This window comes from Muntiacus reevesi, chromosome 8 (assembly GCF_963930625.1).
Source record: "Muntiacus reevesi chromosome 8, mMunRee1.1, whole genome shotgun sequence".
Taxonomy (NCBI): Eukaryota; Metazoa; Chordata; class Mammalia; order Artiodactyla; family Cervidae; genus Muntiacus; species Muntiacus reevesi.
In genome coordinates, this window is record NC_089256.1 from 92386541 (window position 1) to 92458629 (window position 72089).

Consider the following 72089-nt stretch of genomic DNA (forward strand, 5'->3'; position numbering starts at 1 on the left):
CAGATAAGGGAGCTGAAGCCCATTAAGCTCCAAGTCACACAAATCCCAAGCCCCCCAACTCCAGTGAGGCATGGGGAATAGAGGAGGGGAGAACTAAAAGGGCTTCCCTGGTAGCTCAGGCAGTAAAAAATCTGTCTTCAATGCAGGAGACCTAGGTTCCATCCCTAGATCAGGAAGATCTCCTGGAGAAGGGAATGGCAACCCATTCCAGTATGCTGAAAGGCCCAGAATCATCAGGCCTCTGAATGGCCAAAACAAAAGCATAATTCTATTGTGAGGTAGTAAGAAATCGTTCTTTGTGGAGTGAGTAGGTTCGAGGAGGTTTTGAAGATTTTCAAAAAGGCCTTAACGAAGGTTGTAAATAAGGGATGCTTTTAAAAAATTACTTTCCCATGCAATTGAAAAAATGCTTTACCAGTCACAGAACCTTGCTAGAGGCAGGCAGCTCAGAAGAAGCACTTTTACCCCTAGTGGGGACTTTCTTCCAGCCCCAACTTTAACCCACATCCTGATCCCCATTCTGCTCTCTGAGGACCCTGGAAACAAACCAACTTGCCTCTCCTCAGACAGGTCACTTCCCTAAGGAGAAATAGCCAGCTGAATTGTGTGACTTCTAGGATCCCTTCCGGCATCAAAATGCTTTCATTGCCCGGAAAAGTGTTGGGCTGTTTTCTTAATTCATTTATCTTAATTGCACCTTGAATCTCCACCCACACTTTCCATTGCTAGCCCCCTTCCCTACCCTAGGTGCCCTGAGATGCTTTTGAATGCTTTTCACTCTCCCCTCCAAAGACCCACATTTCCCCCTTCCTTCCAGAGCGTTGGAAACGTCCTCTCGTCTGTGTTGACTGCTTCGATAGCCTGTAAGACCACTTCCTCCAACCATATTCTGTGTATCGGCTCTCTGACTTCACGGCTCTCTGACGTGCATGTCAGTTTTGGGCCTCTCTCTTGCCTGGTTCTGCTCCAGGGCCTGTGAGCTCACTGAACTCCTGCCCCATGCTCAGGACTGCTGGCAGGTAGAGAGGGCAGGGACCACAGGTTTCCTCTTCAGTGCCTGGCTAAGCATCCAGTAGAGAGCTGGCTCATAGTCCTTAGTAAATATTAGTTTGATCTGACAATCATAAAATACTGCTTAGGGACTTCCCTGGTGGTCCAGGGGTTAGGACTCCAAGCCTCCACTGCAGGGAGCATGGGTTTGATCCCTGGTCAGGAAACGAAGATGTCACATGCTGCATGGAGTGGCCACAAAACTAAGAAAAATGTACCAAATGATATATTTTTAAAGTAAACAAATAAATTAGATATGGCTTACTGATTCTAGACATTTAACCTCTCACTTTCTGTCCCCTTGAAAGCCCTGTTATTACAAGTGCCCTGGGCTGGAAGACTCAAGGCTGAAAGTCCCTGTTGGGAACTGACCCGATAGTCACAGCTAGACCTCCATATTATTGCAAGCTAGGCTGGTGCTCACTGCCAGGTCATTTAGTCCTCCTGTTGGATAGAAAGATTCTCGAAGAATAACAACCTCATACAAGGGACTACAAACTAGAATGTTGGTGTCCCCTTAAAATTCATCTGTTGAAACCTAATTTCCAATGTGACGGTACTAGGAGGTGGGGCCTTTGGGTAATGATTAGGTCATAAGGACAGAGCCCTCCTGAATGGGTTTAGTGCCCTTAAGAAAGAGGCCCAGAGAGTTCCCTCTCTCCTTCTGGGATGTGAGGACAGATACAAAAGACAGAGGTCTGTGACCCAGGAAGTGGGCTGTCATGCATGTGCATGCTAAGCCACTTCAGTCATGTCAGAGTCTGTGTGACCCCATGGACTCTAGCCCGCCTGGCTCCTCTGTCCATGGGATTTTCCAGGCAAGAATACTGGAGGGGGCTGCCATGCCCTCCTCCAGAGAATCTTCCCAACACAGAGATCTAACCCATCTCTTATGTCTCCTGCATTGGTAGGTGGGTTCTTTACCACTAGCGCCACCTGGGAAGCTCAAGTAGACTCTCACCAGATACCAAGTCTGCCACCCCTTTATCTTGGACTTCCCAACCTCCAGAACTGTGAGAAATAAATTTCTGTTGTTTACAAGCCACCCAGTTTATAATAATTTGTTAATGGCAATCCAAACAAAGTAAGACACATGCTTATGCTGTCACTATGACAAAATGAAACAAAACAAAGCCACTTCATAATTTTGTCTAGTTCAGTTCAGTCGCTCAGTTGTGTCCGACTCTTTGCAACTCTATGAACTACAGCACACCAGGCTTCCCTGTCCATCACCAACTCCCAGAGTCCACCCAAAACCATGTCCATTGAGGCAGTGATGCCATCCAACCATCTCATTCTCTGTTGTCCCCTTCTCCTTCTGCCCCCAATCTTTCCCAGCATCAAGATCTTTTCAAATGAGTCAGCTAAACATAGACAAAAATAAGGTCACTGTACCAGCACAAAATACCCTATCACCGAATAGTTTCTTTTTTCAATTGAAGTTTAGTTGATTTATAATGTATGTTAGTTTCAAGTATACAGCACAGCAATTCAGTTATATATATTCTTTTCCTTTATAGGTTTTATAGGCTTTTAATGGGCTTTTAGGTTTATAGGCTTTATATTGCAAAATATTGAGTATAGTTCCCTATGCTATACAATAGGTTTTTGCTGCAGAATACTTTGCTTTCTGACAATATCCACTTCAGAGCAAAAGCGCATTTCCTTAGACCTCTCGCAAATCATCTAACCAAACACGAAATCCTGTATTAGATTCTTTCTGACATCCTCTTACTAAAACATCTTGCTGTAACAGTCATAAACCCAACTTATTTAACTATATATGTGTTCCTCGTGGTCTTTGGCTGAAATGTCCTTACAGTCGTAGGCAGTCATTTCACAGTTATTGTCTTCACATACATCTTTCTTAGTCACTCAGTCATGTCTGACCCTTTGTGACCCCGTGGACTGTAGCCCGAAAGGCTCCTCTATCCATGGGACTTCCCAGGCAAGAATACTGGAGCAAGTGGCCATTCTCTTCTCCAGGGCATCTTCCTAATCCAGGGATTGAATCCATGTCTCCTGCATTGCAGGCAGATTCTTTACCATTTGAGGCACCAGGGAAGCCACGTACACCTTAGGGGTAAATATTATTATTTCCAATATACTCCCAGGGAAACTGAGGTGGAAAGATGTAAGGCTATTTAGCAGAGAACACAGAAGGGGACTCTAAGCCTAACCCTGGTTACTTAATATAAGGGTCAACTCAGACCCTTTTCACAACACATAAATGTCCTCAGTCACATAGAGTCTCAGCTGGCTTTCTTCATTAGAGCTGAAGTTAAACAGCAAGAACACAATCCCTGCCACCAGGAACCCTTGTCAGTCTTAACAGGCTTTTAAAGGGAAGTTGAACTGTAAGGTGAAGTTATAACTTGCAGTCTGAGCAGTAGGTAAACAGATGTCCATTATATTATTCTGTACACTTTATGTGTACAAAAATATTTTACAAAAATTTTAGTAAGTATGAAGCTGTTGCAGGAAGGGGGACCCCTTCCAGGGCCCGGAAGTGGGCTCTTGTCTAACACTCAGAAATGGATTGTCCAAGGAGACACCTGTGCTGACAAAGCAAGAGATTTTATTGGGAAAAGGCAGCTGGGCAGAGAGCAGCAGGCTAAGGGAACCCAGGAGAAATGCTCTGCCAGTCCTGGGTTTTATGGTGATGCGATTAGTTTCTGGGTTGCTTTTAGCCAGTCATTCTGACTCGGAATCCTTCCTGGTGGTGCATGCCTAGTTCAGCCAAGATGGATGCCAGTGAGAAGGACTCTGGGAGGTGGCTGGACAGGTGGTATCCCTTTTTGACCTTTTCTGAACTCTCCTGGTTAGTGGTGGCTTGTTAGTTCCATACTCCTTACCAGGACCTCCTGTCAAAAAACAACTCATGCAAACAGTTACTATGATGCCTGGCCAGGGTGGGCGGCTTCAGTCAGCGCTTCCCCTAACAAAACCAAGCAGGATCCAACGGGATCCTCCCAGGAACAAAAGTCCTTCCATGTGCCCTATTTCTTGTTTGTAGAAAAAGGCTTTGGTCTCTGAGAAGCCTCCCCTGAGTCACAAAAGCCTGGCTCAAGAATTAATGATTGAAAGGATGTAGACATGTAGTGACAAAATTAGCAACTAGGTCTAGAGAACTGGTAACAATTTAAGCAGGAAATCAGGTAGGGCAGTCACAGAATCTTTAGTTCTGCCCTGAAGGACATAGATAAGGGTATGTGAGACACATTCCTGAGTTACTTTGCAGATACTGTAACCACCACCAAAGGGAAAAAGCTAAACAGCATGATGACCAGACTGTGGCCATGATATAAGCTGCTGCAACCCGAGCAATACTCCATCTATGGCTAGCACAATTCCAGGAGCTGGCTTCAAGAAAATGGCAACAAACCACCCTGAAACTGAGAACTATTATGTTTAAAACAGTCAAGACCAAACCACAGCATGACCAGTTTCAAGACGGTAGTCAAGAGCTGACTCTGCTGCTCTGCACAGCCCCTGTCTGCACATCCTTAAGGCTTTCCTCTAAAGCTCTTGCCCCCTGATCTGCTCATTGGGAGATGGTTTGGGGGACATTACTTCACCACCTCCCCAGGTTGCCAGCTTCCCAAGCAAAGCACCTTTCTTTTCCCACCAACCCTTGCTTGTTGAGCACTAACTTTGGAGCAATGAGCAACCAAACCTGAGTTGGTTTCCAGCCCTGTGGTAAAAAGTACAATGAGCTGAAAACAAAGCCACAGGAGATGCGTTGGTGGTCAAATGCCTCAGGCCTTGTCCGCCCGCTGCACGGATGGGTAGAACAAGCATTAATCAGGCCCCGCACTACAGCAAGGCACTCACCTCGGTGGCAAAATATAAGTGGCACCAAAAATCTCACTAATTAAGATAAACTATTTAAGGTGTGAATGCTAAGCCGTTTCAGTCGTGTCCGACTCTTTGTGACCCTATATACTGTAGCCTGCCAGGTTCCTCTGTCCATGGGATTCTCCAGACAAGAATACTGGAGAGGGTTGCCAGGACCTCCTTCAGGGGATCTTCCCCACCCAGGGATGGAAACTCTCCTATGTCTCTTGCATTGGCAGGAGGTTCTTTACCACTAGCACCATCTGGGAAGCCCACAGTTAAGGCAGTGCTTTAAAAATATCAAACCAGGAAACCAAAAAGCTTTTGTAAATAAAGTTTTATCATAAGCTCCAACAAGCACCTGTCCACTCAAAAACCAAACCCTGGCGTCAGCAATACCAAGTGGCCTTAAGGGTGTCCATCGCTCGTAGCCACTCTCCCTCCCCAGCTCCAAAAACTAGCCTCCCAATATCTTATAATAAATTAAAATCGAGTATGTTCTACAAAAATATCGAATCATGTTGTACACTGGAAATTAATACAGTATTTTAAGTCAACTTTACCTCCTTTTTTTTTTTTTAATTAAAAAAACTTTTTAAAGACTGGCTCCAAATGAGCTGAGAGATTAGCAAGGAGGATCAGGTCGCAAGAATTTCCCGCTGGAGTCCAGAACGCAGCTGCCAGAGGAACCTGCAGGGGTCTTGGCTACCCTCCCGATCGGCCGCTGCCCCTCAGCGCCAGTCCTCACGGCTGAGGGGTCCTGCGACTTTATTGTTTTTTTTAAATTTTAAATGGTTAAGTTTTATTTTATTGTTACTTTTTAAAATGGTTAATTTTAATTTAGTGCATGGAATAGAATTCTTAACAATATAACTAGAAGGATTCCTTTTCTATGGCTTATATTGATGTTTTCTTTTTTTAAACTTAGCATTTATTTCATTTTATTTTTACAATATTGTAGTGGGTTTTGTCATACATTGACATGACGGGGCCCCCTACCAAACTGCAAACAGGCCTCCAGTTTTTAACCAAAGGGGTCCTGCGACTTTAATCCCAGGCTCGCGGGCCGAGCTGCCGGCGGTTGCCCAGGGAGACGGACGCCCAGAAGCCGGCTCGCCCCGCGGGCCTGGACCCGCCGGCGTCCTTGGTGCTAGCGGGGATCGCGGCTAACATGGACTCGCAGCGCAGCTTCGGAAAGCCGGAGGAGGAGCAGGACCACGAGGAGCAGGAGGAGGAGCAGGAGGTGGACGAGGAGGAGGAGGCGGAGGCGGAAGAGGAGAAGGCGGAGGAGGAGCAGGAGGAGGACGCGGAGCAGCAGGAGGGGGCGGCCCTGGAGACGGAGCTGGAGGTCTTTGCGAGGCTCAGCGAGGAGCACTTCTGGAAGTTTTGGGACCTCGGAGATGCCAGTGAGGGCGGCTGGCCTCGCGCCCGCCTGGTCAGCGTCGTCAGCCCCAGCCTGAGCCCGACGCTGACGCCCCGGACGCCGAGCCTGTCGGGGTGGAGCCAGACGTCCGTGCCCAGCGAGAGCGCCCCCTCCAGCATCTCCTCCCCAAAAAGTACCGCCCCCACGCCGAGCCCCTTCCTCCGAGGCCCCCCGACCCCTAGGGGCGAGCCGGTCCCGCGACCCTCGCACCTTCGGCCACGGGGCGCCAGCTTCCAGACACGCTCACCACTTCCCATACAGCCCTGCCTCGGCCCCTTCTATCAAAGGCTGAAATCTCGGCTGACGGCCGCGAGGGTTCCCCGCTTAGAATGAAGGGGAAGCATCCTCCCAAAACGGGCAACAGGCGGTTCTGGACGGAGTGCTCGCTTTATAACGAGGGCGTTCAGCGAGCGTGTCCTCTCTCTCATTCATTCTGCCCTCCCGCCTCTCTCCCACACCGCGAGGAAGGGGAGGGAGTCGTGCGTTAAGGATGCTCTGCAATTGAAACAGCCCTGCCTCCCCACCCACCCCCAAAATAAACAGTTCGCATCTGTGCCTAGCTTCCTGCACTGAAACCCCTCCAGCCACTTGGAGGCAGAGCAGTTACTTAGAGTAGATTTCGTCCATCCCCCAGTACTGACATTTTGGTCTGGATTATTCTTTGCTGGGGCTGAGTGTGTTGAGGGCAGGAGGAGGGCCTGTACTTGGCATTGTAGTATATTTAACAGCATCCCTGTCTACGTCTGACTCTGCCAGTTAGCCCCTACCAGGCTTTGTGACAATCAAAAATTGTCAAAATATGTCCTTAGATACTGCTAAATGTCTCCTAGGGGGCAAAATTGACCTTTTGAGAACCACTGGTTCAAATGGACTGACTAAATTGTTTTGTGTCTTATTCAATAGGTTTTCCTAGAATATTTCAGACATTTAGGAAAGACGTGTCTGAAATGAATTTAGATAGGTAAGAAATTGTTTTCAGTTTTCATCTTACTATTTTTTGAAAATGTTTCCTTTTGGGATGAACATGTCAGGAAGGTAGAGTAAGATCATCCAGGGTATTTGCAACTAATATATCTACTTTAAATTTTTAATCTACACTGTTAGACACTTTGGAGCAGATAGAGACAGGGTCTTTGCCCATCTCTGGCCTATTATCTACCTGTAGATTTATGTACCCCTCTCTGTTCCCTCTTCCACTCACCAGAGTTAACATACTATTAACAGTTTGTTTTGTTTCCAGTATAATTTAAATAGTACATTTTCATGACTTGATTTATTAATTTTTAACATTGCTACTGACCTCCCATCATGAAAGCTGAAGAATGTAACTCACACCACTTCCCTCCTCTCCACTTTCAGTAGTTATATTATTTTTAATTTTCCTGGAAAATCCCATGGATGGAGGAGCCTGGTAGGCTGCAGTCCATGGGGTCGTGAAGAGTCAGACATGACTGAGCGACTTCACTTTCACTTCTCACTTTTATGCATTGGAGAAGGAAATGGCAGCCCACTCCAGTGTTCTTGCCTGGAGAATCCCAGGGATGGGGTCGCACAGAGTCAGACACGACTGAAGTGACTTAGCAACCTTTTGGACTTTAAAGTATTTAAATCTCTACTTCTTGATTTATCAATTTTAGTGACTACTAACTCTTTTAAACAATTAACACCTTAATGAACTTCTACTTCCTTCTCTCCTCTTACCCTTTCCTTTCCCAATAAACAACAAATTATTTAACAGATTTTATTAAAATATATAATATAGTCATATAAAGTCATATTACTTTACTTTTATTGTGACTTATTAGTTCTTAGTGCTTTTGGTGCAAGTTGATTCTAAAAGTTGAAAACCAATAACCAATACTCATAATTTCTTGCTAAGAAACCAATACTGTGACTGCATGCATGTACAAGAAGATGAAATCCTATGTCCATAAAACTTGGCTCCTAAAAGGAGAGCTTCTGAATTCTTGGTTGTTTTTAGCTGTCTTAATTTTTCTGAATTGGGCCACTGGCCATACTTCCTTGTTTTCCATATTGCTTTTTTTTCTTTTTATTCCTCTTCTTTTTGCTGGAGAAAGTTCCTTAGGTAATTATTTTGTGTTGATCTCATGGATAGTCAAATTTCTGAGTTCTTGCCTGTCTTAAAATTTCTTCCGTGTTCCTTTACTCTTGGTCTCATCACTCGTTTCCCTGGGAAGTTAGACAAACAGGGCTCCCCCAGAGGGAGTGGCTTCAGCAGAGCAGTTCTCCAGCCATTACGGCACAGTCGTTTCAGAATTAAAACACGCAGTGTGCTGGAAACAAGGCTTCCAAAAAGGGAGGTGGAGACATAAGAGAACCGAGAAAGGTGAAAAAGTAACAGTCCTAACGTTGACTACACTCTTTGGGAAAATTTTGTTTGATATTTTTAGAAGAGCCAGCAAATTACGGCAAAACAAACAAACGAACAACAACAAAAAAAAAACACCTTACATTCAAAGAGGCAAAGGAGCTTGAAAAGCAATGGTTACTATTTACTTGTTACCAGTAACAGTCATGTTAGCTAGTCAGTAAATTCCCGCTTCCCGTTATGTCAACGCTTACTGACTGATTCAGCTCCACAATGCTTGTGGGATGAATACAGAATGCTTAATTACAATACATTTAACTTCAGCCCTTTAAAAAGACTGGTTTGTTTTACAGCTATTTTAAAACAAGCGGTGTGTTCTAATTTAAATTCAAATAAATGTTTGAACACACATATCATCATTGCCAACACCAACAATACTGACACACAGCACAGATAGAGGGGTCGTAATTTACTCTCTAAGAGAAATAATACGGTATTGGCAGCCTCTAAGATTTAGAAAGAAGTACTTTGCAAAGAACAGATATGACTCTAACAGTATGCCTGACTTTACTGAAGACATAAGAATGGAAGCAAACATTTCCAATAAAAAAGAAATCAGGGTCTTCTAGGGACATTTGTTATTTGACTGTTAAATGTACCAGATTTAAAAGGACTGCTAAGAACGCTCTAGGTATACTGAAAACAAGCATTTTGTCTAAATTTCAGGGCTACCTATTACAGTCTGCATCCGAAAGTTCCAGTATCCATACAAACAGAAGAAAGTTGGCTTCAGGAATTGACTGACACGGAGAAGCCCAGTGAGTGCTTTGGTTCTGAAGCTTTTCCTGGGAGGTGGGATTGCATGCTGGGAAGAGCATGGGAGTAGGCGACCAGGGGAGGTAGAATTAAACCCCAGCACCAACACTAACTAACACCCTGACAGCTAGGCAAGTCAGGTAACTGACTAACTCATTGTCTCTCCTTCTTCCTCTATTGGCCACAATAAGCCTTATCTCATAGGACCATTATCAAGATCAAAATGAGATTCAGCGTTGAAATTCCTTGGCACTGAGTCTTTAGTAAATGGTAGCACCTGTGTTCACATCAAGAAATAATCTGCCATCATATTTTGATACATATCTCTATTTTTTATTATAGAAGTAGCATATGCATGCTGTTTTTTAAGCATCAAACCATTAAGAAAAATATAATGGGAACGTTAAGTTTTTAACTTACCCGGTATATGCCTCAGAAGTCATCATTATGAAAAGCCTTTCCTTTAAACTTTATTATTTGTTGTATGTTGGATCATGTGTTCATCAGATGTTTACTGAGCACTTACCAAGTACCTGTCATAGGTCAGTTTCCTATTCTAGCGTCACAGCAATGAATAAACCAGACAAACCCCTGTCTCAGTGGTCTTCTATTAAAGCATTGAAGGTGGAGGTGAATGTGATAGTGACATAAATAATATACAAAGCATGTAAATGCACAATGGCTTAGATGATGTAAGTGCTAAGGAGAAAAATAAAGCAGGCAGAGGGGTGGGAAATGCTGGACAGATGGGTGAAAGTTTACACAGGACACTGAGAGAAATCTTCACCAAGAAGCTGAAGTATTTGAGTACAGACCTCAAGGAAGTGTGAGTGATGATGATCTCCGGGGATAGAGTGTTCCAGGCATAGGGAAGAGCACGCGCTTCCCCCTAAAACAAGGAGGCAGCCAGAGTGGCTGCAGTGGAGTGAGGAAGGAAGTGAATGCTAGGTAATAAAGTCAGAGAGATGGTGAGGACCAGATCTTATTCAAAGAGAATAAAGTCCGAAGTCACTGGAGGGTCTGCCCAGAGGACTGACACAATCTAACATAAAAATCAGATGTAGAATTAATATCACATTTTAATATAACATTAAACCTGCTATTAGAAAACTTGTTAATTATTCCAAATTAATCTATATAGTCCAAGTAATCGCGATGAGGTTTTTCAGCGGAATTTGACAAGTTGACTCTTTGATCTTGCTTTGCAGCATTAAAAGATAAACTGAGACATTTTCCATTTCTTTAGAGTTTAAGAGTTTATTCGAGCAGATATGGATTGGAATTGGCCAGCGCCAAACTGGGTATGGTTAGGAGCACTCCGCAAAGGAGAGCTCTGTAGAGGTTTTTATAGAGAAGTCGAAGGAGCAAACCAAGGAAGGTATTTGATTGGCTATTGCTTAAGGTTGCATTCTCTGGGAAAGCCCGGTTGGCTGTTTGCAGTTAGCTGTTCTTAACCTTGAGGCATTAACCTTGACTCTGGCTTAGGTTTCCCTTTTGCTAACAGTTGGCTACCAAGGCATTATTAGAGCCGCCTCATCTAATAGTTTCAATTTTTTTCATATCTTCTTTTATACTTCCATTTAATAGAGAACTTCTTTGCAGCTCTAATTAATTTATTCTGAGGTGTTTTGCAGTTGTGTTTTACTGATGTAACAATTGGATTTTTTTTTCCTATTATATTTTCTAATTGGTTACTGTCAATGTATAGACTCGTTGGAAAAGACCCTGATGCTGGGAAAGATTGAAGGCGGGAGGAGAAGGGGACGACAGAGGATGAGATGGCTGGATGGCGTCACCAACTCAATGGACATGGGTTTGGGTGGACTTTGGGAGTTGGTGATGGACAGGGAGGCCTGGCGTGCTGAGATTCACGGGGTCACAAAGAGTCGGACATGACTGAGCGACTGAACTGAACTGAACTGAGACCTGTAAAATCTACAGTGGGAGAGAACTCAGAGACTATAAAACCCAGTCCCATCATTTTGTGTATGAGAAACTGAAATCTGAAGGTGTGACTGGAGGCTCTCACAGGAAATGGCTACCCATTCCAGTATTCTTGTCTGGAGAATCCCCATGGACACAGGAGCCTGGCAGGCTACAGTCCATGCAGCCGCAGGAGTCGGACAAGACTTAGCGACTAAACCACCACCACCACTTAGGAAGGGTCGCATCCTCTGACACCCATCTCTCTCCAGCACCAGCTCTGGCTGTACTGGGAAAATGGGCCCACCCTCCCCCTTCACCTCTGTCCCATTGTGGGTTGTTCTGATTGGTTTTTCATCATGCCAATCTCATTTGCTTAACCTTCTAGACATTTATTCCAAGTGGCTTGTGTGTTGATGGCTGTCTTTCCCATTCCCAGAATTGCCCTGGAATTTGCAGAGGGAATTATCCTGGTGGTTTAGTTCACTGTTTTGAATGGGGAACTACTCCTCGACCCCAGCTCAGCACTCCTCTAGCTGAAGAATCTTTTGCAGAATGATGGTCATAAATTAGACAGAATGGTATGCTTAAAAGGCAGCACACAAAAGGGTCTGCAGACCATAATTATAATCAAGTAAAATGCGCATTCATGTAGTATTCTGAGACGCAAGAGCAGCAAGGAAACATCTTTTAGTCTCAGAGACCTAGGAAACCTAGGAAACCCCAGGAAACATTTTTTACTGTGTTTCATTAGTGGTGCACCTCCTCTGTTTGTTACTTTTTGTTGTTAAAATGTTACTTGGGAAAAGGAAAAACATTCAAAGATAAACACAATTAGGGCACTTATTTTCCTAAGAGGCATATTTTCTTTTCTATGAGATTTCTTTCCTCCTTTGTCAGGATTGATTGACAAATGTACACTCTTTTTTCAGAGAAGGAAGTGCCCTCTGTAAAGAAGGAGGACGTACCTGAAAATCTAGCATCTAAGTTAAGAGGTAACTGATGTCTGGCATCAACCCCCGCTTCCAAGACAGACTGCCCTTTAGGGAGCCTGCCTTCACTTGGACAGCGTCCGACCCCTTTAGAAAAGAGCTCCCCTAAGGATACAGCAGAAATGAACGCAGCATTGTAAAGCAATTACATTCCAATAAAAAGAAGACTATGGGCAAGAAGGTGGGGAAGGGAGGGTTTCAGGGCATTTAGACTGTGTATGTGTGTGTGTGTGTGTGTGTGTGTGTGTGTGTAAAATGGGCTAGGACTTTACAGAAAATGGTTTTCAAACCACACTGCATAAAAGTTTTAAACTTTCCTTCTAAATCTCTTTTTTTTCTTCAGCAAAATGGATAATTAACCCAGAAGAACAAAAACTAAGGATTTTATGTGAACTGGAGGTAAGAGATGTTTATCAACCCAACTAGTACACCATACTCATGGTAAAAATCACTGATTCAATCTTCCTTTTTTTTTTCTTTCTCTCTTTTTAAAATTTAGTTTAAGGAAGACTTCATAACACTCTTTGAGCCCTCTCTGAGGACATTACCCAGCATCGGGCCACCATCTATTCTGACATTCAAACAAGAGAGTTCCAATTTAGGCATTAAGTTCAAGGTAATTTTCATTTACATTTTTTTAAATTTCTGTCATAAATGATGTAAAAAGGCACATGATGATTTGCACAAAAGATATTGAACATACTTTTTTTTAAGATTTTTTTTTTTTTTTCGATGTGGACGATTTTTAAAGTTGTTATTGAACTTGTTACAGAATTGTTTCTGTTTTATGTCTTGGTTTTTTGGCCAAGAGGCATGTGTGATCTTAGTTCCCCAACCAGGGCTGAAATCCACACTTTCTGCGTTAGAAGGCAAAGTCTTAACAACTGGACTGCCAGGGAAGTCCAAACAGTGAACTTACTTTAAAAACAACAAAAAAAAAGGCAGGCTAAGAGCTCGCTTACTTGGAATAGTGCTTAGGGTGGCTGTGTTCATTTACTAGGGCTTCTGTAACAAAAAGCCAGAAACTGGCTGGCTTATGGCGACAGAGAAGTACTGTCTCACAGTTCTGAAGGCTAAAAGTCCAAAGTCAAGGTGTCAACAAGTCCAGCCTGGGAGAGCCCCTTCTTGCCTCTTCCGCGCTTCAGCCGCCGGCATTCCTTGGCTTGCGGCCGCGTCACGGCAGTCTCTGCCTTAGCTGTCACAGAGTATGTCTGTGTCCAAATGCCCCACTTCTCCAAGGATACCAGTCATATTGCTTCACTGCCCACCCAGATGACCTCCTCTTAACTTCACTACATCTTCAGAAACCCCATTCTGAGTCAGGCCACATTCACAGGTGTCAGGGGTTAGGATCAGCATAGCCTTTGGGGGATCACAGTTCAACCTGTGACGATGGCCATAAGCCAGGAAGCACAGTGAGCTTTCGCTGTGTTTAATAGTGGTAAGTGACCAATTAATGTCTGCTTTTGACGGGCAAGGGAGAGGTCACCTTAGTCATTCCGACAGGATGCTCACCACCTTGCTTGGCCAAAGAGGTAATGGACTGACTGGCAGTATGATTATTTCCAAATTTGGACTTGTGATGAGAGCTGCGCACTCCCCAGACTGGAACCTCCTTGATTACTTCTTCTGGGGCACACTAAAGGTACAGCCTTATTTGCTGAAAATAAGATTCACCAACAGTTGAAGCAGAGCAGCACAGATACACGTGCAGGAGTTGACAGGAAGGCCCTGTGGATGCAGCAGCGTGGTTGGTGTTCACTGTTATTTTGTGCAGCACATTGAACTAAGCAATTCTAACGCATGGTGACACATTAAATACATCGTGTAACGTAAATTCTTTCTTGAAGAAATAAACTCTTTCTTCAAACATAAGTGTTAATCGCGCAGTCATGTCCAACTCTTTGGAACCCCATGGACTATAGCCCACCAGGTTCCTTTGTCCATGGAATTCTCCAGGCAAGAATACTGGAGTGGGTGGCCATTCCTTTCTACAGGGGATGTTGCCGACCCAGGGATGGAACCAGGTCTGTTGCATTGCAAACATAGCACCTTCCTTTTTCTGAAGCACAACAGCTTGTATTGAGCTTTCTTCCCCTGACACCCAGAGACAGGTTTGAGCTTGAGGAAGGCCCTGGGGACTGCCTTCCACAGAGCTGTCTCTGCACTGGTCCCTGGGCAGGGCTGGTTCCACCTGAACCCCAGGGAGACCTTTCAGGTCTTCCGAGACGGGCCTTGACACTGGTCTAGGTTCGGGGTGGCGGCAGCTGATTGGCCAGCTCTCTTCTCCAGCCACACTCTTTGAAGTGTAGATTCACTGACCCTGCCCAGGGCTCTGGCTTCTTCTGCTCTGAGAGGCTCTGGGCCTCCATGTGGGCATATCTTCATTTTTTTCTCTCCTCTCTGAAGGAAGAGGAGGAGGAGGTATCGCCCAAGTGTGAATTCTGTGGGAGCGACCTAAGAACATTTCTCTCCAGTGTGGATGTTTCCTCTGATTACAGCAGCTCTGAATTGCCAGAACATGTAAGTGCTACAGCAGGTTTACCGGGGAAATAGTGTTATTTTTAGACATTACTTGAAACATAAGCAGCATGTTCTTCTGCATCTTCCCACGACATTGCCCCCCGCCTTTCTTTTTTTTTTTTTTTTTTTTTTTGCCATAGTGCATGGCTTGTAGGACCCCAGTTCCCTGAGCAGGGATTGAACCTGGGCCCCCAGCAGTGAAAACCTGGAATCGTAACCACTAGATTGCCAGGGAATTCCATGAGTTGCCATTCTTAAAAGGGTTATGTGTTAGCCTTCGGGGCAATGCAAATCATAACCACAGTGGGACAGCATTTCACATCCCTTGAACAGCTATAACCCAGAAGACAGATAATAACAACTGTTGGCAAGGTTGTCGGGAAACTGGAATTCTCAAACATTGCTGAAGGGGAGTATAAAATGATGCAGCCACCTTGGACAAGTCTAAACCGTAGTTCCTCAAAAAGTTAAAACATACAGATACCATATAACCCAACAAATAATTCCATTCCTAGGTGTATACCCATTAAAACTAACAACATACTTCCACCCAGAAACACATATAAATGTTCACAGCAGCATAATTTATAGCAGCTAGAAAGTGGAAACAACCCAGACGCTCACTAAGATAGTGTAAAGAAATGTGGAGCATCCAGACTATGGGATCTTTTTTTTTTTTTAGATCATTAATTTTATTTTATTTTTAAAATTTATTTATTTTTTAATTGAAGGCTATTTGCTTTACAGAATTTTGTTGTTTTCTGTCAAACCTCAACATGAATCAGCCATAGGTGTACATATATCTGCTCCCTTTTGAACCTCCCTCCCATCTCCCTCCCCAACCCAGCCCTCTAGATTGATACAGAGCTCCTCTTTGAGTGTCCTGAGCCAGACAGCAAATTCCCGTTGGCTCTCTATTTTGCATATAGTAATGTAGATTTCCATGTTACTGTTTCCACACATCTCACCCTCTCCTCCCCTTTCTCCATGTCCACAAGCCTATTCTCTATGTCTGTTTCTCCACTGCTGCCCTGTAAATAAATTCTTCAGTACCATTTTTCTAGATCTAGATTCCGTATGTATGTGTTAGAATACAATATTTGTCTTTCTCTTTCTGACTTCCTTCACTCTATAATAGGCTCTAGGTTCATCCACCTCATTAGAACTGACTCAAAGATGTTCCTTCTTATGGCGAAGTAATATTCCATTGTGTATATGTACCAAAACCTCTTTATCCATTCTCTGTGATGGACATCTAGGTTGCTTCCATGTTCTAGCTATTGTAAATAGTGCTGCCGTGTACAATAGGATGCGTGTGTATCTTTCAATTTTGGTTTCCTTGGGGTATATGCCTAGGAGTGGGATTGCTGGGTCATATGGTGGTTTTATTCCTAGTTTTTAAGGAATCTCCATACCACTTTCCATAGGGGCTGTATCAATTTACATTCCCACCAACAGTGCAAGAGCATTCCCTTTTCTCCACACCCTCCCTAGCATTTATTGTTTGCAGACTTTTTGATGAGGGTCATTCTGACCAGTGTAAGGTGATATCTCATTGTAGTTTTGATTTGCATTTCTTTAATAATGAGCAATGTTGAGCATCTTTTCATGTGTTTGCTAGCCATCTGTATGTCTTCTTTGGAGAAATGTCTGTTTAGGTCTTTTTCCCATTTTTCTGATTGGGTTATTTGTTTTTCTGTTATTGAGTTGTATGAGCTGCTTGTATATTTTGGAAATTAATCCTTTGTCAGTTGTTTCATTTGCTATCATTTTCATCCATTCTGAGGGTTGTCTTTTCATCTTGCTTATAGTTTCCTTTGCTGTGCAAAAGCTTTTGAGTTTAATCAGGTTCCACTTGTTTACTTTTGTTTTCATTTCCATTACTCTAGGAGGTGACTTATAGAGGATCTTGCTTTGATTTATGTCATCGAGTGTTCTGCCTATGTTTTCCTCTAAGAGTTGTATAGCTTCTAATCTTACATTTAGGTCTTTAATCCATTTTGAGTTTATCTTTGTGTATTGTGTTAGGAAGTGTTCTAATTTCATTATTTTATATGTAGCTGTCCAGTTTCCCCAGCACCATTTATTGAAAAGGCTGTCTTTGCTCCATTGTATATTCTTGCCTCCTTTGTCAAAAATAAAGTACCCATATGTGCATGGGTTTTTTTCTGGGCTTTCTGTCTTGTTCCATTGGTCTATATTTCTGTTTTTGTGCCAGTATCATACTGTATTGATGACAATAGCTTTGTAGTGTAATCTGAAGTCAGGAAGGTTGATTCCTCTAGCTCCACGCTTCTTTCTCAAGACTGCTTTGGCTATTCAGGGTCTTTTGTGTTTCCATATGAATTGTGAAATTTTTTGCTCTAGTTCTGTGAAAAATGCCATTGGTAATTTGATAGGGATCTCATTGAATCTGTAGATTGCATTTGGTAGTATAGTCCTTTTCACAATATTGATTCTTCCTACCCAGGAACATGGAATATCTCTCCATCTGTTTTTGTCATCTTTGATTTCTTTCATCAGTGTCTTATAATTTTCTGTGTACAGTTCTTTTGTCTCCTCAGGTAAGTTTATTCCTAGATATTTAATTCTTTTTGTTGCAGTGGTGAATGGGATTGATTCCTTAATTTCTCTCTGATTTTTCATTGTTGGTATATAGAAATGCAAGTGACTTCTGTGTATTGATTTTGTATCCTGAAACTTTGCCAAATTCACTGATTACCTCTAGTAATTTCCTGATACTGTCTTTAGGGTTTTCTATGTACAGTATCATGTCATCTGCAAACAGTGAGAGCTTTACTTCTTCTTTTCCAATCTGGATTCCTTTTATTTCTTTTTCTTCTCTGATTGCCGTAGCTAGGACTTCCAGAACTATGTTGAATAATAGTGGTGAAAATGGATACGCTTGTCTTGTTCCTGATCTTAGGGGGAATGCTTTCAGTTTTTCACCATTGAGAATAATGTTTGCTGCAGGCTTATCATGTGTGGCCTTTACTATGTTGAGGTAGGTTCCTTCTATTCCCACTTTTTGAAGTGTTTTCGTTTTAAACAGGTGCTGAATTTTGCCAAAGGCTTTTTCTGCATCTACAGAGATTATCATATGACTTTTATCTTTTGATTTGTTAGTATCATGTATCACATTGATTGATTTGCTTGTATTGAAGAATCCTTGTATCCCTGAAATAAACACAACTTGATCATGGTGTATGAGCTTTTTGATGTGTTGCTGAATTCTGTTTGCTAAAATTTTGTTGAGGATTTTTGCATCTATGTTCACCAGAGATATTGGCCTGTAGTTTTCTTTTTTTTGTGTTGTCTTTGTCTGGTTTTGGTATCAGGGTGATGGTGGCCCCATAGAATGAGTTTGGAAGTGTTCCTTTCTCTGCAATTTTTGGAAGAGTTTTAGAAGGATAGCACTAGCTCTTTAAATGTTTGATAGAATTCTCTTATGAAGCCATCTGGTCCTGGGCTTTTGTTTTTTGGGAGATTTTTGATCACAGCTTCAATTTCAGTGCTTGTAATTTGGTTTTTCATAATTTCTGTTTCTTCCTGGTTCAGTCTTGGTAAATTGAACTTTACTAAACATCTGTCCATTTCTTCCAGGTTATCCATTTTATTGCCATATAGTTGTTCATAATAGTCTCTTATAATCCTTTGTATTTCTGCATTTGTATTTCTGTCTTGTAACCTCTCCTTTTTCATTTCTAATTTTGTTGATTTGATTCTTCTCTCTTTTTTTATTGATGAGTCTGGTTAAAGGTTTGTCAATTTTGTTTATCTTCTCAAAGAACCACCTTTTAGTTTTATTAATCTTTACTATTGTTTCTTTCATTTCTTTTTCACTTATTTCTGCTCTGATATTTATGATTTCTTTCCTTCTACTAATTTTGGGATTTTTTGTTCTTTTTCCAGTTGTTTTAGGTGTAAAGTTAGGTTGTCTATTCAATGTTTTTCTTGTTTTTTAAGGTAGGATCGTATTGCTATAAACTTCCCTCTTAGAACTGCTTTTGTTGCATCCCATAAGTTTTGAGTTGTTAAGTTTTCATTGTCATTTGTTTCTAGAAATTTTTTTATTTCCCTTTTGATTTCTTCAGTAACCTGTTGGTTATTTAGAAATGTATTGTTTAATCTCCATGTTTTTGTGTTTTTTACAGTTTTTTCTTGTAACTGATCTCTAGAATCATAGCACTGTGGTCAGAGAAGATGCATGATACAATTTCAATTTTCTTAAATTTACTGAGGTTTGACTTGCGACCCAAGATGTGGTCTGTCCTTGAGAATGTTCCATGTGCACTTGAGAAGAAGGTGTATTCTGCATTTGGATTTAATGCCCTGAAGATATTAATGAGATCCATCTCATCTAATGTATTATTTAAGACTTGTTTTCTCATTAATTTTCTCTCCATTGGTGTGAGTGGGGTGTTAAAGTCTCCTACTATTATTGTGTCACTGTCAATTTCCCCTTTTATGTCTGTTAGTGTCTGTCTTATGTATTGAGGTGCTCCTATATTGGGTGCATAGATATTTACAATTGTTATGTCTTTCTCTTGGATTGATTCCTTGATCATTATGTAGTGGCCTTCCTTATCTCTTGTAATCTTCTTTATTTTAATGTCTATTTTGTCTGATATGATGATTGCTACTCCAGCTTTCTTTTGCTTCCCATTTGCATGGAATATATTCTTCCTTCCTCTCACTTTCAGTCTGTATGTGTCTTGAGGTCTGTAGTGGGTTTCTTGTAGACAGCATATATATGGGTCTTGTTTTATTATCCATTCAGCCAGTCTGTATCTTTTAGTTGGAGCATTTAATCCATTTACATTTAAAGTAATTATTGATGTGTATGTTCCTATTGCCATTTTCTTAATTGTTTGGGGTTGATTTTGTAGATATTTTTTCTTTTTTTGTATTTCCTGACTATATAAGTCCGTTTAACACTTATTGTAAAGCTGGTTTGGTGGTACTGAATTCTCTTAACTTTTGCTTGTCTGAAAAGCTTTTGATTTCCCCATCAATTTTGAATGAGATCCTTGCCAGGTACAGTAATCTTGGTTGTAGATTTTTCCCTTTCAGCACTTTAAATATATCCTGCCATTCCCTTCTGGCCTGCAGAGTTTCTGCTGAAGATCAGCTGTTAAGCATATGGTGTTCCCCTTGTATGCTACTTGTTGCTTCTCCCTTGCTGCTTTTAATATTCTTTCTTTGTGTTTAGTCTTTGTTAGTTTTATTAGTATGTGTCTTCGTGTGTTTCTCCTTGGGTTTATCCTGTATGGGACTCTTTGTGCCTCTTGGACTTGACTATTTCCTTTTCCAGTTGGGGAAATTTTCAACTATAATCTCTTCAAAATTTTCTCATACCCTTTCTTTTTCTCTTCTTCTTCTGGGACCCCTATAATTTGAATGTTGGGACATTTGCTATGGTCCCAGAGGTCTCTGAGACTGTCCTCAGCTCTTTTCATTCCTTTTACTTTATTCTGCTCTTCAGAAGTTATTTCCACCATTTTATCTTCCAGCTCACTGATTTGTTCTTCTGCTTCAGATATTCTCCTTATTGATTCCTTCTAGAGTATTTTTAACTTCAGTAATTGTGTTGTTTGTCTCTGTATGTTTATTCTTTAATTCTTCTACATCGTTGTTAATTGATTCTTACATTTTCTCCATTTTGTTTTCAAGGTTTTTGATCATCTTTACCATCATTATTCTGAATTCCTTTTCAGGTAGTGTGCCTATTTCCTCTTCATTTATTTGGACTCCAGTGTTTCTAGTTTGTTCCTTCATTTGTGTAGAATTTCTCTGCCTTTTCATTATTTTTTTTAACTTATTTTGTTTGAGGTCTCCTTTTCCCAGGCTTCAGGGTTGAATTCTTTCTTCCTTTTGGTTTCTTCCCTCCTAAGGTTGGTCCAGTGGTCTGTGTAAGCTTCATATAAGATGAGATCTGTGTTGAGTTTTTTGGTTGTTTCTTTGTTTTTCCCTGTGAGGGGTGAGGCTGAGTGAGGTGTAATCCTGTCTGCTGATGAATTTTCATTTTGCTTGTTGTTTAGATGGGGCGTCCTGCACAGGGTGCTACTGGTGATTGGGTGATGCCAGGCCTTGTATTCCAGTGGTCTCCTTTGTGTGAGTTCTCACTATCTGATCCTCCCCAAGGTTATTTCTCTGGTCGTTTAGGGTCGTGGAGTCAATGCTCCCACTCCAAAGGCTCAGGGCTTGATCTCTGGTCAGGAACGAAGACTCCACAAGGGTTTGTTACAGCGTTAAGTGAGGTTAAAACAAATACCCAAAAACGAGAAACCAAACATGAACCCCAGACAAATGCCAGTTACAAAATCAGGCAAATAATAATTAAAATAATGGAAGATACACCCATAAGCAAAATCAAAACAGTCCAACAAAAATAAAGCACAATAGATTGATCTGGTGAACAAAGAAAACCAAGAATTATATCTACTAGTTAACAGCAAAACTAAAGCACAAACTGGAAAACAAAACTAAATCAAGGTGCCAAGTTGGGAATAAAGCAGTGAAAACAAAACTAACAAATATGTTGAGAGGAAAGGAAATAAAGAAAGATTAGATATGCAAAGATAAACAGAGGTAGATAAAGAAGATTTATATACATTAAAGCTTAACTGCAAAGGGAAAAGATCAGTAGTAAAAGCAAACAAAGTAAAAGCAAACAATTTTTTCTAAATGTAGAAAAAATTATAATAGGTTTAAGAAAATTAAAATTATAAAAGAGAAAAGAAAAAAAAAAAAGAGGAAGAAGAAAGGAAAAAAAAAAAAGGAAAACTCCCCAGAACTGGCAAAGCCCATGAAGAGGCAGAGGTTTATAACAACAATAAAAAATGTGATGAGAAGAAACAAAAAAAACCTTAATTAGATTTCATAGTGCCAATAAAATTGACAACTGCAACAAAAGGTGGGGTGGGCAGAATCCAAAAGAATCTGTAAAACCAGTCAAAACATAAGAATAACAAATGTTTTTCCTGAGTCACTGCTGTCAGGATCCTTTCCCTCGCTGGGAGTCACAGTCCACCTCACCGCCCTAGGATGCCCTCCGACACTGCGCTGATCTCTGGACCTGCTGTGAGGGCAGCTCAGATTCTAATCTGGTCCCACTCCTGTGTGTTCCTGCCTCCAACGTCCACACCTATCAGAACTAGTGCGTTTTCTTTTGTGGGAGCTCTCAGTGACCTTTTATATATTCCATAGACAGAGTCAGCCTAGTTGATCGTGTGGATTTAATCCACAGCTTGTACAGCTGGCGGGGTCTTCTTTCTTAGCCACACCGCCCCTGGGTTTTAATTGTGCCTTTATCTCCACCTCTGCATGTGGGTCATCCACTGGGGTTTGCTCCTGAGGCTGCCCTGGGGGACTCGGGTCTGCCCCTGTGAGGGCCAGGAGTGGAGGTGGTGCGGCTGCTTGGGTCGCAGGGCTTCTGGAAGCACCAGGTACTCAGGGGGGTTGGTGGTTAGGGCAGTAGGAAATATAGGGCTCTAGAGGGGTGTGGCAACCAGTAGTGGCCAGTATGCGCCAATATTGTTGCCTGGAGAACCCCCCTGACAGAGAAACTTGGCAGGCCACGGTCCACAGGGTTGCAAAGAATTGGCATGGCCAAAGCAACCCTGCGTGCATAGATGCAAGACTTTTTGCCTGTGGCAGCTCTGCCCCAGTGAGAGTTGAGCGTGAAGGTGGTGCATCTTCTTGGCTTGCAGGGACCCTGGCAGCGCCAAGTGTGCAGGAACACGGACTGCCTCTACTCCAGGAGTTATGGCCCTAACGGGGTCTTTTTTCAGGCCTCTTGTAGCTGGTGATCACAAGGCCTCTTAGGGCAGCCTTTCTCTGTAGCTCTGCCTGTTCAGGCACTTGGAGGGCTCCCTTGCCTGGGGTCCCTCTCTATTGTTAGGCATGTCAGGCACATAGAGGGCCCCCACCCCCGGCTGGGGTCCTGGTCTGTAGTTCAGTGGTGAGGCGTTTGATGGGCCAGCCTCTCTATTTTCAGCTGCCGATGCTGGCGTGGGGAGAGAGAGGCTATGGTGATGGCTCCACCCCCTACACATGGCTCAGCAGTATGGCCTTGCTTCCATGGCTGCCCGGCTTTCCTCCACAGGCATTTCCCATCGCGATCTCCTCCCTCACATCCCCTCAATCCGTCTCTCTGCAGTCAGTAGCAGCCCTCGCCCTGGAATTGCTCCACAATCCCTAAACTCCAGCTCCCAGCCGCTGCCTTTTCCAGGGTACCTGCATCCCTGTCCGGGGTATGTTTGGCTGCAGCAAGGACTGTCTGATTCTCTTTCCATTTAGGCTGCCACAGATCAGCTGTTTCACTCTCAGCCTTAACTGTTTCTCCTCTGACTCAGACAACTGCCCCGATGTGGGGATCGGACCCCTGCTTCAGTTCTCCCACCCGCCAAGGGCAGGTCCAGTCCTACTAACACTCCTGTATCTCCCCCCAGTTCCTTCATCCTACTGAGTTTTGCGTGGCTCTATATATTCTTCTCCATTGGTCAGGTCCTCCTGTCCGCTCTCAGCTGGTGTTCCGCATGCACCTCTGTGTCTGAAGGTGTATCCTGATGTATCCGTGGAGAGAGATGTACTCCACGTCCACCTGCTCCTCCACTGTCTTGTTCCTCCTCCCATACTATGGAATCTTACGCAGCCATAAAAAGACATGAAGCAGTTAAACATGCTTCAACATAAATGAAAATATTATGCTAGGTGAAAAAAACCAGTTACAAAGCACCACATTCCATTTATATTAACGTACAGAACAGCCAAAGCTACAGACAGCAGATAGATTAGTGGCGGCCATGCGGGGAGGAGGAGGAGGAGAAACTGTTATTGGGTACAGGTTTCATGTTCTAAAATTGATTGTTGTGATCCCTGCACACTTCTGTGAATACACTAAAAATTATTGAATTGTACCCTTTAAATGGGTGAATTGTATGATATGGGAATTATACCTCAATAAAGTTGTTAGCATCCCCCCCCAAAAAATATGATAGATTGTTATCCAAAACCCCATTAGCCATTTTGGGTTTTATTTTTTTCCCCCTCCTGTAATTGCCTTCATCTAGAGCTGAAGAGATGAAAATAACGTCTTTGTTTTTCAGACTTCCTGTTGTAGTTATTTCCAAAATCTGGTCGACTACATCTATGAAGAAAACCAAAAAATCCAGAGCTCTAAAGCTGAATTAATCAGTATTGACCCTCATGCCGCCCACGGCAGTGAAGCTGACAGACTCAAAGCCAAAGAAAAAGCTTTGCGGAGGTAAGAGTGAGCCTTGGCTCTTGGACCTCAGATAGGCCCACTTAGTTAGAAAGCCTTTTGTTAAGAAGATTTGCTTATGTATTTATTTCTGCGGCACCGGTCTTCGCTGCCGCACGCAGGCGTTCTCCAGCGGCGCCGGCGGGCCCGACCGGCCTGTGTGGCGCCTGGGCCCCCGTCTGCGGCTTCTCCCGGCGCGGCGCGGGCTCTGGGCTGCAAGCCTCATCAGCGCTGACCTGCGGGCTCCGTGGCCGTGGTCTGAGGGCCTAGTCGCTACGTGGCACGTGGGGTCTCCCCAGACCAGGGATCGGACTCGTGTCCCCTGCATTAGCAGGCGGGTGCTCAACCACTGGGCCACCGGGGAAGCCCTGGAAGGCCTTTTGTAAAACAAACCTCATTATTTTCAACGCAGGTAATTGTGTAGATGCATTCCCGGGGAAGATACAAAAATTGGCTAAAGCAAACCTCATGCAGTTCCTGGTGGACGCTATGAGAGTCAGAAGGTGTCAGAAACTCAGTGAGGTCGCTGGCGTTTAGAGTAGGAAATTTACCCATCCCCAATTCTCAGGGTAACTGGGAATTCCTATTAATAAACGAGAGAGATTTGTCCACCAAATACAGTAGAAACGCACATGCACTGATTAAATGACTGGGTTCACAAGTAATAACAGATACAAAGAATAAGGAACGGCATGTAGACAGGAGAAAGTATAGTGTACTTCTTTTTTTGAGAGAAAGAGCTTGGTGGCTTTTATTCTCAGCTGGCGGAGCGGGGAAGACAGCATGCTCCTGCCTCAGGAGCTGTGCCCCTAAGGCAAGCGCTCAAGTCAGGAGTCGGTGATGAGGAAACAAATGCGATGGGATCTAGATTTCTTCCTCTTGCTTTGTTTCAAAGGCAGTCATAAACTGGCGTCGGTAACCCAGTAACTTCACCTGACAGTTTGGAGGCTCTGAGGCTCTGAGGCCTCCCTTCCTTTACAAGGGAAAGGCCGTTGTTAAGGTAAACACTGGATCGGGGATGTATTCAGCATAGAGTCCAGTGAAGCGTGGCTCCCGCAGAGTTAGGGGGCAGAAAAGCCAACTTACAGATGTGCGGAATTAGGAGCAGTTAAAGTAAAATAAACTAAATAAATAAAGTAAAATAAAGTTTGGGCCTGCTCACTGTTCTCTTTATCTTCTTTGCTCTCAGAGAAGTGAAAAAGAAAAACTCATTCCTCTTTTTTCCTTTTCACTGCGACAGATTTCCCCGTTAGTTTATTCCCTCCATATCAATGGAGGAAGGGAAAACGTGTCATTCTTGTCTGGCTGAGGACAAACTTCAGTTTTGCTCTGCTTGAAAATCACCAGCTTTTCAGTCCAGAGACCCATCTACCTCCTACTTCAAATTTTCCTTGAGACATGAACCCCAAGAAATCTTTATTGGGGTGATGAGGGGACAGATGGTCAGTCTTCTGTAACTTATTTAATGCTTACACGGGACTCGTAGACCCTACCTAGGTGGGGTCATGGAGCTCTCGCCCTGTTCTATGAAGGGGCTCTGGGGTGACTTTTGTGGTTATTCCTGCTGGATCTGTTTGGAAGAGTGGCTGTGATCTCTTTGGAGGCATGGGTTTCTCTCTGCACATCATCTTTATCTTGATGTAAATCTGTGTCATCCGATAAGGGTCCTTCTGTCCAGGTTGGAGAGAGTCCTTTGAACAATGTCTTTTTCAGAATGTATAATCCTCTGGTTGCAGGTCACGGGGCATCTCACAGTCAGAGAAGGCTTTATCCGATGAAATACAAATGAGGTTTGCCGGGGTGGGGGCGGAAAAAGCCGAGCGGCTGGCTTGAATTTCTTATAGCCCTTAGCTCACTGGGGCCTGTAGTTCTGCGTTCTCAGAGTTTCCTCTAGATTCACCACAGGGAGTGGTTGGAGCGGCTGCCGTCCAGTGAAGGCCTGGTGACAGGTATTCCCCTTGCTCAGGGCTGCTGACTCACACTGAAAGGCTACAACCACTGATTCCATGGCTCAGGGCTTTCCTTCTTGGTCACGAATGACCATTATCCTCCGGGAATTTAGGCTCCGGTTCCTGCTTCAGAGTCATTTATAGGGGATTCACCACCACCTCCTCCTCCTCCCACCACACGCTAGTATGCTATTGTAAACTTGGAACACATTTCAGACTTGTGCATCATGTTCTTAATTTTGTAGAAAACAAGAGCAACAAATGGCCAGACGCTATGAAATTTTAACAAAAGAACAGCCTACTTTCTCTGAAGAAGGTAAGTTCCTCAAAGCTGATGTTACAGATCAGTGATACATTAGGGAGCTCATGTGTTTGACCAAGGGCAAAAACTGATGTATTTTTTAAAGATAATATTAAAATTTTTCATTTTGGTCAGTGCCTCAGTCACAATGGCTGAAGGTCAGAAAACCCCACTTTTCTCTCACCTAGCTTTTGAAGTTATGAGGCTTCAGTTCACTGCTGTTATTGATTGAAATAACTTAGCAGCATCTATAGAGCACTGACTCCGACTGGTTTCCCTCATAGCTCAGTCGGTAAAGAATCTGACTGCAATCCAGGTTCAATTCCCGGGTCAGGAAGATCCCCTGAGGAAGGAACTGGCAACCCACTCTAGTGTTCTTGCCTAGAGAATCCCATAGACTGAGTAGCCTGGTAGGCTCCTGTCCATGGGGTCACAAGAGTCATACAGGACTTGGTGACCAAACCACCCCGCCAGAGAGCACTTTGGAGCTTCCCAGGTAGCACTAAGGGTAGCGAACCCGCCGGCCAGTGCGGGAGACGTAAGACTTGTGGGTGCCATCCTCGCGTTCAGAAGGTCCCCTGGAGGAGGGCACGGAAGCCCACTCCAGTGCTCTTGCCCGGAGAATCCCCAGGGACAGAGGAGCCTGGTGAGTGAGCCACAGTCCATGGGGTCGCAGAGAGTCAGACGTGACTGAAGCGACTAGCACATAGAGCATTTTACAGGGAGCTAGAAAGAGCTTTCGAGTTCATTGTCTCTCTTTTGGTAAAACATACATTCCATTTTGTTTCAGGCTAGAATATGGAAAGCCTGTCAAAAAATAAATCAGATTCCTTTCTCATAGATGGGCCCCATCGGTCAGCTGGCCAGTACAGCTGCAATTCTAGTACAACTGAAGGGGCATCCATTTTAGAATCAGAAGTTCCAGAGTTATATTCTTGCTTTTCTCCTTATAGGCTGCAAAATTTGGGTTAAATTTTATTTTTAATATTTCTGAGCATCAGGCTCCTCTGCAACTCAGACCTATTGAAAAGATACTTTGAGAAGACTTTTTTTTTTTCCCAACTCAATCCCAATTCAACTGTTTCCTACTAAACCTATGGCCAAAAAATTCCACGTGATGAAAATCATCATTTTTCTTCTTCCAACGAAATGAGAATGTTCTCATTTTTTTAAAAAAAGAGGGCTCCTCAACTTAATGAAGCTCCTCATTCTTTTTTCATTAAAAAAAAAATGTCCAATGGAAAAGTGTCTGATGAATCAATGCATTTGTAATAGAATTTGAAATTTCATTTTAGAAGAGAGATTTTGGAAAGTTTTAAACACATATGTATTTTCATGTGATTCTTTCCCATTAGATGCAAAACACTATAAAACAATTTCTTATCAATTTTCTGTGGATATTCCAGAAGTAGAGTCAGTTAAGGAAGAACTAACTGATTATCAAGTGGACAAAAGAAATATATCCATTGTTTGCTGTGATTCTAGAATAGCATGTGGAAAGGTAATTAGCTTGTAATTTTTTAAATTTGCTACTCTTTAAAAACCAGTTTTACCTAAAATTTTAAAAGCTGTCTTGATGAAGATGGCAGCTTGGTTACAGGACACGTTTAACTATTAGTCATAAAGAATTGGTACAGACTTGGCCTTTTAACTTCTACTTTAGAATAATGGGCTTCCCTGGTGGCTCAGTGGTAAAAAATCCACCTGCAATGTAGGAACTGTGGGAGATACAGTTTCGATCCTTGGGTTAGGAAGATCCCTGGCGTGGCAACCCATTCCAGTATTCTTGCCTAGAAAATCCCATGGACAAAGGAGCCTGGTGGGCTACAGTCCATAGGGTCACAAAATGTCAGACAAGACTAACGTGACTTAGCATGCACGCAAGCAGACTTTATAAGAATACCTTACATGTGTCTTATGAGGGGCTATTTTGGTTAAAGCCTTTTTACTTTAAAATGTGATCACTGTATAGTGAGAAACATTTGGAACCCTTTAGAAACCTAAAATCAATGGTAGAAAATCACCAGAAGTCTCAGCCTCATCCCCAAAATCATGATTAATATTTCAGTATTATCTGGATCTGCACTTCCCAATGTGGTAACAAATATTTCACATGGCTATCCAAATTTAAAGGAATTATAATAAAATGAAATTTAAATTTAACTCTTCAGTCACACTAGCTACATTTCAAGCGTTAAATAACTGTGTGTGACTAATGGCCAGGGCAGTTACAGAAAAGTTTTATGGTCAATAAAAGTCCCATTAGCACTGTTCCAAAGTTTTTAAGCATAGGTTTTTGTTAACAGACCTGTAATTATATCACATATGTAATTTTTCCTACTTTTAACTTAGTTTTCAACAATTTTCCCATGATATTATGTAGCTTACATTGCTATTGTTTAGTCGCTAAGTTTTACTTTTACAGTGTCATGGATTGTAGCCCTCCAGGCTCCTCTGTCCATGGGATTTCCCAAGCAGGAATACTGGAGTGGGTTGCCATTTCCTTTTCCAAAGAATCCTTGCAACTCAGGGATCAAACCTGCATTTCCCACATTGGCAGGGGGCTTCTTCACCACTGAGCCACCAGGAAAGCCCATAGGTTACATTAGCATCATTTTAATATCTATGAGCCTTTTCATATAGTATCTAACCATCCTACTGGTATTGGAAATAAGGATTATTATAAGTTCTTTTATTTTACTAAATAATGTTGCTTTGAATATCTTTTTGTATAAATTAATTTTTATATAAGTATAGAATCCACCTGCAATGCAATTTGATTCCTGGGTCAGGAAGATCTGCTAGAGAAGGGATAGGCTGCCCACTCCAGTATTTTGGGGCTTCCCTGGGGGCTCAGCTGGTAAAGAATCCGCCTGCAGTGTGGAAGACCTGGGTTCGATCCCTGGGTTGGGAGGATCCCCTTGAGAAGGAAACAGCTACCCATGCTAGTATTCTGAGCTGGAGAATTCTCTGGACTGTAGCATGCCAGGCTCTTCTGTCCATGGGATTCTCCTGATAAGAATACTGGAGTGGGTTGCCATTTCCTTCTTCAATATGCAGAGTATATTATGCAAAATGCTGGACTGGATGATTCACAAGCTGGAAACGAGAAGGCTGGGAGAAATATCAACAACCTCAGATAATGACCGAAAGCAAAGAGCAACTAAAGAGTATAGTTTCCCTGAATAGAGCCCTAGAAATCAAACACCTGAGACCAGTTTTGTCTCTCCTGGGTGATTTAGAATTTAAGGGACAGCAATGAACTGAGGTGCTAACAGAATCAAATCCAAATCCTATTGAAGGAAGGTCGCTTATCCCGCCCTCAAATTACTTCTACAAATTACCTTTCAAGTTCAATTACCAGCACACAGTGAAAAGTAATAAAAACGCAAGGAAACGCAATACCAAACGCAATACTGAAAATTCAAAGGATTGGTATCCAATGACAAAAGTCTTACAAAGACTTACAAAGCCTTCAAAACCTGAAGTAATGTAAGTATGTTTATGAAAACAAAAGGTCAGCTTGAAGATATATGGAGGGAACAGAAAATTAAAAAGTAACATGACAAATTTGACAAAAAGATAGTATAGAAATGAAAAATACAACTGAAACTAAAAACTGAGAAGTGAAGTGAAGTCACTCAATCGTGTCTGACTTTTTGCACCCCCATGGACTATAGCCTACCACACTGTCCGTCCATGGGATTTTCCAGGCAAGAGTACTGGAGTGGGTTGCCATTCCTTCTCCAGAGGATCTTCCCAACCCAGGGATCGAACCTGGGTCTCCTGCATTGTAGGCAGATGCTTTACCATCTGAGCCACCAGCAAAGTCAAAACTTAAAAGATGAGAGTTAAATGCAGGTTAGACCCAACTAAAGAGAAACTAATGACCTGGAAGAAAGGTTGAAAAAAAACCTATCAAAATTTACCATGGGGTAAATTTACCTTTTACAAAAAAGGTAAATAATACAGAAAAGTTTGTATAATATGAAAGTAGAATGAGGGGTATAAAATGTATTTGTTCAAAATCTCAGAAGGAGAGGAAAAAGATAATCAGACAGAGGCAGCATTTGAAGAGATAATGGATGATTATTTTCCAAAACTGATAAGAGAGACCCATTCATAGATTTAAGAATCCTAATGAGCCCCAAGCAGGGTGAATTAAAAAATAATCCTTTTGAAGAGCATTTGAAGCATTTGAAGAGATAATGGATGATTATTTTCCAAAACTGTTAAGAGAGACCCATTCATAGATTTAAGAATCCTAATGAGCCCCAAGCAGGATGAATTAAAAAATAATCCTAGGTAGATTGGGAGTTTGGGTTTTACATGTACACACTGCTATATTTAAAATAAAATGCATTTCCATGAAAAAAAATTCTAGACACACCAGTGAAACTGTAGAACAACAAAGACAAAAAGGAAATCTAAAAGTCAGCAGACAAAAAGAAGTTCTGTTTATATTTAAAAGAGAACAGTTAGAAATCAGGTAACCTTCCAACAGTGACAATGGAAGCCAACAGAATGTCTTCAGTGTGTGCTAAAAGAAAATAATGGTCAATCTAGAAGCCTACATCCAGTTAAAATATCTTTCAAGAAAATGTGCCCCAAAAGACATGGTCTAGCAAAACAGAGTTTGTCACTAGTAGCCTCTCACTAAAAAAAAATACTAAAGAATATTTTTTTGTGTAGTAGCATAGTGTGAGATCCTATGTAATCTCATAGAATTGCATAGAAGAAGAAGCATAATGCACTGTATGTATAAAACTAAACGTTGACTGATAAAACAATCATAATGATAATGACATATGGAGTTTCAAGAAACAGTATAGAGTAAAAATGTTTTAAAAATTAGTATATGATTTGGGAAGAAAGCTAAATGCAGTTACAGTGTTTTAAAAGTTCTTGGTTTGGGAAAAAACAAATACATAGCTTAATCTCAGACTTTGATAAATTTGCTTGCTAAAATTTCTAGGGCAGCCAGAAAAATAACAGAAGCAGAGTGTATAACTTCCCAGCTATCAGAGGTAGAGGGAAAAAAAAAGAGTAATTTATTTTAAATATCCCCTAAAGACAAGAAAGGATAAAGGGGAAAAAAAAAACCTAACAGAAGACAAATAGAACACAAGGAGTGTCAGTAGGTATATGTAAATAGAGTAAATTCTTCAGTTAATAAAGACTGTCAGGCAATTTTTTAAGGAAAAAATCCAACCATATGCTGATTACAAGAGAGATATCTAAAATATAAGGTTACAGAAAGATTAAATATAAATTAAAAAATGACATATCATGAAAATACTGAAGAACATCTCTAGAGACAGAAGACCACTTTATAGTGACAGAAGCTTTAGTCCCCCAGGAAGGTATAATGTTACAAAATATTTTTCCATATTAACATATCCTCAAAAAATATAAAGCAAAATTGCACAGAAGTAAAAGGAAAAAAAAACTTAATCCATAATCATAATGAGATACTTTAGCCTGCTTCTCTCAATAATTGAGTGGACTATTAGACCAAAAAAAAAAAAAAAATGAGCAGTAATACAATAAAATGTTTAAACAGCCTGTTTAACAAATTTGACCTAATGTTCATGGATTGGAAGATCAAATATTTTAAAGATGACATTCTTTCCAAGTTAATCTAATGCAACTATAATTCAGTTCTAACAAGATTGTAAATTTGTGTGTGTTGGGAAAAGGAAAGTCTTGAGAAGTTGATGACAGGATTTACATGGAAATATAAAAAACCCAGGTGCACTAGTGGTCAAGAACCTGCCAGCCAATGCAGAAGATGTAAGAGACACTGGTTCAATCCCTGGGTTGGGAAGACTCCCTGGAGGAGGAGGGCATGGCAACCCACTCCAGCATTCTTGCCTGGAGAATTCCAAGGACAGAGGAGTCTGGCAGGCTGCAGTCCACGGGTCACAAGGAGTCAGATACTACTGAAGCGACTTAGCACAACATGCATGAAAAACTTAGAAGAGCCAAGACTTTCTTGAAGAAGACTGGGAGGAAAGGGAACATGCTCCATCAGATACTGAGATCTATTACTAAGTAGATATGAGCACATCAAGGCTGCATACTGTCAGCCTGTTTATTTAACTTCTATACAGAGTACATCATGCAAAATGCTGGACTGGATGAAGCTCAAGCTGGAATCAAGACTGCCGGGAGAAATATCAATAACCTAAGATATGCAGATGACACCACCCTTATGGCAGAAAGCGAAAAGGAACTAAAGACTCTCCTGATGAAGGTGAAAGAGGAGAGAGAAAAACTGGCTTAAAACTTGACATTCAAAAAAACGAAGATCAAGGCATCCGGTCCCATCACTTCATGGCAAATAGATGGGGAAACAATGGAAACAATGACAGACTTTATTTTCTTGGGCTCCAAAATCACTGCAGACGGTGACTGCAACCATGAAATTATAAGATGCTTGCTCGTGGAAGAAAAGCTATAACAAACCTAGACAGTGTATTAAAAGCAGAGACATCACTTTGCCCACAAAGGTCGTATAGTCAAAGGTCCTAGTGGCTCAGAGGGTAAAGTGTCTGCCTGCAATGCGTTAGACCAGGGTTTGATCCCTGAGTTGGGAAGATCCCCTGGAGAAGGAAATGGCAACCCACTCCAGTATTCTTGCCTGGAGAATCCCATGGATGGAGGAGCCTGGTGGGCTACAGTCCATGGGGTTGCAAAGAGTCGGACACGACTGAGTGACTTGACTTCACTTTCATATAGTAGTCACTGTACAGATGTGACAGTTGGACTATAAAGAAGGCTGAACACCAAAGAATTGATGCTTTTGAACTGTGGTGCCTTCCCTTGGACTGCAAGAGGATCAAACCAGTCAGTCCTAAAGGAAATCAACCCAGAATACTCATTGAAAGGACTGATGCTGAAGCTAAAGCTCCAGTACTTTCGCCACCTGACGCAAAGGGCTGACTCACTGGAAAAGACCCTGATGCTGGGAAAGATTGAGGACGGGAGGAGAAGGGGGTAGCAGAGGATTAAATGGTTGGATGGCATCACCTACTCAATGGACACGAGTTTGAGCAAGCTCCAAATGTTGGTGATGGACAGGGAAGCCTGGCGTGCTGCAGTGCATGGGGTCACAAAGAGTCGGACACAACTGAGCGACTGAGCAACAACAGCATTACAAAGTATAGTAATTAAGATAGTGTAGCTTGGGGACAGGATAAACAAAAAATCCATGATACAGAATCAGACTTATGCACACACATACACCTGATATGTGCCAGCAGTGACCCTGCAAGGTAATAGAGAAAGGAAAATCTTGTCAACACCTGGTGCTGGGACAGTTAGATATCCATATTTTTTAATGAAGTTGGAATAATACTTCATTTCCAGTGGATTAAAGACTTTAATGTGAAATGTAAACCTACAATGATTTTTTAAAAAACAGGCAAATAGCTTTATTATTTCAGGTTAGGGAAAGATTTAACTAATTCTAAAAAGCAATATCCATAAGGGAATTGATAAATTAAAACTTGAAAGAAAAGCCAAGAAGGGAGATGTTTTATAGCACATATGATATACAAAGAGCCTTTATTCTAAATGTATAAAGAATTTTTATAAATCAACAGGAAAAAAAAAGTCTACCTAATAGAAAAAGAATGAGCTAAAAAAAACTTGACCACTTCTCCAAGGAGAAAATCCAAATGGTCAGTAAACACATGAAAAGGTGCTCAACCTCATTAGTAACCTGGGAGAAGTTTTTAAAACTGAAACCACGATTAGAGATCAGCGTACACTGGCAGAGGAGTCTGGTGGGTTACAGTCCACGGGGTCGCAAAGAGTTGGACGAGACAGGACGGAGGGACTAAGCGCACACGCACGCATGCACGTACATACCTATCACATTGGCAAAGATAGATAAGTAAATAGATTGTAAAGTCTGATACTACTGAGTGTTAGAACGGATGTAGAATAACAGTCACTACAGTTTAGCCTCTAGTGGGAATGCACATTGGTGCAACAGCTTGAAAGTCATTTTGGCAGTTTTTTGTAAAGTGAAAGACACATATCCTTTTGTAAAGTGGAATTCAACAATTCTGCCTCTGGATATAAGATCTGAGAGGAACTGGGTATCAGCATACATGCATAAGAGTGTTTATAGAGTATCATTATTTATAAGCCGAAAACTGGGAACAACTCAGATATCCATTAAAAATACAATGGCTAAATAAATGATGAAGTCATACAATAGAATACTGTACACAAATGGAAGCTATTGGACTATGGCTACACACTGGGACACATATGAATCTTACAAATGTAACGTTGATTAAAAGAAACAAAATATAAAAAATTCCCATTATATGATTCCATTTACGTAAAATTCAAAATGGGAAAGAAACTATATTGTTTAGAGATTATAGAACACTGACTTTGGGTTAGCACACAGGGGACTTCTAGAGTTTGAGCACTGTTCTATTTCTTGACCCAGATGGTGATGACATGGGTGTTCATGTTACCAGTTCAGTTCAGTTCAGTCGCTCAGTCATGTCCAACTCTTTGCGATCCCATGAACTGTGGCACGCCAGGCCTCCCTGTCCATCACCAACTCCCAGAGTCCACCCAAACCCATGTCCATCTAGTCAGTGATGCCATCCAACCATCTTATCCTCTGTCGTCCCCTTCTCCTCCTGCCCCCAATCCCTCCCAGCATCAGGGTCTTTTCCAATGAGTCAACTCTTCCCATCAGGTGGCCAAAGTATTGGAGTTTCAGCTTCAGCATCAGTCCTTCCGATGAACACCCAGGACTGATCTCCTTTAGGATGGACTGGTTGGATCTCCTTGCAGTCCAAAGGACTCTCAAGAGTCTAACTATCCATTAACAAAATAGCATATTTTAGTGCTTCTCTGAATGTATTTTATGTCTCATAAAAATGAGAAACATATTATCTTTCAAAATAAATGGCAACATTTACACGAAAATTTAGATTATTTCATTGTTTAGCCCTAGGAATTCTTATATCCATTTTATTATAATTCAAGATTAGGAAGAAATAGAATTAAACTGAATTTTTAATTCATTATAAAACATTGTTGGGTACAAATTCATTTTCCTATTAAGTATTACCTAGATAATAAAATAGTTAAGCTTAGAGGTATAATACAGAATATCTCTCAGTATTTCTTTCTTCATGTTCCCATATTTCACTAGCATTTTGCTCAAATGAATTTCAAGAGCAACCTTGAAGAGACACCAGATGCTACAGCTTATACTAGAGTGTAAAGTCATTTTATTGAAGTATAATTTATAGTGAAACTCACCTTTTTATATGTACCGCTCCATTAATTTTGATAGTTATATAATCACCTCTACAGTCACTATATAGGATATCTCCATTGAGCTAGGGCTGGTTTTTTTTTTTTTAAATATTCTGTTTTCACAGCAATATGTGTATAAAGTAAAAGTAGGTAAATAAAAAATAAACTTGATTGAAAAACTGGCATAAGACCTGAATAGACATTTTTTTAAAGAAGACATAAAGGTGGCCAACAGGCACATTAAAAGATGTTCAACGTCACTAATCATCAAGGAAATGCAAATTAAAACCACAATAAGATATCATCTCACAGCTGTCAAGAATGGTGTCATCCAAAAGAGCACAAGTAACAAATATTGGCAAGGATGTGGAGAAACGGGAACTTTATACACTGTTAGAGGGAATGTACATTGGTGCAGTCACTGCAGAAAACAGTATGGTGTTTCCTCAAAAAACTAAAAATAGAATTACCATGTGATTCAGCACTTCCACTCTTGAGCATATACATGAAAAAATGAAAATGCTAATTCGCAAAGAGACACGCACCACAGTGTCCACAGCAGCATTATTTATTGCAAAATAGCCAAGACTAGAAACAAGCTAAGTGTCATCAGCAGATGAATGGATAAAGCAGATGCAACATATACACACATACACACTCACAGATACACAGGAATGGCCTTCCCTGGTGGCTCAGACGGTAAAAGAATCTGCTTGAAAGACAGGAGACACAGGTTCAGTCCCTGGCTTGGGAAGAGCCTCTGGGGAAGAGAGTGGCAACCCACTCCGGTATTCTTGCCTGGAGAATCCCAAGGACAGAGGAGCCTGGTGGGCTACAGTCCACAGGGTTGCAAAGAGCTGGACACGACTGAATGGCTAACACACGTAGATGTGAATAGTCCTCGGCCATAAAAAAGAATGAGGTTTTGCCATTTGTTGCAACGTGGATGGAGGGTATTTGACTAAGTGAAATAAGTCAGAAAAGACAAATACTGCATTGTATCACTAATATGGAGAGTCTAAAAGAAAATAAACTAGTGAATATAATGAAAAGCAGGCTCATAGACATAGAGAACAAACCAGTATTTTTCAGTGGGGAGAGGGAAGTGGGGAAGGGCAAGATAGGGATAGGAGGTTAAGAGGTACAAACAACTATGTATAAAATAAATAAGCAAATAAATAAATAAATTACAAGGATAATACTGAACAACACAGAGAATACAGTCCATGTTTTATAATAAGTTTAAATGAAGTATAACCTTTAAAATTGTGAATCACTCCGTTGAAGCATATATCATATTGTACATCAACTATACTTCAATTAAAAAAAAATACCTACCATGTGATAAGCTCTTTTGCTGTTTTGATGAGAACAATTACTTAAAATATAATCCTGACTAAGCCTAAGCACTTTCTTCTGTCTTGTCCTACTGAGTAAATTTTTTAAAACTTTTAAATAAGCTAAAAAAGACAAAAAAACACAGACCCTTTAAACAGATAAGTAATGTCAGATTCCTGCCAGAAAGATTTTATTAAGTTATCTGCACGGGTTAGGGACAGTCTTTAATGATTCCTAAAGATTGTCCCCGGTTGCTGATGCAAGACTGAAAATTTAAATTAAGAAATGGTTTGCATCACTATCTAGCAAGCAGAGGATGTCGGTTGTCATCATATAACCATCCTTTTGTCTCCTGTGGTGTGTAGATCGTGACGAATGAGCTCTTTGAAAAGCACTACAAACATGGGGGCAAGTTTCTGACTTCATTTCCAGATGGGACAACGCAAATATTGTATCCTTTCTTGCAACAACTTATTTTCATTAGCTTATTTCTTCAGAAAAAGAAGGTTAAAGAAAAAAGAGATTAAAAAAATATGAAGGAAAAAGATAGATATGACCAAATCCTATCACACAGAGCAAAACTGTTAACATCCGTTTATACACCTTTCCTTATTTTTTCCTAGGAGCAATTATATAATTCTTTAACAATTAATTCTTAAACAAGTTCTTCATATTTTATAACTTGCTCCCTTTACATAATAATATTAGACAATAAATACTCATAAACATTATGAGTATATAATATGCAATAAATACAGAGATATTGCACCATCTTTATATGCATATGGTATTCCATCATAGGGAGGAACTATAATTCCTTTAATCTATTCGCTATTACTGATCAAAGGTGGTTTCACAATTTGGGGCTGTTTTATACAATGGCTAAATGAACAGCTCTGTGCATACTTTGCTGCTTACTTATCACTTACTTCCTTGAATTAAATACCTAGAGATAGAAATTCTGGGTAAGAAAAAAGCTTTAATAGATTTTGTCCCCCAGAAAATGTGTACCAGTTTACACATCCATGAGAAGTATGTTGTTTTTTAATGCAAAAATTCAATATCCATTTTATGGAACACTAAGTTATTGATCACTTGAACTTCTGCCTGATGGCCAGGCCATTTGCTATTTTGACACGAAGGACATTTAATATCTCTGGGAAAGAAAAGCAAAGCTATGAAATTAGGAGGAGTTTTTGGTGAACTAAGGGCCTCACTTTGTAGGAGAAAGTCATTTTTAGCCATAGCTGCCTAAATGTTTTGTCAAACCCCATCAAAAACCTAGAAAAATGACTTTAATGGCATAAGAAGTATAAGGAAGTTTTAGTTCCCCAAGCCCTATGAGAAAGAGAGTAGGTTTTTCTTTCATTTTATCAAAAAAATTTTTAATAACTTTCCAACTTGTATCATTACTTATCATTTCCCACCCTGGCTTTAATTCTTTTTCACTCCGTTGAAGACTAAGGCTGATTTTCAAAATGATTCAGAATCAATTTTGTGTTTACTTCACCGCTGGACTTCCAATCAGTTTAGATAGGACTGACTATTAACAGCTCGTGAGTTATCCTCAGTATATTTTATTCTTTGATGCTGTTGTAAATGAAATTATTTTCTTAATTTCATCTTCAAAATGTTCACTGCTTAGAAATACAATTTTTTTCATGTATATTGACCTTTTAGTTTACAACCCTACTGAACTCTTTTGTTAGTTCTATGAGATTGTTTTGTAGATTCCTTAGGACTTTCTGTATTCAAGAGCATGTTATCTGCAATTAGAGATAGTTTACTTCTTCTGTTTCCAATATAGATGCCTGCGTTTCTTTTTCTTTCATAATGTTTTCCTGATTGAAACCTCCAGCATGAGATTGAATGGAAGTGGGGAGAGTGGACACTTTTGTTTTCTCCCTGATCTTAAGGGGGAAAACCCCTAGTCTGCCATCATTAAGTGTGACGTTAACTGTGGTTTTTGTTAGACATGCCTTATTAGGTTGAGGAGTTCCTATCTATTCCTAGTTCATTGAGGCATTTATCACGATAAAGTATTGGATTTTGTCAGATGCTTTTTTTGTGTCTATTGCAATGATCATCTCTATTTTTGCTCTTTTTTCTATCAATGTAGTATGTTTCTGTTAATTTATTTTTAGATGGTAATCCAACCTTACATTCCTGGGATAGATTCCGGTCTGTCATTGTACATATAATCCTTTTTATATTTTGCTAGATTCCATTTGCTGGTATTTCTGGTTGAGGAGTTTTGTGTCTTATAAATATATTTTGATTCACATAGAAAGCATAAAATTTTTTAGTAATTAACGGTGCTTCCCATTCATTTTCAGAATGCTTTATAGTTTCAAAGGACTCTCTCATAAATTAAATTTACTCTCAGGCTAGTCAAAGACCATTAGAATAACTCAGACGGCCTTAACTGATCTCAGTTACCCATCTGGAAACCTAGCCATCATCCGAGTGCCCAACAGGATAAATGGATTCACTTGTATAGTCCAGGAAGACGTGCCCACTAACCCTGCAATCCTGGCGTTGCTAGATTCTTCTGGTAGAAGTTCCTGCTATCATCCCAATGGAAATGTCTGGTAGGACTCTAGATTCCTCTGGCAGTAACTTTGTTTCTTAAGTTTCAAGAAATTTTAGTTTTCCTTTTATTTTTTCAACTTTTTTGAAATATAATTGACATATACTGGGTAAGTTACAAGTGTACAATGGTTGTTGATTTGATACACTTACATGGTGCAAAACGATTACCTCTGTCACATTGGCTAACTAACGCCTGCATCATGTCACATAATTATCATTTCTTTCTAAGACATTTAAGATCCACTGTCTTAGCAACTTTGAACTACATAACTGCAGTGTTAATTAATATCACTATGCTCTACATTAGATCCCCAGATTTTATTCATCGTATGACTAGAAAGACAAAAATGAATTTAAGAAGATTTATTTAAATTAGTGGTTGCAGGATAGGAATGTTCAATTCAGAGAAGTTTTTTATTTATGTCATCCCATATGCAGTGGAAAAATCCCAGGAAGTTACATAAAACAAAGCTCATCATACTTTTTCTATAAGCAGCAAGAAAATATGAGCTGTACAATTCTAATATTAGAAAAAAAAAAAGCCGCTAGTTAAATTATGTGGCCACTTTAGGGGTGTGAGATATAAACCCAGCAGTCTCTCTATAGCCTATATGCTGGCCTCATCAATGGAAATAATTCATAATGGACAGTTGTCATACGCTTGTTGTTTGAGATATAGTCCTAACAAGTAAGCAACCCATTGAAGAAGGAAATGGCAACCTACTCCAGTATTCTTGTCTGGAAAATCCCATGAACAGAGGGGCCTGGTGGACTACGGTCCACAGGGTCACAGAAAGAGTCGGATACAAGTTAGTGACCAAACAACAAGGCACCCCATAGCCACGGTGAACAGCACTTCTCCTGTGAGCAACCATGTAATTCTTTAACAATTAATTCTTAACAACAGTATACAAACCAAATCTCTAGAGATTAAGGTCCTGATGCCTTTGATCTACGATTTATATGCTCTGTGACCTTGTATTATTTCATTTAGCCTGAGAAAGTGAAATTTGGGTTCTAACTTCAAATACAATTTCAACTTTTTAAGTTTTTCAGAAAGAGATATTCTCTGCCTTTAAACTATTTACAAGTATAACAATATCATCTTGAGAAACTCTACCAATAAATTGACAGAAGCTTGAACACTCTGCTGGTGCTTGAGAAAGTTAGGACACAAGGAGCTATTAATATTGCACTTTTAGTTCAAAGGAGTAGTCAAACCATTATCCTCAATTATATTGGAGAATTTCTACTTATCCTTCAGGTTTCAGTAGCAATTCTGTGGGCTTCCCTGGTGTCTAAGTGGTGAAGAATCTGCCTGCCAATGCAGGAGACCCGGGTTCAATCCCTGGGTCGGGAAGATCCCCTGGAGAAGGAAATGGCAACCCACTCCAGCATTCTTGCCTGGAAAACTCCATAGACAGAGGAGCCTGGCAGGCCTTAGTCTGTGGGCTGGAAAAGAGTCAGACACGAGCTGATGACTGAACAGTAAGAGCAGCAGTTCTGTATTACATTTATTTGCAAAGGCACAATATTAATTGTCACCAAATATTCACTGGCTTCTAGGACTTTTCTGTACCAATGAAGCCTTCCTACCCACCAGCTGAATTCTGGGCCCCCTGACATGGCTCCTTAATACCCTCATAGCCTCTTGTGTAGCAAGCCCGCCTCTCCTGCAGGACTGACGCTCCTTGAAGGCACACCCTGAATCTTTGCCACTACATACTATGTAAATGGCATGGACTCAAAGTTTATTTAATGAACAATTTATCTAGATAATTTTGACCAGATGTTTTCTTCACCCACATAGCACGATAAAACTAAATCTCCTTCCCAGAAACAATAAGATAACCACCTCAGTTTCTCATTTGTATTTTTGCTATTAGATTACTGCGGCCACTCAAAATTGGGAAAATAAGACGTGAGTTATCTTACTGTAGGGGGCCCTCATGCCCGATTCATCTGATTTTTAAAAATAATTTATTATCACATTAAGCCAACTCTCTAAGTACCTAGAACCCTACCTATCCTCTCTCCCCGAGAAACACATGGTGAGCCGAGATGGAAGAATGTGTTAGAGTGTGCAGAGGAGCTCACGGACTAGAATGGCAGTCACCAGTGACGCCAGATCTCAGACGGTACAGGGCTGCTTCTGCTGGTGATGTAGTAAAACGTGGCATCAGCGACTCTAAGAGATTGGGGAGCCTGGCTGGAGTCAGTTCCCCCTTCCACTCCGTTACTGGGCTCTTCTCAACCACAGTGATCTCAGAGATGCCCCCTGAGTCCTTGCTACCCACCCCAGCCTTGATATCCTAGAAGTCCTGCCCCTCCTCTTGCTGTTAGAAAACAAGTCTCAGCACGGAGGCTAGTACAGCTTTCCCAGAGCTTACACTCGCTGGTACCCACGCTGGCACAGGAGAAGTCTGAGCACCAGTCCTCGCCCATCTTCCAGGCAGAGCCTGCCTTCTCCTGTTTTTTCATGTCCAGACTAAAGCTTCCCTGCTCCCTCTTAATCCTCCCCAGCACATCACTTTCCAGATCCCTTTATTGTCCTGGTTCCACCTCTGGATGCATTTTGGTTTATCACTAGGTCCTAAACTCCACCCAGGACTTCAAATTAGTATAGAATTCTGTCACAGCATGATGGCTCCTGTGATTATATGGGGTTTTCCACTCTTCATATGCTGTTGGGCACGCCGTGTGTGTGTGCAGTTGTGTCCAACTCTTTGTGACCCCGTGGACTGTAACCCAGCAGGCTCCTCTGTCCATGGGATTTTCCAGGCAAGAATAGGGGGATAGGTTGCCATTTCCTTCTCCAGGGGATCTTCCTGGCCCAGGGATTGAACTCGTGTCTCCTGTGTCCCCTGCACTGAGGGTAGACTCTTTACCGTAGCTGAGCTATCAGGGAAGCCATAGGCTATTGGCTGGTATAAACTGCTACTCTCTCTGGTTAGCACGCGCAGAGCTAACCTCAAGGTTGAATTACAACGTTCCTGTTTATGATTTTTAATCTCCTTTCCCCTCAGGGTATACATCAATATCCTGGGTGGTCAGTATTCCGATCAAGCCGGCAACAGAGTCAGGGCTTGGAATTGGTCAAGTTCCGCCACTTCCTCACCCTTCGTTTCATTTAAACCCGTGTTTCTGGCTTTGAACCATTATGTTGGCATCCGCATCTTAGACCAAGACAAGATTTCAATCACTTTTCTAGCAATGGGCCAACAGGCAAGAATCAGTGTCGGAACCAAAGTGAAGGTAGGTCCATTTTTACAAACATTTTAAAGCACTTAGGATAGTAAGAGTAAAATAATGTTTGTTAGTGTTATTACTGACACATTATACTCATGTGTAATCTACTGTGCATCACTGCAGATTTTGAAATTCAAGGAAAAAACAATGAAAGTTTTATATGGAACAGAACTGAATTCATATGGAACTGAATTGAATTCATATGAAATTGAGACAGCCTTATTGTTTCTTCTTCCTCAAATTCCTTTTTAGTTCAAACCTGATTCCAAATAACATTTACCGAGTGTCTACTCTGCGAGTAGTGCAGCTTTGAGGTTTTGGTTTTAGTATTTTGTGTTGTTTTTCTCTGTGTTGTAGCTGAAAGCCTTTGGCTGAGTCAGGCGTCCTGGGTTCTGACCGTGTTCAAGACCCAGCATAAGCCCTGTTTCCTTAGAGACACTTCCCAGACCTCCTTGCCCTTTGTCCAAACAGGCTCAGTCATGTCCTTCTCTAGGTGTGCGTGTTCTCATCTCTGTCCGTGTGTGTGCTTGCTGAGCTATTGAACTATGCGCCTTATTGCCTTCGTGGCTGCCTTTCCTGCTGGATGGTGAGCTCCTTCAGGTTAGAATCTGCAGGGTTCAGTCCAGATTTCTCTACACCACCCAGGGCATGGCCCAAAGAACACTCTCGGTGACCAGCAATGCCACATGATGGTTAAGAACACAGACTTCAGGCTACAGGACATAGTTTCAAACCTCAACTCTGCCACTTAGCTAAGTTGGTGAACTGGACCTTCAGTGCCCTCCTCTATAAAATGGGGATAATTCCTCCATTATATTATTGATTGCTGTGATGATTCAATGACAATATAAAGCACTTAGCATGTTTCTTGGCACCAACTACTTAATAAATGATAGCTCGTTAGAGATGTTTGTTATTGTTGTTTAGTCGCTAAGTCCTGTCCAACTCTTTTGCAATCCTATGGATGTAGCCCACCAAACTTCTTTGTCCATGGAATTTTACAAGCAAGCCCCAACAGAGATGTAGAATTTGTTGATTATATCTCAGTAAAGCTGAAATATGTATATATGCATGTATATGTATAGATTCAAGGGATTAGATGTATAAAAATTACATGTATATAAATAGATTACATGTATATAAAAGGGACTACATGTATATACACAGATTCAAGGAATTAGATCTGATAGACAGAGTGCCTGAAGAATTATGGACAGAGGTTCATGACATTGGACTGGAGGCCGTGATCAAGACCATCCCCAAGAAAAAGAAATGCAAAAAGGCAAAATGGTTGTCTCAGGAGGCCTTACAAATAGCTGAGAAAAGAAGAGAAGCTAAAGGCAAAGGAGAAAAGGAAAGATATACCTATCTGAATGCAGAATTCCAAAGAATAGCAAGGAGAGGTAAGAAAGCCTTCCTCATTAATCAATGCAAAGAAATAGAGAAAAACAATAGAATGGGAAAGACTAGAGATCTCTTCAAGAAAATTAGATACCAAGGGAAAATTTCATGCAAAGATGGGCACAATAAGGGACAGAGATGGTATGGACCTAACAGAAGCAGAAGATATTAAGAAGAGGTGGCAAGAATACACAGAAGAACTGTACAAAAAAGGTCTTCATGACCCAGATAACCACGATGGTGTGATCACGCACCTAGAGCCAGACATCCTGGAATGTGAAGTCAAGTGGGCCTTAGGAAACATCACTATGAACAAAGCTAGTGGAGGTGATGGAATTCCAGCTGAGCTATTTCAAATCTTAAAAGATGATGCTGTGAAAGTGCTTCACTCAGTATGCCAGCAAATTTGGAAAACTCATCAGTGGCCACAGAACTGGAAAAGGTCAGTTTTCATTCTGATTCCAAAGAAGGGCAATCCCAAAGAATGTTCAAACTACTGCACAATTGCACTCATCTCACACGCTAGCTCAGTCGTGTCCAACTCTGTAACACCATGGACTGTAGCCCACCAGGCTCCTCCATCCATGGGATTTTCCAGGCAAGAGTACTAGAGTGGGTTGCCATTTCCTTCTTCAGGGGGTCTTCCTGACCCAGGGATTGAACCCAGGTCTCCCACATTGTGGGCAGACGCTTTACCATCTGAGCCATACGAATCAACACACATTAGCAAAGTAATGCTCAAAATTCTCCAAGCCAGGCTTCAACAGTATGTGAACCATGAACTTCCAGATGTTCAAGCTGGATTTAGATAAGGCAGAGGAATCAGAGATCAAATTGCCAACATCGTTGGATCATCAAAAAAGTAAAAGTGTTCCAGAAAAACATTTACTTCTTCTTTTTTGACTGTGGCCAAAGCCTTTGAATGTGTGGTTCACAACGAACTGTAGGAAATTCTTCAAGATATGGGAAGACCAGACCACCTTACCTGGCTCCTGAGAAATCTGTATGCAGGTCAAGAAGCAACAGTTAGAACTGGACATGGAACAACAGACTGGTTCCAAATTGGGAAAGGAGTACATCAAGGCTGTATATTGTCACCCTGCTTATTTAACTTCTATGCAGAGTACATCATGAGAAACGCTGGGCTGGATGAAGTACAGGCTGGAATTAACATTGCCAGGAGAAATATCAATAACCTCAGATATGCAGATGACACCACCCTTATGGCAGAAAGCGAAGAAGAACTAAAGAGCTTCTTCATGAAAGTGAAAGAGGAGAGTGAAAAAGTTGGCTTAAAACTCAACATTCAAAAAACTAAGATGGCATCCGGTCCATCACTTCATGACAAATAGATGGGGAAACAATGGAAACAGTGAGAGACTTTATTTTGGGGGGGATTCAAACTGCAGATGGTGACTGCAGTCATGAAATTAAAAGACACTTGCTCCTTGGAAGAAAAGCTATGACCAACTTAGCGTATTAAAAAGCAGAGACATCACTTTGCTGACAAAGGTCCATCTTGTCAAAGCTATGGTTTTTCCAGTAGTCATGTATGGATGTGAGAACTGGACCATAAAGAAGGGTGAGCACTGAAGAACTGATGCTCTCAAACTGTGGTGCCGGAGAAGACTCTTGAGAGTCCCTTGGACGGCAAGGAGATCAGACCAATCAATCCTAAAGAAAGTCAACCCTTAATATTCATTGGAAGGACTGATGTTGAAGCTGAAACCCTAATACTTTGGCTACCTGATAAGAAGAACTGACTCATTTGAAAAGACCCTGATGCCGGGAAAGATTGAGGGCAGGAGGAGAAAGGGACAACAGAGGATGAGATGGTTGGATGGTATCACTCACTCGATGGACATGAGTTTGAGCAAGCTCCAGGAGTTGGTGAAGGACAGGGAAGCCTGGCGTGCTACAGTCCATGGGGTCACAAAGAGTCAGACACGACTGAGTTACTGTATATAGAACATACATAGTATGTGACTTTGAATAAGTATCCTAAACTCTGAGGACCTTGTTTCATCAATTATTAAAGGAAGAGATGGCTCCAAACTTCAAAGACATCTTCAGTTTCTAAAATGTCTATACATTTAAGTAAGTGGAAATATGACTTCAGGATTCCACATAGGCAGGGATAGTTCATAAACACCAAACAAAATGGAGACTTCAGATTCAGTCAGCAGAGAGCGAGGGTCCACACCATGCTAAGTAATAGTCAAGCTGCCTCCAGTTGTTCCAGCTACTGCAGTCAGCTGGCAGGTCCAAACAAGTTTCTTCCTTGGTTAGAAATCTACAATATGACCTCTTTTTGGTTCAATACATTCATGGTAAATGCATCCTTACCGAAAATGTCAAAAATGCTCTGTCTCTTTCTCCTCGCCTCTTTCCTTCGAAATGAGTCTTAATCAGAAAAAGAGTTGGTGCAAAAGAAAGAATTTTATGTTAAAAATGTTAGCTTTTCTCATCATCCTCATAATTACCCTTTCAGTTTTTTAAAATTGCAAAAGTGACATGTGAATACACTGTTATATTTGAAGATTCAAATAATATAAAAGAGTTAAAAATGATATTCCTCCCTTCCATCCTTTCTTCTATTCTAATCCTCTTCCCAAAGGTAATCACACTGAAAATTTGGTGTGTATTTCTCTTTTCTATATATTTATAAATTATTCGTATACATCTTTTTTAAAATAAAAATTGTGTCTGACTACACTGATTGTACTATTAGACTTGTTCTATTTGTTTTTGTTTCCCACAGGTTAAGTGGAATATCTTTCATGTCTAGATATCCAAGTAAATTTGTCTATTCGGTTGTTGCATAGTATTACACGTTTACTGTGGTTGCTAAACGCTAAATCTAATGCCCTCTCAGTGGCAATGGGCACATCGACTCTCACCCCCCGCCCCCTGGAAGCACTTCCTCTCTTGCTTCCAGGAGCTACTCTGCCTTGATTTTACTTCCACCTCAGGGGCTACTCCTTCTCATTTTTCTTTGCCTATATTCTTCGCCTCCCCTCCTTTAAATACTGAAAGACCCCAGGGCCTGTCATTGGGCTCACCTCTTCTCTCTCTGTAATCACTCCCTAGGTGATCTCATTAGTTTTCTGTCCTGAGATACCATCTGCTTGCTGATAACCCCTCCTTTGATCTCCAGGCGGATCTCCCAGGAACTTTAAACTTGCACATCTCTGATTCCAACCCTGCCTCTCCATCTGGCATCTGAAGGGTACGAGAAACTTCACAGAGCAAAATGACATCGGAAGGCATGTTCTACCTTCGGGCTTCTCCATCTCAGGAAACGGCAACACCTTTCTTCCAGCCGCTCAGACCCAAAACTTGGGGGTTGGTCCCCCCTTCTCTGTTTCGCAACCCCACATCTTTCATCTGCAAGTCGTCTAAACGCTACCACCAACACGTCACCAGGTTCCAACACGCCTTGCATCCTTCATCACTGTCACCCCGTCTGCCTCATGTATCTACTTAATCCATCTTGTTTAAATTATTACAATAGCCTCCTCCTGAGTGTCCCAGCTTCCACTCTTCCCAAAGTCAATTCCATCATGATGGTAAGGGTGGTATTTTGAAAACATAATCGACATTTACAGGGCATTCCATCCAAAAGCAGCAGAATACACATTCTTCACAAGTACACATGGAGCATGCTCCAGGATTGACCACATGCTGGGCCACAAAGTCAGCCTCAGTAAACTGAAGAAAACTGAAATCATATCAAACATCTTTTCCAATCACAAAGCTATGAGATTAGAAATAAACCACGAGAAAAAAACTGTGAAAAAAACCCCACAAACATATGGAAGCTAAACAACATGCTACTAAACAACCACTGGATCACTGAAGACATCAAAGAGGAAATCAAAAATTACCTAGCGACTAATGAAAATGGTCTGTCTAGTGACTTCTAACGTTACTCAGAGTAAAAGCCGAGATCCTATAAAACACCTGCAACACTATACCTGACCTGGACTTCCTTTTTTAATATTTCCCTGCAGTCCTCTTTTCCGGCCCACTCTGCTCTAGCCCCCATGGCCTTTTTCGCTGTTGTGGACGACACCACGCACATCAGTGCCGCAGGGCTTTTGCACCTGCTGCTCCCTCGACCGGAAATGCCCCAGGCCCCACTGCGCACCGCCCTCGGGCTCTGCTCCTAGAGGCCTTTCCCGGCCACCCTGTGTAAACTCCCAGCACCCCACCCCACCCGACCGTGGCACTCATATAGTGCTCTTGTTTTCTTTCCCTTCTATGTAGTTTCTGATTTCTATTTTGATTTCTTCAACTCAGTAGTTACTGAACTTTCAAATAAGGTTTTTTAAATTTGCTACCTTTTCTCATTAACTTCTAAATGGTCAAGGAATATGGCTTGCATTTTTTTCTTGCTATTTAGAATGCAGGGGTATTTTCTTTGTAGTCGATGACATAATTTATGACTGTTCCATGTATATTTGACCCCCCCCAAATGGTTTAATGTTTATTGGCATAAATTGTATAATGTATGTTTAATTGTTCTATTCATACTTCTGTCTATATCCTTTTCTTCTTATATTGTTGGTTTATTTCTGAGAGATGTATGAAGATATCCCAGTACAATTGTGAATCTGTCCCTTTTTTCTATAATTTCTATCAGGTCTTGCTTTGTCTGTCTTGAAGCTCTATGGTTAGGAAATTCAAGGTGTGGTCTTCATGGTGAGTTATACCTTTCGCCCCTGGGCCGGCTCACCTATTGGCCCTTCAGCTTTGTGTCCATTATGTGACTCAGAGTATCACTGAGGGTTTTTGTTTCTATTTTGACAAAAAAAATTTAACATCACCAGTATGTTTCCCTCTTAATGCTCTTTGCTTGAAATGCCATCCTAATATTCACTTGACTTTGAGCTCAGAATATGTGTGTTCTGGACTAGTGCTGTCATTTCATCATTTATCTCTCAGTGGATATGGTCCCAGCTGCTTCTCAACTTTCAGGAATTCCTTAAGATTATTCCTGCTGATAAAAATCTTTCCTAGTGATTTACTCTCTGAAAATGTTTCCCATTTTATGGGACTTGGGATTGAAGGAAAACTAGAAATGGTGATTCACCCTTCATTTCTCAGCTACCTCAACCTCCTTCCCCCACCCCTCTTTCCTTCCTCCCTCCCTTCCTTCCAACGTGGGGAGCGGTGAAAATGCAGAAGAATACTGCGATCTCACATCTCTGGGCAGCGGTCACTCTGCTTGCAGGAGGTAGCAGATGGGCTTGCTTGAGCCCACCCCACTAAGGCTACATGCCCCTCCCGGGCTGGTCCTAAAGCTCAGCCTTGGAAACTTTCCAGGCAAGGCTTGGGACCCTTGACCTTCCTGCAGCTCGAGGAGACAGCATCAGCCTGAATCACCCGAGGCTGAGGGGACATGGGCAGCGCAGATAGCAAGGAAGGGTCCTGGGAATGTTCACGGGCAGCAGCCTCCTGGCGGTGGGGGCACATTTCAGGAGAAGAGTGTCGGTCATCCCAGGGCCGTCTGGAAAGCCCAGCTCAGGTGCTCCCCGCAGCCTTCCCAGCCCTCCGGGCCGGCAGTCACCCCACACTGGGTGAGTCCCAGGGTCAGGATCACTATGGCATCCCCGCGCCCTCCTCGGTAGGCGCTGGTGTGATCGTCTGATATCATGCCTTGAATGCATTGCATGCCTTTGAAAGGAAGCATGCAAATTCCGTTTGCTCTGGTCTGCTCCAGTCTTCAGATCTCCAGAGCATCTCAGCCCATTCCTGTTCAGATCAGGATTAGTACCACCGCCCCTATTTATAGATAATTAGACTCAGAAGGGACTCCGGCCCCTAGCTGGTGTTGCTTCTCGCCTCCTCCCACCTCCCTGAGCTTCCTTTCTCTTTCTCTTTGCTGAAAAGCTGCTGAATGCTGAGGAGATTCCAGCGCTCCGATACCTGAACAGGGATGACCTTCTTCTGCTGGCCAGTTTAATAAAGATCCGACGCCTGTTTCACAAACTGGAAGGATGTGTGAATTTCCCCTCCAGCCAGGTTTGGGAAAAATTTAAGCAACCTTCCTACCTTTCTTCACTTTCTGTAAAACTAATTGCCCTTTGTCACAATTCCGGTATGAAGCGAGATATAGTAGCAACAATAGCAGCTATGATAAATGAAAACATTTAACCAATGACGATGGTGCTTTTCATTTGTTCTGTTGTGTTTTTCTGGGAGGCGGTGTGGGAGATCTGGAGAAAGGTGTATACAGTGACTGGGAAATACCAGGAAATGGGCTTTATTACAAATCTGGAGCACATCCTGAGTCATCCCTGGTTTGCACCCATGGTGGGAAAACTAAGCCCCTGCCGCTGGGGACGACAGAGAGAGAGCAAGTCAGCCAAAGGCCTTATTCATCAGGCAGAGTCCCGTCAGGATAACGGGGAGCAGGGAGGAGCAGGTGCTTCCACGACCTCCCGAAAGGCTGGGAACGCGAAGGTCAAGGCACAGCCCTGCTGTTTGGGAAAACGAGCGCGTCTCAGGAAGCCACAAAGCCGACAGCTCCAAGGGAGAGTGGCAGGAGCTCCTCGCCAGTGCCATCCTCGGAGGCCAGCCCCGGCCCAAGCGAGCGCCCCTCCCGCGCCGGCCGCTCAGGCGGGTGCCCCTCCTGGGGACCATCACGGGCTCCCCCTGGCAAGGGCCCCGGAGCACGCGTCCTTCCCGTCGGAGGGGGGAGGAGGGATGCTGCTGGGTCCGCAGGGATAGCAGGGCCCAGCACGCACGGGGCCTCTGCTCCGTGATAAAGTTACTCAGGAGCAGAGAGCAGAGGGGAGCCTGCAGGCGGAGAACCCCAGAGACTGGAAGGCCCAGCCCGGCCCTCTGCGGAACTCCCCTGGCTCCGGAGTTCTCTGCTCTTGGGAGAGGGAGGAATCTCCTTTGGAGGGGCCGTTCCTGGCAGGGAATAACAGAGTTGGTGTTAAGCGTGTGTAGCAGGAGGAAGTAAGTCCAGCCGCTAGTTATTCATCGGTGAGTGTGAGGACGGAATCACATTGTGCTCCTACTAAGAGGCTGCCGAGGAAGCGCGGAGGGGCCTAGGGGGACTGGGAGGGCGAGGCGCCCGGGCCGGGCTGAGTGCTGGGCCAGGAAGCGGGCGAGCTTCTGGGGGACTGAGGGTGGCCTTGGCATCACTCCATTCACCACCTATTTTTTAAAAGCTGCCTTTAACAAACTTACGTTACCAAAGGGAGAAGGACGTGGGGGAGGGATGCATTAGGAGTTTGGGATTAGCAGATACAAAGTATTATATATAAAACAGATGAACAAGAAGGTCTCACTGTATAGTATAGACAACTATTCAATATCCTGTAATAAACCATAATGGAAAAGAATATGAAAAGGAAAACATATGTGTATAACCAAATCACTGTACTATGCACCATTAACTAACACAACATGGTAAATTAACTTCTATAAAAAAATTTTTAAAGGCAGTTGTTATTTAAGGGTTTCAGTGGTTAAAAACAACAACAGGGATAAATTTTACTTTGGATATCTGCATCCCAAAGTATATTGGTATATGCCATAGATTTTATTTATCAATGCCTGTTTTTTCACATGGCTGTTTAAAGTAATCTTGGTGTGTGTTTTTTTAAAATCTACTCTGTTAATTCATAGGGTATTTTTTCCTCATTTTTCACAACAACAACCCCTTCAAAAAAATTAAACTTTTCTAGAAAACTATAAACAAAATAACAATCTACTAAATGGGAGAAAATATTTGCTAACAATGCAACTAACAAGAGCTTAATTTCCAAAATATATAAACAGCTCATAACTCAATATCAAAAACAACCCAATCAAAAAAAATGGGCAGAAAACCTAAATAGACATTTCACCAAAGAAGATATACAGATGGCCAACAAACACATGAAGAGATTCTCAACATCACTAATTATTAGAGAAATGCAAATTGAGACGACGATGACGTGTCACCCCACTCCAGTCACAAATAATAAATGCTGGAGAGAGTGTGGAGAAAAGGGAACCCTCTTAATACTGTTGGTGGGAATGTAAATTGGTGCAGCCACTTCATGCTGGAGAACAGCATGGAGATTCTTTAAAAAAATAAACACAAAACTAAAAAACAGAGGCACCATATGATCTAGCAGTCCCACTCCTGGCATATATCTGGAAAAGATGAAAACTCTTAAACCAAAAAGTTCATACACTTCAATGTTCACAGCAGCACTTTTTGCAATAGCCAAGACAAGGAAGCAACCTAGAAGATATGGTACATATAGACAATGGAATATTACTCAGCCATAAAAAGGAATGAAATAAATGCATTTGCAGCAAGCAACATGGATGGACCTGGAGATTATCATACCAAGTGAAGCAAATCAGAGAAAGACACATATCATATGATATCACTTATATGTGGAATCTAAAAAAATAGTACAAATCAACTTATTTACAAACCAGAAACAAACTCACAGACATAAACAAATTCATGATTACCAAAGGAGAAGGGGAAGGAGGGGAAAATCAGGAGCATGGGATTAACAGATACACATTGCCATATATAAAATAGCTAAACAACAAGGATTTACTGACTTCCCTGGGGGCTCTGATGGTAAAGCGTCTGCCTGCAATGCGGGAGACCCAGCTTTGATCCCTGGGTTGGGAAGATCCTCTGGAGAAGGGAATGGCAACCCACTCCAGTACTCTTGCCTGGAAAACCCCATGAACAGAGGAGTGTGGTAGGCTACAGTCCATAGGGTTGCAAAGAGTCAGACACGACTGAGCTTGCTTTCTTTCACTTTCTTTCACTTTCTTAAAGAGCTATAGTCAATATCTTGTAATAGCCTATAATGGGAAATAATTTTTAAAAAGAATATACATAAACGCATAGATTATATATAGCCAAATCACTTTGCATCTGAAAATAATACTATAAATCAATTACAGTTGGACATAAGAAAAAAATTAAACTCTTCTAGCCATAAAGTTGTCATATAGTAATGCTGCATAAATTGAGGGACAAGAAAACACTCTAAATGTGTAGGTCTGCCCATTTGTAAATTTCAAAGGAATTACTGATATACTTAAAGCTTACAGTAGTACTGCAAATCCTTGTATTCTTTTATTCCTGATCTCAGGATTATTTTATTTTGCTTATATGTGAGAGTTGGACTGTGAAGAAAGCTGAGCACCAAAAAATTGATGCTTTTGAACTGTGGTGTTGGAGAAGATTCTTGAGAGTCCCTTGGACTGCAAGGAGATCCAACCGGTCCATCCTAAAGGAGAGCAGTCCTGGGTGTTCATTGGAAGGACTGATGTTGAAGCTGAAACTTCAATACTTTGCCCACCTCATGCAAAGAGTTGACTCATTGGAAAAGACCCTGATGCTGGGAGGGATTGGGGGCAGGAGGAGAAGGGGACGACAGAGGATGAGGTGGCTGGATGGCATCACCAACTCGATGGACATGAGTTTGAGTAAACTCTGGGAGTTGGTGATGGACAGGGAGGCCTGACGTGCTGCCATTCATGGGGTCGCAAAGAGTCGTACACGACTGAGCGACTGAACTGAATTGAACTGATACATATTTTACATTTTATGTGTACAATTTTGAACAGATAAAATTATCATCTTTGAGAAGATACATATATGCACATCAGTGTAACAGATGAGTAAAGAAATGAAAACTTTTGGACGTCCCTGGTGGTGCAGTGGATAAGAATCTGTCTGCCAATGCGGGGGACATGAGTTCAATCCCACATGCCCAGCAGTAACTAATGTGCCACAACTACTGAAGCCCCAGCGTGCTAGAACCTGTGCTCTGTGACAGGAGGATCCACCACCGTGAGAAGCAGATGTACACAACTCCTCCTCGCAGCAACTAGAGAAAGCCCGCCGGCAACAGCTAAGACCCGGCCCAGCCAAGTATAAACAATAAAATAAATAGAAATCATTTTTTTTAAAAAAAAGAAGAAAACTTTTTGCTTCAGGTAAAGCCGGCAGCAGCGTCAGCAAAGCCCTAGGGGACTGAAACATAAGAGACACGTCCAGTGCATTGGCCTCCATGCAGCTCTACTAGTAGTGAGCAGTATATTCCAGAGTGCATTTCCTTGCTAGGTTTTCCTGCTAACGAAAGTCATACTGGGGAATTCCGTAGCAGTCCAGTGGTTGGAACTCTGCACTGTCACTGTGGAGAGTGTGGGTTCCGTGCATGATCAGAAAACTTAAGATTCCATAAGCCACAAGGAGCGGGCAAAAAAACAAAAAGTCATATCGTGGAGTAAGGGGCACCAACCCTCCACATGCTAAGAAAAACGGAGAGAGAGAGAGAATTATCTTTAGTCACCCCTCCCTACCTTCCGTTTCTCTGCATCCAGCATGCCTCAGGAGCTGCAGTTCCTCTAGATCGGCAGTTCTGCATCTGTGGATTTGACACACCTGGGAACAGAGGCGTTTGTCATGGTACTGCTGAAAAAATTCCCCGCACAAGTGGACCTGAGTAGTTTGAACACCTGTTGTTCAAGGGCCCACTGTATAAAGATCTTCTGTGTTTCACTGACATATATTTGCCCTGCAATACTATGTTAGTTCCAGGTGCACAGCGTAGTGATTGGATGGTTCTATACATTACAACGTCATCACCGCTAAAGCATAAAGATTTTGAAAGCAGTCTCACTAGATGGAGATAACCATCTCTAATGTTGTGCTTTCTTTCCCATCCTTTTCCTGTATTTGTGTATGGGTGTGTTTTTGGAAAACAAAAACAGAAGCCTCTCAAACAAGGGAATTTAGTCATTGCCAATAAGAATTTTGAAAGAGGAAGAAAACTGGATTTCTACTCCCCAAGAAAAGCTGTAGAAAGTTAAACTCTATTAAATAGAGAGCCACAAAATAAGTAAAAAAAATTAAATACACACTATTTCTTAGTGAACTGGAAATAAATATCTCGTGAAACTGTTAGTATTTCCATTTTCACTGGTAAATGTAACTACCACTTTATGAAAAATGAGTGAATGAATAAAGCAAAAGCTTTCAGACTCTAAGTTTCAACAGATATATCTAAATAAAATTGGTAATATTTTGGATGCCAATGTTATATTTTGAAGAAGCAAATATTATACTTTAATGATAATTTTTTATAAACATAGAAACTGCACAGTCCTTTTTTAAAGCTATGTTAGAAAATACCCAAAGGGTAATTAAGATTTTACTTAATCCAAGTAATGTATCATGATCATTTTATTGTTTCATTTTCCTATGAGACAACAAAGATCATGTATGTATATTTTGTTTATACTCTACCTTATTCCAGAAACAATATAAGAAATATTTTCAGAATATAGTCAATATAGAAAAATAATTTTTAAATAGGTGACTATAACTCAGGTAATAAGAAAATAGTATGAGGAGTAAAATTATTTCCAAAATGCATCCCTTTGGGACATCCTCGGTGGTCCAATGGCTAAGACTCTGTGCTCCCAATGCAGGGGGCCCAGGTTCAATCCCTAGTCAGGGAACTAGATCTCATATGCTGCAACTAAGACACAGGACAGCCAAATATAGAAATACATGATAGTCTGTTTTAAATGCATCTCTTTGACAAAGCCTAAGTTAAAGGCTGGCCCAAGACTTTGTTAAAGTTGGCCCAAGACAACCTATAATGAAAAGATAGCCAATGAGCTAGTGAGAACTCCTCAAATTATATGTTTCCTTGGAGGGAGCGTCTGGGTCAGTGTTTTCCCCCATGACACATAGTAAAATCCAAGAATTAGGAAAGCCTTGATTTGAGCCAAACTGGGAAATCAAACTCAGGTGAAAAAAAGACTTACACATGTCCACAGCCAGGAAGAGAATCGCGTACATTTCTCCATCACACCTGCAGTGACCCAGCATTGACCACTGCATAGAGGAGTCAGTCCTGTGAGGGGCGGGGGGACGACTCTACTATCTGCATCCACTCCTTACATACTTGTCTTGGGAAATGAAAATGACTGTGTAACATCCATGCAGGCTCCTCGGAGATGATGCCCCATTGAGTCATTTTCCAAATAACAGGCTTTTTGGGGGGAAACTAGTAAGCAAAGTGACAACACACTAGGGGGAAGAATCAGCCTTTTTCTCTCTTGTTTATGTGAAAACATATTTGCACCTGACGAATGCTGAATGAATAAAGTCTCTACCTGGGATAGACGTGGCCAGTGAGCAAATTTCTGGGTGTCTCTTCACGTGCTCTGTTTGTGCTGAACGGTGGAGCTTGGGGATACACTAAAATTGACTCTGCCCCAAGTGTAGTTCAATCTACCAGTCTGTGGAAAATCTGGTTTTCTCAAGAGTGAAAAGCCACTGATCACAAATCTCCATCAGAAACACCTGGCACACACTCTATCTCTCTTCAGATTGAATATGCTAATAAACCAGGTGTTCATTCCAGGTCTAGAGGCCATACCACTCGATTATTTGCTCATGTTTAATAAGCATTCATTACATGCCGACTTTGTGCCAGGCCAGTGATACAAAGCTAAAAATCACACATCTCTATCCTCAGGGCGAAAGAGACGACGACAAAACAATGAGGTAAGTGCAGAGGGAGAATTATAGGGAGCACCACAAACAGATCACCTGTCCCAGCCCAGGAACTAATTCAGTTCATGTAGGCTCACAAAGGTGAGCGAGTCAGCTGAGCAGTCTCAGAATAATCACAGAATTTCCCCCGCCTAAGGCAACTAGGAATCCTTCAGTAGAGTGACTGCAGAAATCACAGGTAATTCAAAGGATGCCGTAGAGTCACTGTGTCCAGATGATGAGTAAGTGAAATGTGCTCAGCGGCCTTTGAGGAATCTTCCAGCCCAGCAGGTTGGCAGGAGACGGCCAGAGATGACTCGAGCAAACCCTACCCTTGACCAAGGACTTACAGAAGCCACAGTAATTTCCGGAAACATGCAAAGAGAGGGGTGGAGGGTCACAGGTTTTACTCCAGGCATTGAGGGTAGAGGGGCTTCAATCCAAAGAGAAAATTAGTCTGTAAGTTGGAAAAGGGCTCTTATCAAAATGTGACCACGCAGGAATCCTGATCTCACACTTCCAGTCTCCAGAGCTGTGAGAAATAAAATTGTGTTTGTAAGCTATCCAGTCTGTGGCACTTAGTTAAGCAACCTGAACTGACACATTCCATATAATGGAATTCCGTACAGCAGTGAAATGAACTAGACCTACCTAAATCAATATGAACAACCCTCAGAAACTCTCCACTTTGAATGAAAAGATCAAAAGGGCAGATGGATATGCTTAGTATTATTCTATTTATATAGAGTTTTAAAGCATGCAAAAACAACCATTTATATCATTTAGTTAGACATATCCATGCAGGTAAAGTATAAAGGAAGGCATGGGAATTACAGATGTCAAATTTCAGGCTGGTGCTCGCCACCGGAGCTGTATGTATGGGGAGAGGACTGCAGGGCCTTTGACTATTGCTTAAGCAAGGTGGTAAGTTTATGGACCTTCATTAATGATTCTTTATGTTTTTAATATCTGAAATTGTTCTTAAAAAAAAAAAAAAGACTAGCCAGAAGCAGGCAAACAAACATAGAAAAGACCGTTAAAGCAGTTACTGGGGAGAAACAACAATTCTATGAGTCAGCAAAAGCTTTTACTGGATTCTTGAAAGCAGAGTGGGAAACCAGGCTGGAACTTAGAAATTTCTTTTCTCCTTAAGGAACAAGTGATATTCCTTTAATACACACTGTATTCTTGTTTTGTAACTCTGAAAGTGAAAGTGAAGTCGCTCAATCGTGTCCGACTCTTTGCGACCCCGTGGACTGTAGCCCACCAGGCTCCTCCGTCCATAGGATTCTCCAGGCAAGAATACTGGAGTGGGTAGCCATTTCCTTCTCCAGGCGCTCTTCCCAACCCAGGGATTGAACCCAGGGACAGAACCCGGGCCTCCTGCATTGGAGGCAGGCACTTTAACCTGTGAGTCACCGGGGAAGCCGCCCTTACATAATTCTAGACACCAGATTCAGAGCTCAACATGAACAACTTAGATGTTCTCTACCCGAGTTCATTCAACTCATGGCTCATCTGTACAAAACATTAAACAGAAACCTCAGTGGAATAAAACTGGGAGACCAGAAGCAGAAGCTCTCACATCCTACAAGGTAGCAGAGCCCACCTAGAAGACTTGTTTCCTGGCAAAGACCCACTGGAAAGCCACAGTCTCTTTTATTTCGTATACCCTCCCAGGGTCCTTTCCCATCTGTAAAACAGTTCTCTTTACCTTGTATTGGGTGGAGACCTGGACATGCCCCAACATGGTTGCAGACTAATTTCTAATTCTTTGCTGATCCCAAATAAACCCATTTTCATTGGAGAAATATCTGGCAGTCTATTTATTTTAGATCAATATCTAGAATGCACAGAGGTAATATTTATCTAAAAAGATGTGCAAATATTTTCCTAATATCCACTACCTGGGTTCTTTTCCCCATGCCAAAATCAGGGAGGAACACTCCCCGCTTCTACACACTTCCAAGCTTTGACAATGCAATCACTGTAGGATTTAACAGAGGCAGAAAAACATAACCGAGTCCCCAATCCCACAAAACTGAATGATGCTTTATGAACACTGTGTGACCAAAAGGCGATATGATGGTTCCCCATTAATTCTGCAACAAAGAGCAAGCTAGGAGACAGTATGAAAGACGGCTTCTAAGTACTCCTGTATTGCTTGCAGTTTAAATCTCATATAATCCTGCAAAGTTCCCATGACACTAAGATAGGAAGATGCTGACTCCTTATGACGTCACAACTAGCCAGGAAGTTGAGCCCAGGTCTTCTTCAGGTTCCATCCAATGTTCTTCCCTCTGTTCCTCATCTGAGTGCTCTTCTTTGCTCTTAGAGCCCAGGGGCAGTATGCTGAAGTGGAAGGCATCCGATAGACCACCCCAGGAGTACATCCTGGCTCCCCACCAGCTAGCTGTGTGCCTGTGGGCTGCTTACCCCCGTCAGCCTCAGTTCTCTCATGTAAACTGAAAAAGACAGAGTCAACTTGCCGTGGCTGTGGTGGCCATTAAAGAGAACAAGCGCGTAATGCATGGCCTGGAGGAGGCCGCGCTCAGTGACGGGAGCCCTCATCTGTTACAGGGACCTTGCAAAGCTTGTGCAGAGCCCCGCACTCCCACAGGCCCCCTGACCAAACCAAAGAATGAACCCACCTTTCTTCTGAGAATTCATAGAATTAGTAATAGATTATAAAGTTAGGTTCGGTAAATCAGACTAAAAATTGACAGGAAGTGAAGGCTGACGTCAGAATGGAATGATTTCATTATTCCTATGAAATAAACTGTATTGATAAGTATTAACAACAGCAAAAGTAACTTTGTACTACACACACATATTTGTTTCTCCTTTAAGGACACGGAATGGATAGGAAGTGCATATACAAAACATAGCCACACAATTTCCCTAAACATACTTTTTTTTTTTGCAGCATTTATTAGTTACCAGTCCTAAAACAGGTGAAGTTGTAAAGTATGAATCAATTTCTGCTTCATTAACTGTGAAGATAAAGTTTAAAATAAAAATACCTTGCAGGGAATGGTCCTTGGCCCTCCACAAGGAAACAAAGCAATCTAAACCAGTGACCTTCAATTTTCCCTTCTCGAGCCCTTAAAAAAATTTTTTTTAATGCATGTCCTTCCTTCTACACTTTTCAGTTGACATCTATAATGATTCATCATAAGTTTAAGCAGTTGTGAAGGACCTAATTTCCAATATACTTGTAAATCTTGACATTTTGAAGTAAAACATTACTTTCTGAAATGAATCCAATGAAACCTAAAGGCCACAGCAGTATGACCTGTCATTTTCCATTAAAAAATATATGAACTCACTCTTACTAACAACATTCTTTATTTCCTTTCTGAAGTTACACTTTAAAAAAAAAATTTGATTAGAGGGTAATTGCTTTACATTGTATTGACTTCTGCCACACATCCACATGAATCGACCGTAGGTATGCATATGTCCCCTCCCTCTTCAACCTCCCTCCCACCCCCACCTTGAACTTACACTGTCAGCCCTACTACTTTCAAAGATGTTTATTGGACTGTGATACATTTTTATGCTTAAAGATCTATTACTGATGATCTCCTCATATTTCTTGACTACCAAAGTATATATTTACTTTAAGAATGTTTAAACCTAACTTCCGGTGATCTTAAGGCTCTAAGTGTTCAAAACAACACTTTGACTGAGTTAACATTACAACTACTAGTAGCACATGGCTGATTAAAATGACAAACTTTGACAATTGAAAGTAACATTTTAGTGGACATTTATGACTTACCCTTTCAAAATTCTATTGAAAGCAAAGAACTGCAAACCCCTTGACGTGCTCTTCAAACTGGCAGTTGTCAATTAACACCCAGGCCCCAACCCCTAGGGCGTAAGGTAACAGGGGAAACTTTTTTCTCCCAACAGTGTTTATACGTGTGTGTGTTTGTGTGTGTGTAAGAGTATCTGTCTCATGACCAAGAACCACCTCAATTTTGCACCTCGTATGATGGGGAAACTGGACAAAGTATACTTGGGATGTCAACTCTACCCTGGATATTCAGCTAAAGCTGGTTCCCTGGAGAAGTCTTCCACCCCCAGCGGTCTTCATACACCCAGTTTAAAGATCACTGTTCTCACCACTGCAGAATATGTTTTAAAATTTTCACATAATAGTGAAAAAAACACAACATGCATATATACAAACATACACAATACACATAGATAGTTTACATATATATATATATATATATGCATACACACATACATATATATTTAGACACACACACACTGCCAAGCAGGAGATGCGGGTGTGATCCCTGGGTCGGGAAGATCCCCTGGAGCAGGAAATGGCAACCCACTCCAGTACTCTTGCCTGGAGAATCCCACGGACAGAGGAGCCTGGTGGGCTACAGTCCACGGGGTCACAAAGAGTCAGACATGACTTGGTGACAAAAGAGCAACAGAAGCAGGATAGAAATGGGCTTCAGTGGTTTTTTACAAACTGCCCAGCTGATTCTAAAGCACAGTTGAGGTTGATGATGACTGGATTAAGGCTAAAAGGAAGGAGGAGAAAATTCCATAAAAGCACCGCAATCAGTGCAGGCTCCTGCTTACGCTGGGACCACAGCGTACTATGCTTTGCTTCGCTTTTTCCTTTTGTGCTGGAAGGAAAAACCAGCACCTCTACCGTGAACTCTGGGACGTAGTATTATCTGAGGATTTGGGGACAGGCAAAGTGTACTGTCTCATGCAAAGGTCAAACTGACAGTATTTAGACTCAAAGGAGACATGCTTTTTTTTTAAAACAAAATTTTTAAAAGAAATTTAATGCAGCTATTTTAAGTGTAGTATCCTTAGGTTCTATATTAGAAGTTGTTCTTCTTCCTCTATAAGCAAGCAAGTCTTCTGCTGAAAGCAAGCAAGTCTTGTTTTCCTCTGGCTGCTTTATAAGATTCTTCTCTTTATTACTGGTTTTCAGTAGATAGAAAAACAAGAGAAAAAAGAAATCAATAAACCGAAAGTTGTTTCCTTGAGAAAATCAACAAAATTGGCAAGTCTTTAGTCAGACAGGCCAAGGAAAAGAAAAGAGACTCAAATTATCTAAAACAGAAACAAAAGAGGAGACATTTACAAAACTTCAGTTCAGTTCAGTTCAGTCGCTCAGTCGTGTCCGACTCTTTGTGACCCCATGAATTGCAGCATGCCAGGCCTCCCTGTCCATCACCAAATACTGGAGTTTACTCAAACTCATGTCCATCGAGTTGGTGATGCCATCCAGCCATCTCATCCTCTGGAGAAATGAAAAGGATTCTACGGGAATACTATGAACAACTGTATGCTAACAAAACAGATAAATGGACAGATTCCCAGCAAACACAAAATACTGAAACTGACATACAAAGAAATGGAAAATATAAGCAAAGCGATCCTCAGCAATAGAATTCCAGGGTAAGCTGGCACAAGGCTGGAATAGAACAGAACTGAAAATCCAGGGAATGCCCGCGCTGTCCGGTGGCCAGCACTCGGCGCGTCCTCTGCTGGAGCTTGGGTGTGATCCGTGGCTAGGGAACTAAGATGCCACAAGCCGCGTGACATGGCAGAAAAACAAAAATCAGAATACAGATATAAACCCTCACACTCATCGTCAACCTTTGACAAGGTGACTACACAATTTAGTGAGGAGAAACAGTCTTTTTAACAAACAGTGTTGAGACAACTGAACTCCACATGCAAAAAACGAACTTGGAAGCCTCCTTAAGCCATTTACAAAAATTAATGCAAAATGGATCAAAGACCCAATTGTAAGAACTATAAAACTCTTATAAGAAAACATAGGCTTAAATCTTGATGACCTTGAATTAGGCAATGGCTTTTCAGATATGATGTGAATAGGAAAAGTAACAACAACAAAAAAGAAAAACTGGATTTCACCAATAGTAAAAAAATTCTCTGCTTTGAAGGACATCATTAAGAGCCAAAGCAACCTTGAGGAAAAAAATGAAGGTGGAGGAATCAGGGTCCCTGACTACAGTCTATCCTACAAAGCTTCAGTAATCAAAACAGTATGGTACTCACATAAACACAGAAGTATAGATCGATGAAACTGGATACAAAGTCCAGAGATAAACCTAAGTGCCCATCTATGACACCTAAGCTATGTCAAAGGAGGCAAGAATATAAAATGGAGAAAATACCATCTCTTCAATAAGTGGTGCTGGGGAAACTGGACAGCTACATGGAAAAGAACACTTTTACATGAATGCTCACAAGAACACTTCCTAACACTACAGACAAAAACAAACTCAAAATGGATTAAAGATCTAAATGTAAGGCCAGATACTATAAAAGTTCTGGAGGAAAACACAGGCAGAACGCTCTCTGATGTAATTTGCAGCACAATCTTTTTTGATCCACCCCCTAGAGTAATGAAAATAAAAACAAAAATAAACAAATGGAGCCTAATTAAACTTAAAAGAGTATGCACAGCAAAGGAAACCATAAAGACAACAAAAAGACAACCCCAAAGAACGGGAGGAAATTTTTGCAAATGAAGTGGCCAACAAGGGATTCTCCAAAATAAACAAACTGCTCATTTAGCTCAATATGAAAATAAACAACCCAATTTAAAATGAATAGACATTTCTCCAAAGACATACAGATGATCAAAAAGCACATGAAAAGATGATCAGCATCACTGATTCATGAGAGAAGTGCAAACCAAAAGTACAATGAGGTTATCACCTCACACTGGTCAGAATGGCCACCATCAAGAAAACCTACAAACAAGGAATTCCCTGGCAGTCAGTGGTTAGGACTCTACGCTTTAAATGCTGAGGGTTCAGGTGTGATCCATGGTCAGGGAACTAAGATCCCACAAGCTGCCTAGTGCAGCCAACAACAACAAAAAATCTGCAAGCAATAAGTGCTGGAGAGGGTGTGGAGAAAAGGGACCCCTCCTCACTTGCTAGTGGGAATGTAAGTTGGTACAGCCACTATGGAGAACAGTATGGAGGTTCCTTAAAAAACTAAACATAGAGTTACAATATGATACAGCACTTCCACTCCTAGGCACATATCCAGAAAAAAGTGTAATTTGAAATGCTATATGCACCCCAATGTTCATTGTGGTGCTATTTATAACAGTCAGGACAATCTAAATGTCCGCTGACAGAGAAATGGGTAGAGGATGTGGTGCATATATACACTGGAATATTACTCAGCTGTAATAAGAACGAAGTAATGCCATTCGCAGCAACATGGATGGACCTAGAGACGGTCATGCTGAGTGAAGTAAGACAGAGAAAGATGACAGAGAAGGCAATGGCACCCCACTCCAGCACTCTTGCCTGGAAAATCCCATGGATGGAGGAGCCTGGTGGGCTGCAGTCCATGGGATCGCGCAGAGTCAGGACACAACTGAGCGACTTCACTTTCACTTTTCACTTTCATGCACTGGAGAAGGAAACAGCAACCCACTCTAGTACTCTTGCCTGGAGAATCCCAGGGACGGGGGAGCCTGGTGGGCTGCCGTCTACGGGGTCGCACAGAGTTGGACACGACTGAAGCGACAGCAGCAGCAGCAGCAGCAGAGAAAGATAAATATCATGATATCATTTATACATGGAATCTAAAACCAAGCACAAAAAAACGTACTTACAAGACAGAAACAGACTCACAGACATAGAAAACAAATGTATGTTTACTAAAGGGGAAGCAGGGGTGGAGAAATTTGGAGATTGAGATTGACATATGCATGTTACTATGTACAAAACAGAAAGCTAATAAGGACCTACAGGGTACCACAGGGAACTCTTCTCAATACCTGTAACAGCCTATACGGGAAAAGAATCTAAAAAAGAGTGGACATATGTAATGTATACATGACTCACTTGGCTCTACACCTGAAATATGACATATAAATAATTCACTTGAAGCACAACATTGTAAATCAACTACTCGCCAATCAAATGTTAAGTTGCCTAAAAAAAGAAAAAACTTAAGAATGTAAAAAGATAACCCACAAAATGAGACATCTGCAAATCGTGTATCTGATAAAAGTTTAATATGCAGAATATATGAAGAACCCTTATAACTTACAGACATTTCCTCAAGGAAGATATACAAATGGCAAATAAGCACACGACAATGTGCTCAATACCATCAGCCGTCAAAATTTCAGATAAAGCCACCATGAAATACCACTTCACAAACCACCAGGATGGCTAGAATCAAAAAGTCAAACAGTAAGTGTTGGTGAAGATGTTGACAAGCCGGAGCAATGTTCTTGAGAACGCAAAACGGTGTAGCCACTTTGAACTTTTCTTTCTTTAGTTTCTTCTGCAATGTCTTTAAGTTCATAGACCTTTTAATCTGTGTCCAATCTTTTAGGCCCCTCCAGTGATGTTGTATAGTTTCACTGCTACAATTTCCATTTGGTTCTTTTTTTATATCTCCAAATCCTCTCATCACCACATCCATGTTTTTCCTTAAGTATTTGAGTAGATGGATAAAAATTATTCAAAAATCTTTGCTAATTCCATTGTCAGTCATTTCTGGTTGCTTTCTATTTATCAGTGTTTCTGCTGACTGATTCATATTTTCCTAATTCCTTCCATGAGTAGTAACTTTTTTAATGGGTTGACATTGCTAACTCTACACTGTGAACGGTTTAATTTTGTCAGCTCCTTCAGGGTGTAAGACAGTTCAGTGTGACGGGTTACTTCTGGATCACGCTGCTCCTTTCAAGGCTTGTTATTAAGCTTACGGGTGGGAGTTTAAGGTAATCTTTACTCTGGGCTAGTTTAGCTCTCCTGCCAAGATGCGACCCTTCTGAGGTGTCTGCTGAATGCCCTAAATTTCTCTCTCCATTCTGGCAGCTCAGAACACGAATATTTCCCAGCCCTTCTGCGCTCTGATAACTGTTCAGCTTGCAACTCCCCATTCTTTGCCCAGCCTTAAGAGGTTTCAGCAGTACACGCAAGGAAACATCTGTGGAGACTTTTGTGGCTGTTCCTTTGTGTAACTCTTTCCTCAATTTTCTGCCCTACAAATTCTAGCCCCCTCGGCGAACTCCCACTGCAACCTAGCAAAAGGACAGTGCCTTGACTGGGATTCCCCTCTTCTCTGCATTTTAGCTCGGAAGGTGCCCATTATGGACTGTGCTCCCCCAAATTCACATGTTGAGGCCCTAACCCTCAATGTGACTAATCAGGGCCTTTACGGAGATAGTTGAATAAGGTCGTAACGGTACAACTCTGATCCTCTAAGGTTGGTGTCCTTTTAAGAAGAGACACCAAAGATCTCTCTCTCCCCACGTGGGCACAGGGGAAATGGCATGTGAGGACACAGTGAGAACAGTCGTCCACACGCCAGGAAGAGCGGCCTCACCAGAAACCAACCCTGACAGCACCTTGACTGCTTTATAGTCTCCAGAATTGTGAGAACCTAAATTCCTGTTGCTCAAGCCACCCAGTCTGAGGGGCTTTGTCAGGGCAGCCTGAGCTGGCTAAGACACAGTCCCAGGAGGAAGCATGAACATGCCGGTTCATTGCTACAGTCCCATACTGCCTGTTGTCCGTTGTTTCACAAATTTCATCTACTTTTGATGATCTATTCAGGAAGTTTAGTTAGGTCTTTTACTCTATCATGGCCAGAAGCATGAATTCCCTTGTAACGTTTTTTTTTTGGTCTTCTAACCAAATGATCTTCAGAAATTTCTGGGATAGTAAGAGATGGAGAGGTACAACCCCATCGTGAGGGACCACTGAGAAGCCTTTAGTCGCTGCCCATTATTCTCCCGAGAAAAGCAAGTGTATTATGCCATCTTGACTGCTATGGGAGAGGGGAATCTATACATCAATATATCTGGCAGCTCAGTATAGGCTAATCAAGATTTCAGATTTCAGGAGGACAAGGCTTTTAGGTCCTACTCATACCTGTACTGAGTTCTCATTCAGTCCAAGAGAGTAATCAGTTTAATATCCATCATATGATTTTCCTTAGAGTAAGAAAAATTAATTCCCTACACAAATATCTAGCTGTATCATTCCTGAAATGAATATTCATAGGATACACAGAGTATTGTCCCCAGAGACTAAAGTCACTATTGTGTCCTGAACTGCGTCAAAAGGGCAAGGATGGATTCTCAAAAACAAAAAACAAGAGGGACTTACTTCTCTGGCAGTCCAGTGGTTGAGATTCCACCATTCCACTGCAAAGGGAATGGGTTTGATCCCTGATTGGGGAACTAAGATCCAGCAAGCTGCATAGTGCAGCCAAAAAACCCCACAAGAATAATTACACTAAAACTCCAGATACTTTTAATTACAATAAATTTCATGCACTCTGGGCAAGGCAGGCTTCTCAGCCAATGAGCAGAAAATAGATACAAAAAGAAACTTAAATGATACCAAAGGGTTAAAAGTTATGTTGTAAACATGAGACTTTCTATTTGAGGGCAATTCTAAGGGAATGTAAATTTTAGCATGAATCTACACCCGGAAGTAAAAGAAAACTCCAGAATATACAGGGACTATGACCACAGAAACTGACAGAGTTGTAACTGCATACGTCACTGTATGTGTCTCTGAGGTCAAAGATACCTGAAGAGATGCTATGAGGATACCAGAATACCCTCATTAGAGCCCCTGCCTCCCCTCTGCTTCAGCCCCCACACCCTCGCTATTGCCAAATCACCTCAAAACCCAGATCTGATCCTACTGCTCACCTGTACAAAGCCCCTCCTTGGCTATTATCCATAGAATGCAGCCTGATTCCTCAGCTCTCGACGCCCTCTACCATCTTCCCCCCAAGCTCGTGTTCCAGACCACTTCCCATCACGTCACTCACCCCTCTTCCTCCCGCCCCCTCCCAGACACCTCCCCTCAATGATCCTTCCCTGCAGGGATTACCAGAGATCCTGTGCCTCTGCACTTTCCCATCTCCAAAATCCTTGTTCCTCTTGTCTTCCCAACCTCCCTCCCCCATTCACCAAAAAGTCTGGATTCAAGGGCTTAGGCCAATGCCCCTCCGCTACTTCTGTAGTCTCCTTTGTTAGGCTTCTTTCACCAGGACTTACTATTTCATGCTGTGTTTTACTGGAACTGTAAACTCCCTGAATGCAGCGACTGCATTATACATCTTCACAACTGTTAGCCTCCTCATTTCCTGGCACAAAGAAACCTCAAAACATGCTTTAAGAAGCTAAACAAACATCATTCTCAAGGTGGAATATTAAAAGGACACAGTTGCCTTTCGAGTGTGGATTGGCTTGTCCTTCCTACAGACTCCAAAGCTATTCCCCACCACCCTCAGTCAGCCTAAGAGAAGGTGGAAGCCTGGAGGATTTAAACCCAGGTTATTTTAATTGTTAGAAGGTGTTTCTGGACTCTATTAGTCTGAAATATTAATCATCTTTTACTACCCAACTCATAACTACAAATCTCTCCAGGGGAAAAAAATATTCCTACACAAATGCTAGGCTTTTTAAACTTATGTACCTCAAAGCTGCTTCTGGTCATGGTTCACTTGCCCACCCAAGTTCCAAGGAAACCGGGACTCCCCAGGAAACATGGGAAGCCTTTCTGTACCCCGTTCTGCGCTCTGCAGTGGCCCACTGCCAACTTCAAGCCCTCAAAGTCCTTCTCTTCTGTCCCTAATCAAGACCAGGAATTATTTACCAGCAGCCATTTCTTTCTTGGCTTGACAAGTCTTTTCCCACAGAAATGTCTGTCACCTTCAATTTAACTCCTTATTTTTGGAGCTAAGTCTTCCTCTGTCAAAGCAATTTTAAACTTAAATATGTTAAAACTACTCAGGGAAGCAAAGGGGACGCTTGAAACTATACCAGGCCTCCTTGATAGGAAATCCTTTCAGTCTCGGCTAGAAGAGAACTTCCGTCTCCCCACTCCACCCCACCACCAACCCCGGGTCCCCGCTAAAGCCTGTGGCTCCCAGAATCCAATCCAGTATCCTCTCTAAGCAAGCACATGCGGGTCCACTGGTCTGTCTCCCAGTCTTCCTCTCCGCTCCCAGCACCCCCCTCCCACACTCCTAACAGCTGCCCTACTGACATTTTGACCTGCAGTCGGATGTTTCATAACATTTCTGGCTCTACCAGCTACACACCAGGAGTTACACACCGCACCCTCCCAGGAGCGACAATCAGAGGTCTCATCCCCAGCGTCTCCTGGAGAAAACGCCCAGCTGAGAACCGCTGCCTTAGCCAAAGCCATTCCTCCCTCCGGCCACTCGTTCCCAGGCAGCATTTATAAAGCCAGCGTTTTAGCCTTCCTCAAACTTTCAGACCTTAGGTTTCCAGCATGGTCGTCATTACTTCACTCTGGACAGGGTTTAATTGGTTTCTTGGCACTGTACCTCTCTTTAACATTTTAAAACTCACAGCTACGCTTCTCACATTATCTTCCACAGGCCCCCTCTGGATGCAAATTTCCTGGAACACATCCTCTTCAGTTACTGTAATAAACCTTAAGTATAATGCTGTAGTGCAGATTATGTATAAACTTCATGTACATTTAAAGCAAGTGACTATAATGTGTACACTATGTATATTTTAAAGCAAACAACTCCATGTTTCCTAAGATAATGGGTACAAACAGGCGCACACCCCCCCAAAGAAAAACAAGCCCCAGAATGCAAATTTTAAGATTTAGGGAGTTATTAAGAACAATAAAAAAGTTCTTTTCACCCAAAAGCAACATGAACAATTTGGAGTGCATTTCTTGCACGGATTTTGAAACAGGTCTTTGGCAAAATTGTGTTTTGCCAAGTCCCATCAAGCCAAGCCCAGGCAGACCTGTGCTTCCGCACAAAGGCTGACAGGCCTACTGTGATGGGTTGGAGCACCCTCTTTGAATTAAAAGTACAAGAACTCCAAACTCCAACTCAGAGACAGGTGCAGTATTTTCAAACCCATCTTACAGACGAGCCTTGCCTTCCCTAGGACTGGTACCCTTCTTCTTTGGCAGTCCTCATTATGTAAAGTAAGGAGCGAAAGTGGTCAGGAAAACTGTGATTCCTAAATCCCTTGTGGGGGAAAGGTCCTCCCAGGTCTGAGTCCACTGTAGCCAGACTTCAGTTATGTAAGGACAAGAAAACTGCCATGTAAATTTGCCTTCTCTTCTGGCGTATCCTGCCTTTTATTTTCCGTTTAGTTGAAGTAAAAAATTCCACATCATAGCTAAAGCAAATAAACAGTTGTGAAGTGAAACTGAGATTAAATTTCTACGTTGGCTTTGCGAGTGGTCTCTTCTCTTCCCACCGGTGGTAATTTCTGGTGAAGCTCTCTCTACTTTTCTCCTCCTTCCTCAAGCCTCACCAACCGTATATGGCTTTGTTTTCCTTTCGGCTTAGCATTCCCACAAGCTAAACCATCAGGGCAAGATAACTTAACTCTTAGTCTTTTCTCTAGAATTCTGAAGCAAATCTCAAAATCTTTCATATCACCAAACTTCCATATATATGTATATTATAAATTTTATTGGCAGAATCACACTGATAACCAACCTACTAGTTCAGTTCAGTCACTCAGTCGTGTCCGACTCTTTGCGACCCCATGAATCGCAGCACGCCAGGCCTCCCTGTCCATCACCAACTCCCAGAGTTTACCCAAACTCACATCCATTGAGTTGGTGATGCCACCCAACCATCTCATCCCTCTATTGTCCCCTTCTCCTCCTGCCTTCAATCTTTCCCAACATCAGGGTCTTTTCCAATGAGTCAGTTCTTCGCTTCAGGTGGCCAAAATACTGGAGTTTCAGCTTCAACATCAGTCCTTCCAATGAATATTCAGGACTGATCTCCTTTAGGATGGACTTGGTTGGCTCTCCTTGCAGTCCAAGGGAATCTCAAGTCTTCTCCAACACTACAGTTCAAAAGCATCAATTCTTCGGCACTCAGCCTTCCTTACAGTTCAACTCTCACATCCATATATAACCACTGGAAAACTCAAAGCCTTGACTAGATGGACCTTTGTTGACAAAGTAATGTCTCTGCTTTTTAATATGCTGTGTAGGTTGGTCATAATTTTCCTGCCAAGGAGTAAGCATCTTTTAATTTCATGGCTGCAATCACCATCTGCAGTGATTTTGGAGCCCCCAAAAATAAAGTCTGACACTGTTTCCCCATCTATTTGCCCTGAAGTGATGGGACCGGATGCCATGATCTTCATTTTTTGAATGTTGAGTTTTAAGCCAACTTTTTCACGCTCCTCTTTCATCAAGAGGCTCTTTAGTTCTTCTTCACTTTCTGCAATAAGGATGGTGTCATCTGCATATCTGAGGTTATTGATATTTCTCCCAGCAATCTTGATTCCAGCTTCTGCTTCATCCAGCCCAGCATTTCTCATGATGTACTCTGCATATAAGTTAAATAAGCAGGGTGACAATATACAGCCTTGACATACTCCTTTCCCTGTTTGGAACCAGTCTGTTGTTCCATGTCCTGTTCTAACTGTTGCTTCCTGACCTACATACAGGTTTCTCAAGAGGCAGGTCACCTGGTCTGATATTCCAATCCCTTTCAGAATTTTCCACAGTTTCTTGTGATCCACACAGTCAAAGGCTTTGGCATAGTCAGTAAAGCAGAAATAGATGTTTTTCTGGAACTCTCTTGCTTTTTTGATAATCCAGCGAATATTGGCAATTTGATCTCTAGTTCCTCTGCCTTATCTGAAACCAGCTTGAACATCTGGAAGTTCACGGTTCACATATTATTTAAATAAACTGTATGTTTTAATACCTTAAAAGCAGTGTCTCATCTCAAATCGTCTGGACTATTAAGAGATGAAATGCAGTAGCATTTTCTAATACATTAAAAAAGTATTTAGGGGGAAATGTCATCAGCATACTTTCCTGCAAACAGACCTGTTCTTAGCAACTCAAGAGTAGGGATAAACAAGAGCAGTAATTGTTTTTTCCTCTAGTAAGAGTTGCTAGTACACAGAGTAAATGAGTACAGCCAAGTGGCCCCAGGGAATACTGGCAGCAACCTGCCAGCCAGGTTCTAACACTTCACCAGCCAAGCCAAGCGACCCAACACTGGCTCCATCCATTCCAGATAATTCCCAGGTACCTAAGCACTTGATCTCAGCAGCTTATAACCACAAAGCCATAAACCGGTCTTACACAGTTACGATCCTGAATAGGAAGGAGGTTGTGTGCAGGGAATAAAGTCAAAAATTAGAGAAAAGTAGACTTAACATGTCAGTCTTATTAGAGTGGGTATTAATTGAGAAACAGAAT

General features: G+C 41.8%; 1 protein-coding gene across 1 annotated transcript; it reads left to right on the forward strand.

The window, feature by feature from the left end:
- The first annotated feature begins 6058 nt into the window (after positions 1–6058).
- ERICH6 (glutamate rich 6) lies at positions 6059–50444 on the forward strand. The gene is made up of 14 exons (XM_065942131.1): positions 6059–6443; positions 7214–7271; positions 9366–9457; positions 12311–12373; positions 12714–12769; positions 12870–12986; positions 14780–14893; positions 24004–24161; positions 26353–26423; positions 27764–27909; positions 37409–37494; positions 39479–39634; positions 42662–42890; positions 50181–50444. The coding sequence occupies exons 1-14, from the start codon at positions 6059–6061 to the stop codon at positions 50442–50444; spliced, it is 1995 nt and encodes a 664-aa protein (XP_065798203.1).
- Positions 50445–72089: the final 21645 nt, after the last annotated feature.

Bases quoted from the DNA above. Each gene is read 5' to 3' on its own strand.
- ERICH6 (XM_065942131.1), top strand. From the start codon at position 6,059: ATGGACTCGCAGCGCAGCTTCGGAAAGCCGGAGGAGGAGCAGGACCAC. The intron at 26,424-27,763 runs GTAAGTTCCTCA...CTTTCCCATTAG, and splicing joins GCCTACTTTCTCTGAAGAAG to ATGCAAAACACTATAAAACA. The intron at 37,495-39,478 runs GTATCCTTTCTT...AACTGATCTCAG, and splicing joins GATGGGACAACGCAAATATT to TTACCCATCTGGAAACCTAG.